Source organism: Brassica napus, chromosome A5, assembly GCF_020379485.1.
Source record: "Brassica napus cultivar Da-Ae chromosome A5, Da-Ae, whole genome shotgun sequence".
NCBI lineage: Eukaryota > Viridiplantae > Streptophyta > Magnoliopsida > Brassicales > Brassicaceae > Brassica > Brassica napus.
Genome location: NC_063438.1, coordinates 17,123,093 through 17,195,181, shown reverse-complemented (window position 1 = coordinate 17,195,181; position 72,089 = coordinate 17,123,093). Strand labels below are relative to the sequence as shown.

Here is a 72,089-nt window from a genome sequence, read left to right as displayed (position 1 = left end):
AACAGGGGAGTCACTCAGTGAGCTATGGGATGTTAAGCCGCAAACCACTGACTCAGTACATAGCACTACGACTATGTAGGCCTAGCTCTAACATGAAACAAACACGGTACCTATTATGCCACACATAACAACCAATACGCTTATAGTACATAGTTATTCTTTGTACCCCGTATTCTCCTCATACGGATATAGATATATAAATATTCATGTATACCAAAAGTATGCGTAGTACATTAGTGCTTACATGTACTCCCACATTCTCCTCATACACAATGCTATGTAGTATATAAGTACTTTCCTATAATCCCGCAGCTCATGCGTGGTACAGAAGTGCTTCCCTGTACGCCCTGCAATCTCTGCACAAACAATTGCCACATAGTACAGAAGTGCTTCCATGTACTCCCGCAGCTTATACGTGGTACATGAGTGCTTCCCTGTACTCCCCGTAATCTCCACACAAATAGGCCGATACAGAAGTACTTCCCTGTATCCGGCTAACCCATCCATACTATACGTATATATACTTATATATAACCGTTTTTTAATATCACACAAATCAATCAACAGTTGAATCATCTAATTCCCTATCTCCGGTTTATACAAAGAATAAAACAAAAACAAACAAGACTCCAGTTAGACTCGATTCACAGAGACGGAACATGTTTTGAAACTAAACTTTCCATAATCGTAGTACTAAACTAGCACGGGATTAAACGGAATAACCCTCACCTTAGCCACTGGATGAAATGGACAACGGAGGATACAGTCAACTGCGACACGAGAATTAATGTCTTAGGTCCATAAGAAACTTTCCTAAAACAATAGATTTAGGGTTTCCAAATTAGAAGACTAGGTTTATGATTTCCGGATTTGACCAGAGTTGATACCCGAAATTAAAATGGACATAACTTCCTAACTGTACCTCAGTTTGCCGATCTGAAGAATGATCTGGAAAGCGGACAACGAGACCTTTCCAACAGTATCTCGCTCGTTTTCTAAGACAGTCGGGATAAACAGGAAAACGCTTATGAAGTTGACTGTTCGTGGACTCGCTCTACAGAAATCAGTCCCAAATAAACAACCATAAGTCCATAACATTTAAACCGAAATTCCAAATGATGATCCGCTTTCTGCTATAGGTTGATCTGTGAGTTTAGAATTTACTGACCCGTGGACCCCATCCCGTCTGACGGTCGGTCCGTTAATTTTCCAAGGCTTGGAATCATTGTTTACTGACCCTGCAATCACCACCCAACCTTTTCGCATGCTTTGGCCTCACTCGCACGCTATCACGAATCACTTCCCGATAGGTCACCCATCCTTCTACTACTCCAGCTTAAGCATGCTTCACTCTGAATTTCTTTCAGGATGTGCTCCGGAAAAGGTAAGTCAACTTTGGTGACATAGGTAGCCAAATAAATTCTCTTAAGCCTTTTCACATATAACAACTCGGGATGTTATAATTCACCTCCTCTAAAAGAACGCAACGTCCTCGTTGCGGCCCATGACAAGTCTCAAGACGCCTCTCTCAGGTCAGAACCGAGATGGCTAACCAGCTCTGATACTACTTATAAGGCCCTGGCCCGCCCACGGCTAATGGGCCACCCACGCCCGCTCTCTCGGCTCGTAGGCCCCATCCGGTGACGGTCGGTCCGTTTATTTTCCAAGGCTTGGAATCATTGTTTACTGACCCTGCAATCACCACCCGACCTTTTCCCATGCTTTGGCCTCACTCGCACGCTATCACAAATCACTTCCCGATAGGTCACCCATCGTTCTACTACTCCAGCTCAAGCACGCTTAACTCTGGAGTTCTTTCAGGATGTGCTCCGGAAAAGGTAAGTCAACTTTGGTGATATGGATAGCCAAATCAATTCTTTTAAGCATTTCACATATCACAACTCGGGATGTTACACAAACACTTAATAAAAAATATAACCACCAAAATCGAATTTTAAATATTCTAAACATATATAAAATACAGTATATTTATATACATTATACAAACATCCGCACGTAAAACTGTCCACTTTCCTAAATCTGCAGAACCTGACCTCACCAATCAAAGTGGTCACCAGGCGAGTCAAAGTTCTTTTTATTTTGTTGGATTCTTTATATGAAATGTGTTTTGTTTTTGGTTTCTTGAACTGTGGCATGCCATAGCTTAAATGAAAGGAGATAAATACTATGGAGCGCTAAAGCGACTATAAATGTGTGGTAACAAAGATACAGCTGCAGGCGCCGGAGGAACCCCTTTCTAAAAGTCTATCGTCGCGAAGACACCCCATCGGCCCGGCTTTCCCGAATGTCGTCCACCACCGGCCCTTCTCCTTTCCGGGTCGATAAAGTGAATCCACAGAATCTATCCTCACCTATCCTTATGCTTTTCTCACAGATTCAACAACGATCTTTTTTGTCTAAAAACCCATCGGATGGGTCAGAACGAGTTCAGCTTCTTGCAAAAATGACTTCCCGGTGGCTCATCTGGACATGATCTTAACAGCATAGATGCTGGTTGGCAGCTCCACTCAGTTAGCTTCTAGGGAACGTGAATATGATTGTGTTTCTCATGTTCTGTGTAAGATTTGTGTTTGCTTTACTACAGGTTAGCCTGGACATATATATATATATATATAACCACAAGACTCTTCATTTAACTAAGTCTACCTGGGAAACAATCAAAATTGTAAAATATTTACATAACTAAAAATAAGTATTTCCTTATTAGTTAGATAAACATATGATTTCTTAGATTTTTAAGAAGAGTAACAAAAAATACTGCAGGTATATTAATTGTTATAAATCCATTGTATGGATATGTGGATTGCCATTAACCATCAAGGAGGTTTACATCCGTCTACACCCGTCTCCGGTCCGTCTACATTCGTCCAAGACTAGTCAAGATGAAGACTTATTCAACCGGAGCATTTATGAGCTTTGACCAAGTCTGTATCTTTGTAATGAATGTAGTCAATATGTATTAAATGTGTAGATTCTCTCCTTTGCTGTAAACCTTTGTATGAACCTCCACTATATATTGATAGTGAGAGCTAATGAGAAAGACACAACTTTCACAGCAACACTTCTCTCACATTTCTAACACGTTATCAGCACGATTGTGCTCTCCACCTGAGAAAGCTCTCTCCGTCGGCGTTCCCCTTTCCGGCCAGCTCCTCCGGCGCTCAGCCTTCTCTCCACCAGGCCACCTCTCTTTCTCCGCCGGAAAACTCCTCTCTCTCTCAAATTCCGGCCAACTCTCAGCCTCTCTCTCACGGTGGTCCTCTCAGATTCTTGTGGTGAAAAAGGTAAACAAATCAAAACCTTGAAATCTAAAGAACACCATTATATCTGAAAGAAATCTAGGATCTATATGAATCCATAACTTATAAACAATCTATGGATTTAAAATATTAATCTTGTTTCTATGATCCATAAGAAACTTGATTCTAAAATTATTTTGAATCCATAAAACTTAAAATTCTATAAAGGTTCTATGTTTCTCTAAAAAACTTATAAACTTATTAAAATACCTAAAGATCTAGATGAATCTTGTTTATAAAAACATGAATCATAAAATTATTAGAGAAAGCTTAAACCTTTTGATTCAATCCTTTTGTTTGGCCATTTTACCAGATGTGATAAACATAAGTGTATAATCTGGCCAAAACAAAACTCCATCAAATCCTTGCTTTGCCATTTTCGGCCAGATCCCCTAAAAAACAGTCAACCTATCAATAAAATCAAAATTAAATTCATTCATTGCATATCATTGACTGTTAATATTTGTTTTGTAACTGTCAAAGTTTTAAAAACCTTTTATGATTTTTATAAATGCATAATCGATTTTTAAATGCTTGTTTGATTTTATTAAATGCATATCTTTGACTGAAAATTATTTCTAAAGTTTTATAAGCCATAATCTTGTTTTAAAATTGATATGTCATAAGGTAGAATAAAATCTGTTTGAAATCATTTGATCATATTGTTGTTAAACCAACCATGAACCGATTTTATCTCATACTGAATTTTGATCACATAGTTTGCTAGTTAAAATAAAACTTGATCTAGTTTCATCCTTGAACCTGATTCTGTGATTAAATTATGTACTGATCATTTGCATACCTGATAGCATCATTTAGTAAATCATTAGATCGAACTTGAATCATCCATGAACCGACCTTTGCATGCATCCAACTATCATATTGTTAAAACTGGACATAGGTATCACATAATTGAAACCAAACACACATGTTCGCATAGCTTTAGCAATGATGATACTAGTGCGTCTGAAGTGGTTCATGTTGTTTGCATCTAAATGATTCACACTGTTTGCATATATTTAGACAAAATCGGTTTCCATTTAAAATTTAGTACATTTGCTTTATTCGAAATTATAAACCAAGTTTTAACCGATTTTGAAAATCTACTTTGGTTTACAAATATCTTGAACATTATAAAATTTATTTGTCTTGTCCATGATGCATTTTAATCCATCCATATTGATTGACAAAATTTTTATCTTAATGCATATAAAATATTCTCTGAAAATAAAATGCATAATAAACCATCATTATTATAAATCATCAATCTCCTTGGCATATAAATTAAAATCCTAAATTGTATTATGAATCCTTACTCCTTTATGGATATTTGATTCAGATGTCGAAAATCAACAACCTTGAATATGCTTCTCTCAATCTCTCCGGAGATAATTACCTCCAATGGGAGCTTGATACCAAGATCCTCTTAAGGTCCAGAAACCTTGGTGATACTATCACTGAAGGCACTGAGCCATCAGACAAGGATAATTACAAGGCAATTGTTGTCATTCGCCATCACCTTGCTGAGGTCTCAAGGACCAGTATCTCACAATTGAGATTCCTCTGGAACTTTGGACAGAGTTGAAAACCAGATTTAATCATCAGAAAACTGTGATATTGCGAAAATCCCTTTATGATTGGAGAAACCTGAGAATCCAAGACTATAAGTCTGTGGAAGAGTATAACTCGGCTTTGTTCAAAATAGTCTCAAAGTTGAAACTTTGTGGTGAGACTATTACTGATGCTGATATGTTGGAGAAGACATTCTCCACATTCCACACCAGCAATGTTGTGCTTCAGCAACAGTACCGAGAGAAGGGTTTCTCCACTTATACTGCCTTAATCTCTTGTTTGTTGCTAGCTGAGCAAAACAATGAGTTGCTCATGATGAACAGTGAGCTAAGGCCTCCTGGTGCTAAAGCATTGCCTGAGGCACATGCGGCCGTAGAGCCAAAGGATGAGACTCCAAGAGAGTCATACCGTGGTGGCATGAGAGGCCGTGGTAGATGGCAAGGTCGTAACCGTGGATTTCAACCATGTGGCCGTGGATTTCAACCACGAGACCATCTTGGTCGCAGCCGAGGCCGAGGCTACAGCCGAGGTCATCAAGCTAACCGTGGGTATAAGTCTGACTTCAAAACCCATGGCTCGAGCTCGACCAAATCTGCTTGCCATCGTTGTGGGATGACCAATCATTGGGCTAATAAATGCAAAACTCCCCAACACCTTGTTAAGCTCTACCAGGAGAGCATAAAGGGCAAGAACTCTGAGGCAAATTTGGTCCATTATGATGATGAGAATGATCTGGACCATGACAAAGATGATCAGGAGGACTTTGAGACTTCAGACCTCCTTACAAGTGGCTGAATATGAAGATTTCGATATCATATTGCTTTTGTCTTTGCACTTTGAATTCTTGATTTGGCTTTATGTCTTTTGTTTCCCATGTTCTACGACTTTGGCAATTCTATTTATGAAATAAAGTTTTATTTTATATATGCCTTATACAAAGTTGAAATTATTAAGAACATAAAACAAAGCCATTAAAACATACTTTAAACCTAAGTAATATCTAAGGTGTTGACTCTTGTCTATTTTCAGAAATGAAAGAAGACAAGAACCAGCTAGTAGTGGATAGTGGATCAAGTCACACTATATTAAAAGACAAAAGATATTTTGTTAACCTCATTTTAAAGAGTGCCAATATCAATACTATAGCAGGCACGGCCAGCCTTATTGGAGGCCATGGCCCGGCTCACTTAGTGATGCCTAAAGGCACGCATTTAGAAATTTCTAATGCATTATATTCTCCTAAATCAAAGAGAAATCTGTTAAGTTTCAAAGACATTCGCATGAATGATCTACATGTTGAAACTAGGGGCGTGGGAAAGAAAGAATTCCTCTTGATTTATGAAAATGCCCAAGGCCATAAGAAAGTCCTAGAGACTATCCCTGCTATATCAATGGGCCTCTATTGTGACAATATTAAATCTGATTTTCAACTCTGTCCAAAGTTCCAGAGGATTCTCAATTGTGAGATACTGGTCCTTGAGACCTTCAGCAAGGTGATGGCGAATGACAACAATTGCCTTGTAATTATCCTTGTCTGATGGCTCAGTGCCTTCAGTGATAGTATCACCAAGGTTTCTGGACCTTAAGAGGATCTTGGTATCAAGCTCCCATTGGAGGTAATTATCTCCGGAGAGATTGAGGGAAGCATAATCAAGGTTGTTGATTTTCGACATCTGAATCAAATATCCATAAAGGAGTAAGGATTCATAATACAATTCAGGATTTTAATTTATATGCCAAGGAGATTGATGATTTATAATAATGATGGTTTATTATGCATTTTATTTTCAGAGAATATTTTATATGCATTAAGATAAAAATTTTGTCAATCAATATGGATGGATTAAAATGCATCATGGACAAGACAAATAAATTTTATAATGTTCAAGATATTTGTAAACCAAAGTAGATTTTCAAAATCGGTTAAAACTTGGTTTATAATTTCGAATAAAGCAAATGTACTAAATTTTAAATGGAAACCGATTTTGTCTAACTATATGCAAACAGTGTGAATCATTTAGATGCAAACAACATGAACCACTTCAGACGCACTAATATCATCATTGCTAAAGCTATGCGAACATGTATGTTTGGTTTCAATTATGTGATACCTATGTCCAGTTTTAACAATATGATAGTTGGATGCATGCAAAGGTCGGTTCATGGATGATTCAAGTTCGATCTAATGATTTACTAAATGATGCTATCAGGTATGCAAATGATCAGTACATAATTTAATCACAGAATCAGGTTCAAGGATGAAACTAGATCAAGTTTTATTTTAACTAGCAAACTATGTGATCAAAATTCAGTATGTGATAAAATCGGTTCATGGTTGGTTTAACAACAATATGATCAAATGATTTCAAACAGATTTTATTCTACCTTATGACATATCAATTTTAAAACAAGACTATGGCTTATAAAACTTTAGAAATAATTTTCAGTCAAAGATATGCATTTAATAAAATCAAACAAGCATTTATAAAATCGATTATGCATTTATAAAAATCATAAAAGGTTTTTAAAACTTTGACAGTTACAAAACAAATATTAACAGTCAAGGATATGCAATGAATGAATTTAATTTCGATTTTATTGATGGGTTGACTGATTTTTAGGGGATCTGGCCGAAAATGGCACAACAAGGATTTGATGGAGTTTTGTTTTGGCCAGATTATACACTTATGTTTATCACATCTGGTAAAATGGCCAAACAAAAAGATTGAATCAAAAGGTTTAAGCTTTCTCTAATAATTTTATGATTCATAAGTTTTTATAAACAAGATTCGTATAGATCTTTAGGTATTTTAATAAGTTTATAAATTTTTAGAGAAACATAGAACCTTTAGAGAATTTTAAGTTTTATGGATTCAAAATAATTTTAGAATCAAGTTTCATATGGATCATATGGATCATAGAAACAATATTAATATTTTAAATCCATAGATTGTTTATAAGTTATGGATTCATATAGATCCTAGATTTCTTTCAGATGTAATGGTGTTCTTTAGATTTCAAGGTTTTGATTTGTTTACCTTTTTCACCACAAGAATCTGAGAGGACCACCGTGAGAGAGAGGCTGAGAGTTGGCCGGAATTTGAGAGAGAGAGGAGTTTTCCGGCGGAGAGAGAGAGGTGGCCTAGTGGAGAGAAGGCTGAGAGCCGGTGGAGCAAAGGCTGAGCACCGGCGGAGCTGGCCGGAAAGGGGAACGCCGGCGGAGAGAGCTTTCTCAGGACTGAATGGATCAGTGTCCACTCCAAGGGACCTCACGACCATTGGCTGGTCAATGGGTGAGCCTGGTCCATGTTAACTATCCCTATCATGAGCATTACATGTATTTCATGCTCACAAGGGAAATTAATAATAAGGCCATCACCTGGAAAGGTGGGTAAGGAAACATTAAACTTTCTGGAAAGAATACATGGTGACATATGTGGACCAATACACCCACCTTGTGGGACATTTCGATATTTTATGGTCCTGATTGACGCATCGACCAGATGGTCGCATGTTTGTCTATTATCATCTAGAAACTTAGCATTGGCAAGACTATTGGCACATATCATAAGACTGCGAGCCCATTTCCAGATTTTCCACTAAAGACTATACGTCTTGACAATGCAAGTGAATTCAGTTCCCAAGTGATATGTGGTGTTTTTAATACCAATACATGTGCACTTTGAGCTCATTTTCAGTCCTAATTCGTGTTTAATTTACATCATTCCAGGTTGGGAACAGGTGAAAGAGTAAAGGAGAGAGTTTCAGGAAGTCAGATGCTGTTTTGAAGGATTCAACGTGGAACAGTCATTTAGAACAACCCAAGGGTTGCTCCCGAAGAGATCAAGCATTAGACTGTTCCCGATCATTAAGGAAACTTCCTATTCTGGAGTTTGCCCTAGTTTCGACTTTCTCTTTCTCTTATTCTCCTATCACCAGCGCCCCCCTATAAAAGGGGAGGCTATCGTTTTCTTAACGACACACTAGTTTTTACAAGAAACCTAGATTGCTCTTTTGGATTTAACGCAACTTGTAAGGGAGAAGGATCCATCTCTCATTTTCACGAGAAGATTACCCTGAACCCTTTGTCTTTTTACTTATTTTATATGCAGTATTATTCAGAAATCTTGCCTGTGTCATCCTGCTTTATGATTGAGTAGTAGGCTAAGCTTGCTTAGGGTTGTAGGGTGTTAGCCGTATGAACTGAACACAAATAAGTGATCTCAACTATCTTCATTCATATTGATCTTACTGCCTGCATTGAACTGATCACTTAATGTTGGATCTATGATCTAATCCTCTAGCTAACCGTTAGGAGATAAGTCGACCTATATTGAATGAGCTTAGTATCCCTAATCAGCGAGAGTAGATATTAGGGTATTAAGTGAACTAATCAGATCTCGCATCTAAAGCTTGCTTTCGCGTCTTGTTCCAAGCGAGAGCTTAGGATTCAAGACCGACACGCATAGGGAATAAGATCACGATAGTGAGTTGTTCCAGCTGAGTGATCTGAGTTCTAGACCGCATTTCATCGCACTTGAATAGTTGTTCAGTTCTGCAATTAACATCCGATCATTGACCCTAAGCCAGCTTCATTTAAATCAAATTCAAATTACCTAGGCATTCTTGTTACTTTTGTCGCAATTAATTCTCAAAACCCATTTGTTTCTCAGCTTGACATTGAACTCATAAGAGTAAAGAGTAAACTAGTCCTCTGGATTGAATCTCAAATATTACAATTACCACTGTTAACTTGACAGTAGCAAGGATTCATTTTTAGTGTATCAAGTTTTGGCGCCGTTGCGACGGGGACTAAGCTTTTACCTTTATTTTTCAGTTTAATATTTAGTCTGAGATATCTAACTTGCTTTACTTCTTTGTTGGAACAGATGATCCAAGTGCATGACCAGTAGACATACTCGGAGCAACGCACAAGGACCACTACATCAGCTGACTAACGAAGAACTCGCAAGATTTGAAAGACAGAACCGTCAACAGCCAAGAACAACCGACACCAACATGGGTGATCATGGCAATATGGATGACCTCACTGCTGCATTGGCACTCATTCAACAACAAATGCAGAATCAGCAACAGCAGATGCAGCAGATGCAGCAAACCATCCAGAATCAGCAACAAGCTGCACAAGAGCAAGCAGTCGAGAACGCTGTGCGAGAGGAGGCGTGGTGCTCTTATTGGGGAGGGAAACCTTCCGAGGAATTTCGCTACTAACCGCTCTCCCATCAACCCTCCACCCTGTACTCGAAAGGATTATGAGATCAAACCTGCACTGATAGGTCTGGTACAGAAGAGCACATTCAGTGGCCTCACTTCAGACATACCAATGGACCACATAGAGGCCTTTGAGAGGATCTGCAATTTCTCTCGCTCAAATGGAGTGCCACCGGATTACGTCAAGTGCACGCTTTTCCCATTTTATCTTGAAGGGAAAGCTGCACGTTGGCTGCAATCTCTCCCAACCGGTTCTCTAACCTCATGGGACCAGGTTCGATCAGCATTCCTGAGCCACTTCTACACAAAGTCCAAAACCGCGGCTCTAAGGCATAGAATCTCCAACTTCAAGCAGAAATCTGATGAACCCTTTTATGAAGCTTGGGAGAGGTATAAAGAGTACCAGAGGGAATGTCCACACCACGGGTTTGGTGACGATTACATATTGGAGGTGTTCTACGATGGAGTGAGCTATGAGTACCGGAATACCCTTGATTCCTCTAGTAACGGAGACTTCATGACTCAGACCACCCCTGGTGCATTCGCGCTTATTGAGAACATGGCTTCTAGTTCACTCAACAAGAACAGGGAGCATGATCGCTCCAAAAGTGTGAACAGCATAGACGATTTAGCGGCGAAGGTGGACCAACTGCTGAAGGGAAACCAGAGCCAGGTCTTCATAATGGAAGAAGCAACTCCTGAGAAGAATGCGGGGGATAAGGCGTTTGAAGCTGAGCAGGCAGGAGACGATCAGCAGGAAGTGAGTTACGTAAATGGACAAGGGTGGCAGCTGAAGAATTATCACCCAAACCCTAACGTAAGGAACAATCCGCAACTTTTCTGGCCTAAGCAGGACAAACAAGTTGATCCGGCGCAGAACAACCAGGGCCAGTATTCGGGATATCAGAAGAACTATCAACCCCGAACATATGTTCTAAGCCAACCGCAGAGCAATCAGCCTCAAATACAGAACCACCAGAACACTCAAGTCGCTACCTCCACCCCTGTCGCTGTTCCGCAAGATGAAACTAAAACCATGCTGCAGCAACTCCTCCAAGGACAACAGCTCCAAGGAAAAGCGCTGAACCAGGTCACTACCGAGATCAATACTAGGATGAACCATATGTTCGGAGACCTGAGCACCAAATATGATAATGTCGCAAGCCATATGAGACAGATGGACATTCAGATAGCTCAGACTGCCGAGAGTGTCAAGAGACAGCAAGGTACTCTACCTGGTAAAACAGACAAAAACCCCAAGGAGTGCAATGCGGTTCAGCTAAGAAGCGGGAAGCAACTTTCCGAGCCAGAAAGGAGAAGGTTCACCGCGGCTGAGAAAGGCAAGCAGAAAGAGTCAGAGCAACCACCAGCCGACCAAGCAGATGAGGGGAATACAGAGCCAGTAGTTGAAACAGTCTCGCCAGGCTCAGAACAACCAGCTGAAGCAGTGCGCCCGATTCCAGAGGCTGTTCCTCCTCGCGAATACATTCCAAAAGTCCCTTACCCTGTTCCAGCGAAGGTCACTCGTAAGGACAAATAGGAAATAAAATGCAGGAAGATGCTGGAAGATCTAACCGTCCGACTTCCCTTGATGGATGCGATCCAGATGATGCCCTCCATGCGTAGCTTTATGAAGGGATTGATCTCAGGGAAAATATCAGAGGAGAGCGAGTTCATGACAGTTTCCAAGGAGTGCAGCGCAGTGCTTCAGAACAGGCAAATAAAAAAACGAGGAGATCCCGGCAAATTTGTCCTCTCTATCCAGATTGGGAAGACAGTTTTCACCTGCTCCTTGGTGGATCTTGGGTCCAGCGTGAATCTCATGTCGTACTCTGTAGCTCTACGACTCGGATACACGCATTTCAAACCAACTAAGATGTCCTTGGTTTTCGCAGACAGATCAGTCAAATCTCCTGTTGGTATTCTAGAGGATCTTCAAGTGAAAGTGAGGAACACCTCTGTTCCAGCGGACTTCGTTGTTCTGGAATTGGAAGAAGAGTCTAAGGACCCTCTCATCTTGGGAAGACCATTCTTATGTACTGTCGGAGCTATCATTGATGTGCGACAGGGGAAGATTGATCTGAATCTTGGGGACATAGTTATGCAATTTGAAATGGATGAGTTGTTAAAGAAGCCGATGTTGGATGGGCAAACCTTTGAGGTCAATGAAGGGGTTGATCCGCTCCAACCACAAGAAGGAATGATCGAGGAGATTCTTACCGAAGACCCACTGGAACTTGCACTAGTGCGTGCTGAAGCCGAGCAGAGTATGGTGAACATTGATGCTGATGGATATGCCAAGATGCTTGACTCCGCAAGGAGTATGGGGAGAATGGTAGCGAGTCTAAGTCTGGGGGAGGATATCAACAGGTGCGAGACCACTCCATCTGGAGCGACCCCTAAACCGGACCAACCAGAGGATCCCTGGAGCGAGCTCAAGGCTCCCAAAGTTGAGCTAAAACCCCTTCCCAAAGGGCTCAGGTACGCTTTCTTAGGTCCAAATTCCACATATCCTGTCATTGTGAATGCTGAGCTGAATAATGTGGAAACTGCATTGCTTTTATGCGAGCTTAGAAAATATCGTAAGGCATTAGGATATTCGCTAGCTGACATCCCTGGTATTTCGCCTGATTTATGCATGCATAGAATCCACTTGGAAGATGAATCAATGACTTCTGTCGAACATCAGAGGAGGTTAAACCCGAATCTAAAAGATGTCGTTAAAAAAGAGATAATGAAACTTCTTGAAGCAGGTGTGATCTATGCGATTTCTGATAGTAAATGGGTCAGTCCTGTTCATGTTGTACCTAAGAAAGGTGGGATCACTGTTATCACAAATGAAAAGAATGAATTGATCCCTACTAGGACAGTGACAGGACATCGCATGTGCATAGATTTCAGGAAATTAAATGCAGCAACTAGAAAGGATCACTTCCCACTCCCTTTTATTGATCAAATGCTTGAGAGATTGGCTAACCACCCATATTACTGCTTTTTAGATGGTTATTCAGGTTTCTTTCAGATTCCCATCCATCCAGACGATCAGAAGAAGACGACGTTCACATGCCCCTATGGAACGTACGCTTACAGGAGAATGCCATTCGGCTTGTGCAATGCGCCAGCAACATTCCAGCGCTGCATGATGTCGATCTTTACTGACCTGATTGAAGACATTATGGAAGTTTTCATGGACGATTTCAGCGTCTATGGAAGCTCCTTTAATGTCTGTTTGTCAAACTTGTGCAGGGTTCTTAAAAGATGTGAGGAGAAACACCTCGTACTCAACTGAGAGAAATGCCACTTCATGGTCACAGACGGGATTGTTCTAGGGCACAAGATCTCCGAGAAAGGAATTGAGGTGGATAAGGCAAAGATCGAGGTGATGATGAGTTTGCAACCACCAACAAACGTGAAGGCCATCAGGAGTTTCTTGGGTCACGCTGGGTTTTACCGACGGTTTATCCAGGACTTCTCAAGGATAGCAAGACCACTCACCAGACTGCTCTGTAAGGAGATCAAATTCGATTTCGACAGTGAGTGTCTAGCAGCTTTCCACACCATCAAGGGAGCTCTAGTCAGCGCACCTGTTGTGCAACCACCAGACTGGGACCTACCCTTTGAAATCATGACTGATGCAAGCGATTTTGCAGTTGGAGCAGTACTTGGGCAGCGTAAGGACAAGAAACTTCATGTGATCTATTACGCTAGCAAAACTATGGATGAAGCTCAGTGCAGATACGCTACAACTGAGAAAGAGCTTCTGGCTATTGTTTTTGCTTTCGAAAAATTTAGGTCCTACCTAGTGGGATCTAAAGTGATTGTGCACATAGACCATGCTGCTCTTAAGTACCTGCTCACAAAGAAAGATGCGAAACCGAGGTTGTTAAGGTGGATTCTTCTTCTCCAAGAATTTAATCTAGAGATAAAAGATAAGAGAGGTGTCGAGAATGGGGTTGCTGACCATCTATCCAGAATGAAGATTGAGGACGACACAACTCTTGATGAGGAACACCCAGTTGAACACGTCAACGCGATTGGTCTGTGTTACGCGGAACAATCTCTAAGGACCACATCAGACTGCTCCAACATCGCGGAACAACCTCCGAGGAAGGCACCCGATTGTTCTCACATCTCGAAACATCCTGTCGCCTTGATCCAAAAGCAATATCCTCACCTCCCGTGGTTTGCTGAGATTGCGAACTATATAGCTGCTGAAAAGCCACCACTTAAGTTCACAGGAAAAGACAAGAGGAAATTCCTGAGAGAGGCAAGGCGTTATGTTTGGGATGAACCGTTCTTGTACAGACAAGGCAAGGATGGTTTATTCAGAAGGTGTGTTCCAGAGGCAGATATCCCAGGAATTCTGCACCACTGCCATGGTTCATCTTACGCAGGTCATTTCGCTGCATTCAAAACGGTTTCTAAAGTCCTCCAAGCAGGGTTCTGGTGGCCGACTATGTTCAGGGATGCTCAAGCCTACGTAGCCAGGTGCGATGCATGCCAGCGACTTGGGAACATCAGCAAGAGGAATGAGATGCCTCAGAATTACATTCTAGAGGTTGAGGTATTCGACTGTTGGGGAGTCGATTTCATGGGACCATTCCCTGCGTCCTTCAAGAACGAGTACATCCTTGTCGCCGTTGACTACGTGTCTAAGTGGGTAGAAGCAGTAGCAAGCCCTACGAACGATGCAAAAGTGGCGACTAAGATGTTCAGCTCTATCATATTCCCAAGGTTCGGAGTGCCTAGGGTCGTAATCAGCGATGGTGGAACACACTTCATCAACAAGGCATTTCAGGGCCTTTTAAAGAAGAATGGAGTGAACCACAAGGTGGCAACCGCTTACCATCCACAGACGAGCGGACAGGTTGAGGTGTCCAACAGGGAGATCAAAAGCATCCTGCAGAAAACTGTCAATACTTCGCGAAAGGACTGGTCGCTTAAGCTGGACGATGCGCTATGGGCCTACAGAACAGCCTACAAGACACCGCTAGGGACGACTCCCTACCACCTTGTGTATGGTAAAGCATGTCACCTCCCCATCGAGCTTGAATACAAGGCTGCATGGGCAGTCAAGCTACTGAATTTTGACATCAAGCCAGCAACCGAGAGACGCATTGTAATAACCCTCACGAGCCAATAAATTTTTGGTAGAGAAAAATCCCGCTCAACCAGTTTTTAGTTGGTTCGACCATGATTAATAAAAATAAAAATCGACCCGGTAGATTAATTTCTCGACGGGACTGTCTTGTGGTCGAAAGACCTTCACTTGATAGTTTGGCCGAGTCTTAAATATTTTGGTCGGATTTTTATTAAGCTGGACGAGACTTTCTGGGAACAAGACGAGAGACAAAGACAAGGAATATTTGGTTGAAAAATTATTTAAATGATCGACCAGCTGCCTAATTAATTTTGGACCAGACTCATGTCTTCCACCAGCTTGTTTGCTCAGTATTTAATCACATGACTTGCACCTGTCTGCTTACCTAGCTTCTTCAGTATCTGGCACATGACAATCACAAGCTGCCTGTGTGCTTGTTTCCTTACTCTTTGATTAATTTTGATTGGCTGGAGACTGCTTCATGGGAAGGAAAGGACAGTGTGCTGCAGATGATGAAGCAGGTTGCCAACTGTCTTCTCTTAGCCATGCTTTGTTATGAGCTAAACCCTCAGGTGAAGCAACCACAGCTTGTATTTAACCCTCCTCCAGCTGCTTCCCACGTTCTGAAACCTACAGAAAAACCTAGAGAATTTCAGAGAGAAAGAGAGAAAGAAGAACAGAAAAATCAGTAAGAAAATTAGGAAAATAAATCAAGAAACAATTCTTGGTGATCTAATCTTCAACCCTAGACCAGTCTGTTCCTTTGAGAAAGATCAGAAGGTGAGATTTTTAAATAAAAACCTAGACCTAGTTCAGTTCAGATCATGATCAGGCCTTGATCTTTCTCTTTGATCAGTTCAGCTGCAAGCTTACCATGGAGAAGAGGATCAGCTGAGGCCATCTAGTCCTTTAGTTCGTCTTGGTAAGCTTTGGTCTCCTAGCCTCAGTCAGTATCTGATCAGAACAGTTCATGGCTACCTTAGATCTTGGTCGGATCAGTTGTATAAGTTATGATACAGTTCAGTTCTTGTTTAGTTTCGGTTTGAATCCATCTCCTAAAACAGTTTGCTAAGCTGTTATGGATTGATTGGAGAAACGAAACTAAACTCAGTCTGATCTTGTCTTGAACTGTTGTTAACTGAATAGAACTGAACTGATCTGATCTGGTATGAAAGGAACCGAGCTTGAACTGATTTGATTTAAGTTGTTTAGCTTGAACCGAACTGTCGGATTGTTGATGTTCTGAACCCAACCTTACCCTGTTTTGATCAGCTAAGGTGTGGAGCTTTGCTAGTCCCATCCTATCCATTCAGTCTCTTGGTAAGCCACAATCAAGTGAGTCAGATGAGTTGTTGAGTTAACCATAGTAACCGATCAGAACCTTGTCCATTCTCAGGTCCATTCAGCTTTGTTCAAGAGGAACTCAAGTATTGTCCAAGCCAGTTTCAAGACTGTTCTTTAGGTGAGTCTAGACAGATGTTGAGATAGATCATGAATGAGTCCTTGATTAAGTTAGTAAAGTGTCTGAATATTTAAGAATGGTGTTGTGTTTACTCATGGTAAACACTTACACTTAATGAATAATTTTAAAGTGAGGTTAATCCTAATCTTAGTACTTGTTCTCAAGTACTAATCTTAACTATGAAATAATCATGGTTTTGATTAAGGACTAATCTTAGTTTAACTAAGGATTAATCTTGGTTTAATTAAGGACTAATCTTGGTTTTGATTATGGATTAATCTTGGTTTAATTAAGAATTAATCTGAAATTAAATAAAGAGTAATCATGATTAATTAAGTACTAATCTTGGATTAATTAAAGATTAATATGAAATTAATTAAGGATTAATCTAGGATTAATTAAGAGTTAATTATGATTAATTAAGGATTAATTTTGGAATAATTATGGAAGTAAAAGCATGTGAAATCTTGTTATATTCACTATCCCTAAAGCCCCCGCATTACCGTGACTTGGTCCTGCGAACGGAACAAGGTCATGAAGACACGATGATGGGGTAGCTCCCTGGAGACCGTGTACTGCATGACGATGCAGTGTCGGATTGTTCATACCGGACATTCGACAATGATGGTGATGCTAACTCACTAGTCTCGGTTAGCCTTAGCGGTTTCTCGGGTCTAGTATATATATTGTATTATATGAGTATGGTAACGGGCGGGTGTTGTGGAAGTGATGTTTAAAATAAGAATTCACAATGATGATCGATATTAAAGTATAGTACTAGTACTTGCATGATCATGTATATCCATTTGATAATTATTTGGTTTATTATTGATTGTGTTTTGATTCTAGATTCACTGAGTAAACTAGTTGCTCATGACTCATTCGTGTGTGCAGGTAACCCTTAGGCGGGAGACACTTTACTCTTTTGGACGGAAGGAGCGGCCAACCAGCGGTAGTATTTTGTTGTCCTTGCAACGTACCTTTTGATGTATATTTACTTAAAACGTTGTTGGGCGATAGGCCGTAGGGTAAACTATAACACTTTGTAAGATGTTTAAAGTAAATAAATAATGTATAAAAGATGTTTATAAATCACGAGTTCTCATATGATATTAGTCCTTGTCCGGGACGAACTAACTATCGAATATTGCTTTATCGGGTTGAAAAGCCTAGAGTAATATCCGATAGGAGTGTCTCTGTTCTTTGGTTGTTGGTCTAAGGTGATCGGATTTATTTCGAGAACCTCGGGTCGACCATCAGGGAACATTGACCGTGTCATTTCCGGTTATCTACGATCGGGGGTGTCACACGCATGATCCAGATTCATGAACTGGAGGAGATAAGGCACCTCGCCTATGAAAGCTCCAAAATCTACAAAGAGAAAACCAAGGCCTACCATGACAAGAGGATCATTGCCAGACAATTCAAACCCAACGATAAGGTCTTGCTTTTCAATTCGAGGCTGAGATTGTTCCCAGAGAAGTTGAAGTCTAGATGGTCCGGGCCTTTCACTGTTAAGGAAGTTCGACCCTACGGAGCAGTTGTGTTATTAGACAGAAAAGGCGACGAGTTTGTAGTGAATGGACAACGCGTCAAACACTACCTTGCTGACTCCACTATCGCAGAGGGAGAAGAAATTCCCCTAAGCGAGCCCCCATCAGCCTGATCGATTGATCCAAGTCGAGCTAATGACTTTAAACAAGCGCTTGGTGGGAGGCAACCCACTGGTCAGTACATACATTGTCTACATAGTCTGTTCTTTTCCTTTTCTAATTTATTTTGCAGGTAAAAAAAAAAAAAAAAAAAAAAAGAGAAAAATCGGACTCTTCACTCAGAACAACCAACGGACTGTTCTTCTGTTAGAACAACCCATCGACTGTTCCAGGTAAGTGTTCCGAAAAAAAAAAAAATTAAAAAAAAAAAAGGGGATAATTTCGGGAACAGTTAGGGTTTTGCCTATTTAAGGCTTCACTCTTCACTTTCCCTTTCAGTCCGCCGTACACTGATCCCCCACTTGCGATTTTCTCTAAACAAACCACCAAATCTTTGATTCTCAACCGTTTTAAGTGGTTTTGCTTCTCATTCGTTTGGAATCTCGAGTTCTCTCTGTTTTTGCAGATCACTTCACCAGTTTCCACAGGTAAGAGGCCCGACAATCCCAACCAAATCGCAAAAACTCGGTTTGCAAGTTCATTTCTAACCGCTTTCATAGATCGATTCTCGTTTAACCACTTGATTTCGATCTCCCCTTGTGCTGTTAGGGTTGATTTAGAATATGAACACTCTCCTATTTCACGATTGCGATTTAAGAATGAAGCAATTAGGGTTTAGATTTCAGTTTGATTTGGTTGAAATTTGTTGAAGTGAACAGCGGTTTGCAGTTCGCACAAGGAGAGATGGGAGTACTTCGATTCCATTTCTTCTGTGTGACATAATAGAACTAATGCTTGATCTTGTTTGCCTTGTAGATGGCAAGAACTAAGCAATCCGCCAAGCGAACGAGAGCCACGTGTAGCACGCCACCCCCGCAAGTGCAGGAACAAACGTCCGCCTCCTACCCATGGCCCCGTGAACAAGAGGGTGAATTGATTGATCTCGACAGCCCATTGCTCTTGGACTACAATTGCGAGGGGTGGGATAAGGGGACAGCAGCGCGTTACAATGCCCTCCTCCGAGTTGACATGCTACCCACTCGTTTTTGCCACGCGGAAACTTTGGCTGATCTTGGGATCGACGAGGATGTATTCGAGACGCTGCACGCCATCGGGATTGCTCATCTGTGCTACACAACGCACGAGCTCTACCCAGACCTTGTTCGCCAGATGCTCGCCACAGCAACGATCACTTACGAGGATTCCGACGCACCCTCCTACGCCAACTGCTCGTTCTCTTTCATGGCAGATGGAGAGTACTGCTCCTTGTCCCTCGACAAGCTCAATGAAATCTATGAGATGGCCACTAAACCGAAGGGGGTAGCGGTGGCGAAAAAGTTCTTTCCCTCTAACGCCTTTTGGGACTGCATTGCAAATGGGAACTTCACAGCCGGAAAGGTCTACCAGTCGCAAATTCGGAACCCCGCGCTTCGTGTCATCGCGAAGATCATCTCAAACCTCCTGTTCGCTAAGGATCTGACCTCGAAGGTCACCAACGGGGAGCTGCAAACCCTGTACACTGGTATTGAGGATGAAATTCGCGCCTCTGGTTCCGGAATTCCAATTCAAAAGGTTAAGACGAATCCCGGTTTCAACTTCATGACCATGATATGCGAGCGGCGACAGTGCCTTATGCACGGCTCGAAGAAGAAAGACAGGAGCGGCAGCCTGCTCACACCGCTTTTCAAGCATTTCGGCATTGATCTCACCAAATACAGCGTCAACAAGGAGGTCCAGTACCTCGACATTAGGTACCTAATGGCGTGCCACATCATGCAAGATGAAGAGACCTACAGCTTTTTCGATAAAGCCGGAACTCAGCTATTCACCAAACTGCCTCACCCCGAGATCACCAGGTTCAGCGTGTTTGAGAACATACGGTTTCTTCCTCCCCCCGAGCTCCTTTGCACTGATCCACGTGCTGCGGTCCCTGACGAAGACATGGATGATGTTGAGGACATCACCCCTGAAGCCGACCCATCGTACGACCTCGGAGAGCTCGCTGATGTGACCGATGATCAAGCTTACAGACGCTGGATGGTGGACTCGCAGCGAAAGAACAACAGCCTCATGCGGAGGATACTCCACCTCGTCACTGGGGGATGCATTGGAGGGAGCGCCCAGCGCCAGTCTACGACAGATCGCCCACCAAGATCCCACCGACCAGGCAAGGAGCCCATGGGAACTGGCCCTTCTTCCGAAGAGGTTCATCGCTCGCGCAACAGGCGATCCTTTGACCCAGCCGAGAGCGGCGAGTCCGACTGAGTCCGCAAGGACTATCCTCTATCCATTGTTCTATCCATCTGCACTTTTTATTTTTATTTTTTATGTTTTATGCTGTGTTGCTTTTTGGCTGACCTCAGCTTCATTTCCACCAGGGATGGTGTCGATTAAGTCTGGGGGAAGCACTGTGTGCTGAAACTCTATTTCATTGTTTCTTGGTTTTTGAGTCAGTCCTTGCGTCATTTGGATGTTTTATCGAGTCAGTTTAGGATCGAGTCAGTTAAAAATCTTGTGGGAATTAGGACCTTGTGATATATTCTTTTAACCACCTCGTGCTCTAACATTCTTATCCAGTGACCTTAGCAGTGATGAAAGAGCCCATACTTGGACCTGGAACACCCTTTGACTCATCTCATTTGACTCTCCAGAAGCTCTCATCCGATCAGGTTACACTGGGTAGACTCAACTCCACCCAACTTGAACCTAATCTTGACTGAAATTCTTCTTGTTACGGGTACTAGATCAGGGAAACGAGACCAACGCTCAGGGCTTCTTATTATTTTTACCAATCTTGCTGATCCTGAGCGGCTAGCTCATTTTTAGCTAGTTCCAACCTTCTACCTAAGCCTTTATTTTCACCCTCATGCACTCTGTTTTTCAATGTCATATGTGCAGATATGTGCAAAAGGGCCGGAGAGGATAGGATTGACACAGCCCCTTACTCGTTGACGCCTGACACTCAGAGAGAAGAGCAAGCAGATTGAGAACAGTCGACAAGATCAATCCTTAAAGAAAGGAACAGTCGAAGGCGCATGGAACAATGGCACCCCGTGAGAAACAGAGGATAGACCCCCAGCGGCTGCAAAACATTCGTCCCGATACCTCTCTCCATCTCCACTCAAAAAAAAAAAAAAAAAATGAATGCTTTAATTTATTTATGATGGAGAGGGTAGATTCGAGATGCATGCTGCTGGAAAAGGGTGAGCAAGAAGTGGGTGCAGATTTTGGAGGAATAAAAAGAAGTCAAGAGCTGGAGAACAGTGGCACGATTGATCCACACTGTAGAACAACCTAATCCGTGAGGCAGAGATGAGTAAGGGTTGTGGGCTTCAACAGATCCGTCCTCTCTTGCTGTTTTGCGCGATATCCTGCATGCACTCAAACACGGTAACCCCTAAACACTCTCAGCTCCACCGTAAAACAGCCTATTCCTTATCAACCCGTCTACCCTGAATAGTGCTTGTAATGAGAAGCTCACGCTGTTCTTAAATGATTCTTAAAGGAGTTTTGTCTCGATAGTGCAACCTTTTCAGGTATGAGATATAGAGTACGGAGCTGATCTTCGAACAGCAATCGTGGGGGTGTTCTGGTAAGGGTGTGCGATCTGATTCTACAGTTTGTATGGTTCAGAGATGTGTGGTAAGAGCATGGTTATTCAGACAAAGCGAGTTCCCGCTCCTTCAAACCTTTCTCCCTGCTCTTGAGGCTTGGTCTTTTTCGAGGACAAACAAGAATCTAAGTCTGTGGGAATTGATATGTGGTGTTTTTAATACCAATACATGTGCACTTTGAGCTCATTTTCAGTCCTAATTCGTGTTTAATTTACATCATTCCAGGTTGGGAACAGGTGAAAGAGTAAAGGAGAGAGTTTCAGGAAGTCAGATGCTGTTTTGAAGGATTCAACGTGGAACAGTCATTTAGAACAACCCAAGGGTTGCTCCCGAAGAGATCAAGCATTAGACTGTTCCCGATCATTAAGGAAACTTCCTATTCTGGAGTTTACCCTAGTTTCGACTTTCTCTTTCTCATATTCTCCTATCACCAGCGCCCCCCTATAAAAGGGGAGGCTATCGTTTTCTTAAAGACACACTAGTTTTTACAAGAAACCTAGATTGCTCTTTTGGATTTAACGCAACTTGTAAGGGAGAAGGCTCCATCTCTCATTCTCACGAGAAGATTACCCTGAACCCTTTGTCTTTTTACTTATTTTATATGCAGTATTATTCAGAAATCTTGCCTGTGTCATCCTGCTTTATGATTGAGTAGTAGGCTAAGCTTGCTTAGGGTTGTAGGGTGTTAGCCGTATGAACTGAACACAAATAAGTGATCTCAACTATCTTCATTCATATTGATCTTACTGCCTGCATTGAACTGATCACTTAATGTTGGATCTATGATTTAATCCTCTAGCTAACCGTTAGGAGATAAGTCGACCTATATTGAATGAGCTTAGTATCCCTAATCAGCGAGAGTAGATATTAGGGTATTAAGTGAACTAATCAGATCTTGCATCTAAAGCTTGCTTTCGCGTCTTGTTCCAAGCGAGAGCTTAGGATTCAAGACCGACACGCATAGGGAATAAGATCACGATTGTGAGTTGTTCCAGCTGAGTGATCTGAGTTCTAGACTGCATTTCATCGCACTTGAATAGTTGTTCAGTTCTGCAATTAACATCCGATCATTGACCCTAAGCCAGCTTCATTTAAATCGAATTCAAATTACCTAGGCATTCTTGTTACTTTTGTCGCAATTAATTCTCAAAACCCATTTGTTTCTCAGCTTGACATTGAACTCATAAGAGTAAAGAGTAAACTGGTCCTCTGGATTGAATCTCAAATATTACAATTACCACTGTTAACTTGACAGTAGCAAGGATTCATTTTTAGTGTATCACCAAGCTTTTAATGATTACTGTTTGTCCATGGGGGTAAGTGTGGAACACTCCGTGGCACATGTACATACACAGAACGGATTGGCCGAATCCTTCATTAAAAGAATCCAGTTGATTGCTCGACCATTACTCATGAGGTCGAAGGTACCAGTATCAGCTTGGGGACATGCGGTATTACATGCTGCTGAATTAATACGCATAAGGCCATCCAGTGAACATAAAAATTCTCCATCCCAATTACTCTCGGGTCATGAGCCAGACGTATCCCATATCAAAACATTTGGATGTTCTGTGTACGTTCCTATTGCACCACCACAGAGAACAAAAATGGGACCTCAAAGGAGGATGGGAATATATGTTGGTTTTGATTCTCCAACCATTATTAAGTATCTTGAACCTACTACTGGAGATTTATTTAAGGCCAGATATGCTGATTGTCATTTTGATGAATCAGAGTACCCAACATTAGGGGGAGAAAATAACAAGCTGGGCAAAGAAATTGTATGGAATCAAACATCCTTATCATGGCAAGATCCTCGGACTCAATCATGTGATTTAGAAGTCCAGAAAATAATTCATATGCAAAAGCTAGCTAATCAATTGCATGATTCCTTTGCTGACCCGAAAAGAGTGACTAAGTCCTATATACCAGCTTGTAATGCACCAATAAGTATTGATGTCCATGATGGACACAATCAAGTGGCTACAGAGTCTAAAACACGACTTAAGCGTGGTAGACCAATTGGTTCCAAAGATAAAAGACCTCGGAAACTAAAGAAAGGTGCAAAAGAAACCGAGGTCATAGATTGTCCAGACAAGGCCGAAATGGCCATGCCTAAGGTACCAACCAATGGGACTCGGGACGCCGAGCCTCACGGTACTAAAGGTATTGATAATGATGAGATCTCAATTAATTATTTAATGTCTGGGACAAGATGGAACCGGAAAGATGTCGACATCAATGATATATTTGCATACCAAGTAACCCTTGATATGATGGACTTAGATGAGGATCATGAACCCACGTCTATACTAGAGTGCACTCAAAGATCATATTGGCTCAAATGGAAAGAAGCCATAAACGTGGAGTTAGAATCATTTAAGAAAAGGAATGTCTTTGGATCGATTATCTGGACACCTTATAATGTTAAACCAGTGGGATATAAGTGGGTATTTGTGAGGAAGAGAAATGAATATGGTGAAATTGTAAGATACAAAGCACGGCTTGTAGCACAAGGATTCTCACAAATACCAGGCATTGATTATGAGGAGACATACTCCCCTGTGGTGGATGCAACTACATTTCGATTTTTAATAAGTCTGGCAATCAAAGAAAATTTGGAGATGCGGTTAATGGATGTTGTAACCGCATACCTTTATGGTCCACTGGATAACGAGATATATATGAGATTACCAGAGGGTATTGAGCTTAAAGCTAATAAAGGTTCTCGAGAAGAACACTGCATAAGGCTGAACAAATCCTTATATGGACTTAAGCAAAGTGGTCGAATGTGGTATAACCGCTTAAGCGAATACCTTGCCAAAGTTGGCTATAAGAACGACCCTATCAGTCCATGTATGTTTATAAAGAAGTTTGCAAACAAAGGATTTGTTATCATAGCAGTGTATGTTGATGATTTGAACATCATTGGAACCCCTGGGGAAATCGCCCAAACAGTTGAATATCTCAAGAAAGAGTTTGAAATGAAAGACCTAGGTAAAACTAAAGTCTGTTTGGGGTTACAACTTGAGTACATTGATATTACGTGTATACGCACACCAATTAACCTAATGTGCACACTACCACAATCGAATAGTATGTCGATGTAGCACTTTAGGATCGAATCCACAGACCAATTATTACACTTTATCTTTATGGGATCAATATCAAGCTAAAACAATATGGGGGTTTTAAAGTTGATTTCGTAACAATAAAGTAAGAGATTGATTTAAGGTTTTCAGATGATTAAAAATACTAGCCTAGGGTGGTTTGATCGGGTGTTAAACAAGTGTGAGCCAAACAATTATTCAAGTTCAATTAAAGACCAGTCTAGAACTCGGATCACTCAAATAGAACAGTCCACTATCGTGGTACTGCTCCCTATGCTGATCGATCTTGATACCTAAACTCTCGTTTGGATCAAGATGCAAACAATAGAGATCAAGTCCGATGTGTTCACAAAACACCCTAATATCTACTTTCGCTGATTAGGGATGCAATGCTCAATAAAGTTATGTCTAGCAACCTATAACACTTTTGATGAATAGATTAAACCTGGAATCAGGCACTAAGTGGTTAACTTGATGCAAGCCTTAAGAACAACAGTGAATGAAGACAATTGATTATTAACTTATTTATGTCAAGCTCACAGATCTAACACCCTAACACCCTAGACTAAGCAAGTTGACTACTCAGCCATTAACAGAGAAAACACAGAGATAAAGACTGAATAAAACATGTGTAGATAAAATAGAATAAGGGTTCAGGGGATTCTTCTCTATGGTGAGAGAGATGGAGCCTTCTCCTTTTACAAAGTATCAAATCACAAATCTCCCACTCTAAGGTCTGGTTTCTTCTGTCTAGAATAGCGTAGAATCCTCAGGAAAAACAGAAAAAGAAGATATATCAAAGCCACAGGTGGCTGGGAGAGAAAATAGAGAGATTAGGGCAAATCCCGAAATAGGTTGTAGTTTCCTTAAAAATCTCTGCCGCTGGAACACTCACTCGGAACAGTCACTCGGGTTGCTCCGCTATCCGGAACAGTCATCAAGACTGTTCTGCGTGAAAATCACCAAGTTGCACTGTTTTCTGCCTCTTTTGTTCCAGCTGGTCCATCTCCCATCCAATGCAACTCCAGACCTGTAATGACTCGAAAAGGACTAGGAAGACTCGATAAAGACTTGAAAACCAATTGAAAAGCATATATACAAGATGTATAAAACACCATATAACAATTCCCCCAGACTAAGATCCTTGTTTGTCCTCAAACAATGTCAAGTATCAAGAACAGGGAGAAAGGTTTGAAAGTGTGGGAACTCTCCTATTCTCAGCAACCATACTTTAACCACGAATCTCTGAACCATACAAGCAGTAAAACTAGGACAACACACCCTTACCGGAACCCCACTGACTGTTGTTCGAAAATCAGCTTCATACTCTACATCTCAAACCTGAAAAAGCAACACTATCGAGACAGAACTCCCTACATTCATTTAAGAGTAGCGTGAGCTTCTCATCACAGACATCATTCAGGGTACACGGTCTAGGTGTGGAACAGGCTACTTAATGGTGGAGTTAAGAGTGTTTAAGGGCTACCATTTCATTGACGAGGATGTAGGATATCACACAAAATGACTAGACAGGATAGATCCATTGATGTCCACAGCCTCTACTCGTTTTTGCTTTATTTGGTGCGACTGTTCTGATGATGGAACAGGCAACTGATTGTTCTGCTTTCCACTTTCCTCTACACACTCTTCAATACTTGGTACCAACTTCTTGCTCGACCTTTCCAGTGGCTCCATGTTTCTTTTCTTTCTTCCCCTTCTCCATCACATTATTCTCGTTTTTTTTTTTTTTGAAGACTGATATGGTGATGTGACGAAGAAGGAGGTAACACATGATCGTTCTGAGTGCCACTTGTGGTTCTGATTTCGCGACCATTCCGGTTCTCTACCCCTGCTCTTGCACAGTTCATTGGTTATGGACCGGTTGATCCTTTCCTCTCCGACCTTTTTGCACATATCTGCACATATGACACTGAAAAACAAATGCATGAAGGTGGAATAAAGGCTAAGGTGCAGGGTGGGAACTAGCTAAAGATGAGCTAGCCACGCAGAATCAGCAAGATGGATAAAAAGGATAAGAAGTCCTGAGTATGTTCTCGTTTGCCTAATCTAATGCCCATAACAAGAAGAATTTCAGTTAAGATTAGGTTCAAGTAAGGTGGAGTTAAGTCTACCCAGTGTAACCTGATCGGCTGAGAACTTCTGGAGAATCAAGTGAGATATGTCAGGGTGTTCCAGGTCCACATGTGTGTCTTTTGCCACTGCTAAGATCACTGAATAAGATAACTAAAGCACGAGGTGGTTAGTGATCAACACGAAATAATGTCCTAATTCCCACAAATTTTTGACTGACTCAATAAAAACTGACTCAAATTGACCCAAAAGAAAAAAAAACAAAAGAAAGAAACGAGTTAGTAAACGACGAAAACCCTTCCCCAGACTTACTTCACAATGTCCCTGGTGTGAAAATAAATCAGAGAGATGGTGAAATCAAGAATAAACATTTTTTTTGTTCGAGATACTTACCTGGCATGAAGCGGCCTGACAGAGCAAGACGCGGTCGCTCCGGTAAAGGATGCTCTGGAATGAGAGCAGCCATCTGCTTGCTCCAGTCAAGGATCTCGGATTTTCTGATTTATGACCTGAGACTCAACAAACTAAAAACAAAAATAAGTAAAATGAAAATCCTAATGTTAATGACACTCACCAGTGGGTTGCCTCCCACCAAGCGCTTGGTTTAAGTCTCTAGCTTGACTTGGTGACTGGGATCAGTCGGGTTGAGCAGGAGGGCTTGTTCCAAAACAAGCTCCACAATCAGACATGTTCAGCTCCAGAACTCTGCTCAACAACCCTTTCACTGCAGCTTTCCCTTTTTCCTTCAGTTCATGTGTGAGAATAGCTCTGACTTTAGAGAAAGGTTTAGAGGTACCCTTGCACTTTACCTCATACTCAATGGAGTTCCCATCACACTTGAGAGGTATCAAAGTCATTGTAGGATCTCCCTTGACTCTTTTCTTCTGGACTTTCTGTTTCACCCTTGAATTCCCTCTGAATTTAGTAGGATCAGTGCTAGGATCTTCATCAAAGAACAGCCTGCCCTCACCCTTATCACCATGCTCCTTCTCTGGAACAACCTTCAGCTTTTCTACATGAAACACTGAGATGCAAGAGGCGTGTGATGAGGAAGATCTGGTGGGTACAGCCTTGTAGAAAATTTTCTTGTTGATGTTGGAGAAGCAGACTCTCTTGTTGGACATATCGATGGTTGCTCCAACAGTAGCCATGAATGTCCTTCCAAATATCAAAGGCATCTCATGATCCTTGTTCATATCAACAACTTGAAACTCAGCAGGAACAATGCATTCCCCTACTTGGACATGAAGGCTGCGGATGGTTCCATATGGAACTGCTCTGGAAGAGTTTGCAAAGGTCAGGGTCAGCTGAGAACGCTCAACATCAGCAATACCCAAATCGTCTAAAATAACCTTTGAGATGAGATTCACATAAGAACCAGAGTCACAAAGAGCGTCCTTGAAGGTTGTTCCTGCGATGGAACATGGGAAAACAAACTTTCCAGGATCATCAACCTTAAGCAATACCTTCAGTGCTGGTGTAGACAGCGCTTTGGTATAGAGGACCTTGATCTCCTCTTGAGTCTCTCTACAATTTTTAAAGAACTTGAGCAATAGACGAATCTGTAGAGCATCTTCAAATGCAAGTTCTTTAGGAAGCCTTCTCACCATCTTGTTAAAACCTATCAGCTGCTCTTCACTAATGGGATCCATCAGATGTTTAGGTGGAATTGGATAGGGAACCTTAGGAACATAGACTCGCACTGGTGGAGTTTCAGCAGGTTCGCTAGGAGCAATCACTTCAGAGCTAGCTGATTGCTTTGTGTTCTCTTCTGCGCCTAGAACAGTCTCAGCGAACGGCTGCTCTATTGCATTACAGTGCTCAGTCCTAGGATTTTTATCAGTTCTTCCAGGGAGCGTCTCTTGTTGCCTCTTGATATTCTCAACTGTTTGAGCAAGCTGAACATCGATCTTTCTTATATGGATCGCAAGATTGGCATACTTGCTATTCAGCTCAGTGAACATGTTGCCCATACTGGTGTCCAGTTCCGTGGTTACCTGATTCAACGCTTTGGCCTGAACCTGCTGACCCTGCAACAGCTGTTGCATCATCATACCCAGACCATTCAGCTCATCTGGTTGACTGTTCCCGTTAGCTGGAACAACTTGCTGATTTCTCTGCGGTTGTCGATGGTTCTGGTTCTGAATCTGCCCGGACGTAGCTTGCCCCATGTTGAAGACGTGCCCATGGTTGTTTTTCAGTAGCTGATCAACCTTGGCAGTCAGCTCATCTATCTTCTGGGTGTCAGAACTGTTCCCTTTTTTGGAGCAATCACGCTCCTCTTTCTTATTAGCTGAGCTAGCAAACATGTTCTCAATCAGCTTAAACGCTCCATCAGTGGTTTGAGTCATGAAGTCTCCATTGCTCGCAGAGTTGAGAGCATCTTGGTATTTCCAGTCCACTCCATCATAGAAAATGTCCAGGAGGTAATCATCATCAAATCCATGGTGAGGACATTCTCTGCGATAGTCATTGAAGCGCTCCCATGCGTCACAGAAAAGCTCATCAGTGAGCTGTCTGAAGGAGGTGATCTTGTTCCTCAATGCAGCTGTTCTCGCCTTAGAGTAGAAATGGCTGAGGAACGCTGATCGGACCTGTTCCCATGAAGTGAGAGAGCCGGTAGGGAGAGAGTTTAACCACCATGCAGCTTTTCCATCAAGAGAGAATGGGAATAACATGCACCTGATGTAGTCTGGTGGAACACCATTCATGCGAGTTAAACTGCAGACTTTTTCGAAGCTCTCTATATGCTCCATTGCAATTTCTGTAGAGAGACCAGAGAACACTTTTCTCTGTACTAGACCAATCAAAGCAGGCTTGATCTCGAAGTCCTGCCTGGTGCAGGGTGGAGGAACAATGGCAGAGTCCGTAGTAGGGATGTTGCAAGGAAGGTTTCTCTGCCCGATTGGAACAGTCTGCGCCCGTTGTTCCTGCCGCGCGAGAGCAGCCTGTTCAGCAGCATCCTGCTGAGCTTGGATGGTCTGCTGCATTTGTTGCATCTGCTGCTGCATGAGTGCCATTGCAGCAGTGAGGTCATCCTGATTGGCATGATCACCCATAGTGGTGTCGGTTTGCCTTGGCTGTTGAAGATTTGTTCTTCCTAACCTTGCTAGCTCCTGGTTGCTAAATGTAGCTAACTCTCCTTGTGCGTTTCTCCGAGTATGTCTACTGGTTATGCACCTGAAAAATTAGCTGAAACAAAAAGGATAGGGCAAGTTAGAGGTCTTAGACTAAATAAATAACCGAAAAATAAAGGTAAAAAGATGGGCCCCGGCAATGGCGCCAAATTGATATTACGTGTATACGCACACCAATTAACCTAATGTGCACACTACCACAATCGAATGGTATGTCGATGTAGCACTTTAGGATCGAATCCACAGAGACCAACTATTACAATTTATCTTTATGGGATCAATATCAAGCTAAAACAATATGGGGGTTTTAAAGTTGATTTCGTAACAATAAAGTAAGAGATTGATTTAAGGTTTTCAGATGATTAAAAATGCTAGCCTAGGGTGGTTTGATCGGGTGTTAAACAAGTGTGAGCCAAACAATTATTCAAGTTCAATTAAAGACCAGTCTAGCACTCGGATCACTCAAATAGAACAGTCCACTGTCGTGGTACTGCTCCCTATGCTGATCGATCTTGATACCTAAACTCTCGTTTGGATCAAGATGCGACAGCAAACAATAGAGATCAAGTCCGATGTGTTCACAAAACACCCTAATATCTACTTTCGCTGATTAGGGATGCAATGCTCATTCAAGTTATGTCTAGCAACCTATAACACTTTTGATGAATAGATTAAACCTGGAATCAGGCACTAAGTGGTTAACTTGATGCAAGCCTTAAGAACAACAGTGAATGAAGACAATCGATTATTAACTTATTTATGTCAAGCTCACAGATCTAACACCCTAACACCCTAGACTAAGCAAGTTGACTACTCAGCCATTAACAGAGAAAACACAGAGATAGAGACTGAATAAAACATGTGTAGATAAAATAGAATAAGGGTTCAGAGGATTCTTCTCTATGGTGAGAGAGATGGAGCCTTCTCCCTTTACAAAGTATCAAATCACAAATCTCCCACTCTACGGTCTGGTTTCTTCTGTCTAGAATAGCGTAGAATCCTCAGGAAAAACAGAAAAAGAAGATATATCAAAGCCACAGGCGGCTGGGAGAGAAAATAGAGAGATTAGGGCAAATCCCGAAATAGGTTGTAGTTTTCTAAAAATCTCTGCCGCTGGAACACTCACTCGGAACAGTCACTCGAGTTGCTCTGCTATCCGGAACAGTCATCAAGACTGTTCTGCGTGAAAATCACCAAGTTGCACTGTTTTCTGCCTCTTTTGTTCCAGCTGGTCCATCTCCCATCCAATGCAACTCCAGACCTGTAATGACTCGAAAAGGACTAGGAAGACTCGATAAAGACTTGAAAACCAATTGAAAAGCATATATACAAGATGTATAAAACACCATATAACATACATAAAAGGAGGAATCCTTGTGCATCAAAAGGCATATATAGAAAAGGTACTCAAGAGATTTAACATGGACCAGGCTCACCCATTGACCAGCCCAATGGTTGTGAGGTCCCTTGGAGTGGACACTGACCCATTCCGTCCTAAGGAGGATGATGAGAATGTCCTGGGTCCTGAAGTGCCTTACCTCAGTGCCATAGGAGCGTTACTGTATTTGGCTAGCCAAACTAGACCAGATATATGTTTTGCTGTGAACCTCCTAGCCCGTTTTAGTTCATGTCCGACCCAAAGGCACCGGAATGGAATTAAACATATCCTACGTTACCTTCAAGGAACTAAGGATTTGGGTCTATTTTATACCAATGAAACCAAAGATGGTTTAGTAGGCTTTGCTGATGCAGGCTACTTATCTGATCCACACCATGCTCGGTCCCAAACCGGATATGTGTTTACTTATGGTGGTACTGCAATATCATGGCGTTCCATGAAACAAACTATAGCAGCCACATCATCTAATCACTCAGAAATCTTAGCCATGCATGAGGCAAGTCGTGAGTGTGTATGGTTGAGGTCTATGACTCAACACATCCGATCAGATTGTGGAATGGTTGAGGACAATGGTCCGACCATCATATATGAGGGTAATGCAGCCTGCATTGCTCAACTCAAAGATGGGTATATCAAAGGTGACCGAACCAAACATGTACTACCCAAGTTCTTCTTCACACATGAGTTGCAGAAAGCCAAGGAGGTCAGCGTCACTCAAATCCGGTCAAGTGAGAACTCAGCCGACCTCTTCACCAAGCCACTTCCCACCAGCACATTCAGGAAGCTCACGCAGCAGATTGGCATGCGAAGACTCAAGGACCTTCAGTGATGTCCAAATCAGGGGGAGTAATGTGTGTTGTACTCTTTTTCCTTTCCTTGGTTTCCCTTTTTACCACATTGGGTTTTAGGTTTTCCGGGAGAAGTTTTAATGAGGCAACGTTAGCACATTACAAGCCCGATATGGTTATGGCATCCAAGGGGGAGTGTTATAAATCCATTGTATGGATATGTGGATTGCCATTAACCATCAAGGAGGTTTACATCCGTCTACACCCGTCTCCGGTCCGTCTACAATCGTCCAAGACTAGTCAAGATGAAGACTCATTCAACCGGAGCATTTATGAGCTTTGACAAAGTCTGTATCTTTGTAATGAATGTAGTCAATATGTATTAAATGTGTAGATTCTCTCCTTTGCTGTAAACCTTTGTATGAACCTCCACTATATATTGATAGTGAGAGCTAATGAGAAAGACACAATTTTCACAGCAACATTTCTCTCATATTTCTAACATTAATATCATTTTTAACTGAAACTAAACTAAATATTGTGAAACATTATATGTATTCTGTTACTTTTTAAAATTATATGTATTCTGTTACTTTTTAAATTACTAACCGTCCGTAGGACGGACTACCCCTAGTATATATATAGTTCTAAAACGCCGGTGCCTAGCCGCCTAGGTGCTCGTCTAAATGCTACTCGGACATCATCCGCCACAATTTATTCTGAATCAGATAATAAAATCGACACCCAATTAATCGGCGCAAAAACCAACTAATCGGACAAATAAACCGATTAATCATCCCAATAAACCGACTAATCTGCCCAACTTTAAATCATAAAGATTTCTTAGGTTTTACAGGAAAGCCCGATACCTTACCAACTATCTCGCATGTAGAGGCTATATAGAGTAACATTTCACTTTTTTTTTTCTTATGTCGATGTGGGTCTCTTTTCCCTCAAGATTATAATGTGAAAATAAATATAAAATATTATGCACTGAGGTGGTGGCGAAGTCAAGTTGCTGAGCGTAATGTCAACGGTCCGGACCATTAGGTAACAGCAAATTCTTTTTCTTATTACACATATATACGTATTTAAATTATACTCTCTTCGTTTCGAATTAATTGTCGTTTTAGGTTTACGCACATAGATTAATAAAACACTAGATCTTGACCCGCGCTTTTTTTCTTACAATAAAAATTTTAATAATGTTAATGATTTTTGTATGTTATTATGTTACAATATTGAATTATATCAAAATATAGAATTTTATAAAATTATATAATTTATGAATTAATTTATTTAAAATTTTGTATGTATATTATTATGTAACTCTTTCTTAGATCCAAACATTTTGTTTGGTTCGAATAAAAACCGATCCGAATCGGTTCAGATCCAAGTCTACGGCAAAGTATCTATTGGGTATATTTCAGACCCGCAGTATCGGTTTAGATTTGGATTCTACAGAGATCTGAACCGGTACCCTAAGTATCTAAAATGTATTGTATATATTAAATATATTTTTCTGTTTCTAAATAGATTTAGATTTCGGTGTCACGATTATTCTTTTGTGTTCAGATTCGGTTTTCGGTTAATGTTTCAAATTTCAAATAAAATGTTAGATTTTTAGAAACATATTTCGTGTATACACATAAAATTTTGAATATAATAAAAAAACTTTAAAGTATTGTCATGTTTTTACACATTATGTTTTACATAAAAGTTTTACATTCTGTATATAAAAAAATTTGGTACATTTAGTATGTTAATAAATGTTGTAAATCAGCCTTTATATGGAGCGGATAAATGATCATCATAGCTGACAGTATAAACTATATCTAAACATTATATTTCTTGTATTTGAAAATAAATACTATTATAATTATTTTCTGTTAATAAGCACAAAATCTGGTGGCAGAATCTTTTAGTTTGGCACAAATATTAAACATATTATGTGGAATTGATTAATTAAGGTGATATAAAATATAACATTCTAATGAAAGGGTCTAACAACCTTTTATAAGTAGATTTTTAAAAATTGCTTCCCTTTTAATAGTATAGATTTGATTTTACATATTTCCAAAACAAAAACATCATTACCAATACACCTAACCATATTTCAACCAATAGAAAAAAAAGAATATCAACAATAAATTTTGCATTGAAATTCTAAAACAAAACTGATTTTGAAACCAAAATTCTACTCTACAACGACAATTAATTCGAGACGGAAGGAGTATATTTTATTTTAAATATTAAATAAAAAAAGATTTGAAGTATTTTAATGTTTGAGTTACGAATATTATTTACAATATATTTAATGTGATACTGTTTATAGAACATCGGTAAAAAAAGATGCAGTTTTTCATGACCTTTCATTTGAAATGGAGCGCAAACCAAATTTAGTGGTATACTGTGGTTGGGTTGCCTAACTATAGTTAAACAGCGTTCTGTGTGAGCTATGAACGTAAGAAAATAAAATAATAATAGTAAGAAGAATTGGAATCGATTATATATCCTTATAAAAAAAATATTTCGGACCGTTCTGATTGAGAGATACATGTTCAAAGATTAGGTAAACCTAAGAACGGGTTATTCGAAGAATATACCTTATAATATACGTTATGCTTATTATATATTTTCTACGTTTACAATTACTCTATTGTTCCCTCCAATAACTTTGGGATGCGATTACTGCCGACTCGTTAAGCACCAATTCACGTGCTTGCCAATTCGCACGCACTATGTCATATACGTGTCCTGATACCTTAACCTATCGCTTGGAATATCCCCCAGAATTTTCGGTTGTTTATACATATTTTGTTGGAAAAAGGGGGGTTTCTGCTTAATATTAATAATAAATTAAGCAGTTTACCAAAAAAAAATATTAATAATAAATATATGGTATATTATGGTTTTTACCGGCTTTTGACCATAATATAAGTTTCTTATAGAGTTTTTATTATGCATTTCATGTTGTTTTAAGGTATTTTCAGGTCGGTGCGTTTTGAAAAATTATAGAGATTGTAACCATTTAGAGTTTAAAGTGAAAAAAAAAACCGTAACTATGCAGAAATTGGAGTCGAGATATGAAGATGGCATCAATCATGAAATTCATACGGATTTGTGCTATGTTTTGTGCGATCATGTATGAATAGTCTATTTGTTAAATTTAAGAATTTTCGAGGGTTTTGATGAATTTGTGATTTATAGAATTTCTAGGATAGTCATATTACATCATTCAACAAGGTTGATCTTATTGATTATTTCTTGAGTAATTAAATAAATACTTGATCTTAGGATAATTGTAAGACACGAGAGTGTAATCAGTACTTGAACTGTATCTTGCTTTGTTAGGTTGTTAGCACAACGAGAGTTGGTCTTGAACTTAGTGAACATATCGAAATGAAACTTAATGCTTGCCTAGAGTATTTGGAATCGCAACGAGAGTTGGACATCTCTGATCTAGACATCTGATAGTAATCAGAGTGAGATTTGGATGACTTACTTACGAATCTGAGCTCTAAAACATCTTAATAAAACCCTTAACATCTATTTATTTGAGTTTTGATTTCATGTTTGATATCCCCTAAGTCTAGATTTTTCTTATATATTTACAAACCAATTTTATTGTTTTGTTTTAATCTATAGCTTTCTATTATTGATCTAAATTTACCTATAACGGACAATCCACTAAGTGATTCACACTCCCTGTGGATTCGATCCTTAAGTATTGTAATCGATCTCTTATTTGAGAGAGTTGTTCTAGTGTAATTAAAGCCTATCAAATTTGGTGATGTTGCCGGAGAGTGATTGATTCACATTAGACCAGGTGAAAATGTTTAGTCTAGATTTTTTTTTCTTTGTTACTTATAAACTTTTCTGGCATCTTTCAAGTGCATGCCTAGCAATACCAGAAAAAACAAAGAAAGCCAGCTCTTTACCCATTTGAATCCTGCTCATTCAGAACGCACACCATTCTTTGTGAAATAGCGTCGATCAACAAACAAGCAGTGTCGCCCGATACCATTCTCCGATAGACAGAAACGGTCGCGCCAATTATCTTGATTCAAGATGTTGAGGGAGTCATATGTGTGTCTCTGAAGGCCATATGTGTAATGCATCAGGAAACAAGATTGATTCTCAAGGGATTGTAATCCATGAACCATAGGCAGCACCAATAATGACGATGCTATAGTTGCTCGACCCAGAACGTTAGATGATTATAACCGACCAAATTAACACTGCACCAATAGATCTGCCATTCGTCCTAGTTTCCAGAGGAACAATTTCCTGCTGAAGCTAACATACTTCACTCTTGTGGGACACCAGCCTTATCATGGGCTCCCACATAAACATCCTATGGACTACTTGGAGAGGATTGAGGATCTGGTTCTCTGCCATTAAGGAAAAGGGAGTCCATGCGTACTACCTTCTCTTCAAGCTCTTCCAGTACTCTCTAGTATGAGATGTTTCTTATTGGTTCAAACAGCTTCCAGCATGATCTCATACTTCTTGAGAAATTTATTTGATGATGATAGATCCTAAAACATGAGAAACTGAATCGCCACATTCAGCTAGGAGCGTACAACGTCTTTCAAGAGCTCATGGATCAGATTTAGGTCTTATCAGAGAGATTGTTCACATCATGGGTTTAACGTCGACTTTTAGCTGCTTGGAAATTTCTTCAGAGGATTAGCTTTGATGCATCATATGGCTCTAGACACTTTTATTGAAAGAAACTTCAACACCAGAAGAGGCGAAGAGACAGATAGAAAACTTGGCATCTAGCAATAATACCAAGAATTCTGACTATGAAAGGATGAAGTCGGCTGAGAACTTGGCGAAGAGTCAAATGGCAGAGTTGAAAGCTAAGCTGGATTCAGTCGACAACCTTCTGGTGAGGAAAAGAGGTGCATTTCGCTGAGGTAGAAGACATAGAACCTTCTGAGAATGCTGAGGAAGAAGATGCGAATTTTTGCTACTACAAGTTTTCAATGATTTAAAAACGAGCAGGGAAACGTGAACTTCAATGGCGTTGGCACTAAGAGACCAAGTTTTCATCTCGACACTCTAGAATCGACACTAAAGCTTGGTGTTGGTCGACACCCCCTAAGCATCAATTGACACCCTTCGGGAAATGATTCAAAGGCTTCACCAAGGGCCAGCGTCGATCAGCAGACATCTAGTTTCTATCGACACATATGATTGAACGCACTGACAATTTGCATGAATGTGCCAGAACTAATTGAGGAGATAATGTACAAGCCCAAGGTCACATACCATGATGTTCCCAAGCATCTGAAACCACCTATCTGTGCAAAAGAGTTGGTTGAATTTTACAAGAGAGTGAAGAGGATTCCTGACCATAAGAAGTTTATGGTTCCATTTACTATTTATGAAGTTGAATTTCCAGTCCCACCAGACAAAATTGAGCATTTAGCCTCATACATTGGGGATATTTGATGATCATCTGCCTACAGCTTGAATGATAAAAGTTGCCTGAAGAATGCCCAGTCGATACTGGTGTCGAGCGACACCCCCTAAAAAATTAGAGCGCAAGGAGCTAGTGAGAGTCAGAAACTCCTAGATGGGGACACTACATGAAACACCCCAATCTGGAAATCTTTGAAAAGACTTGAAAATTTCTAATTAAAAGATCAAGTCAAATTTTATCGGATGATAATGAGAAATACTATAACTTTTTTAATGAAACACGAGACGAAGTACTTGAACACCCTTCCCGATGATCTTTATAGCCTCGCGCTCCGGTCCACACAAGCAACGTTACCAGCATCGTAAAAGGAGGCATGAGTATACAAAATTACTCAGTGAGGACGCTCAAAACCGCTCACATGCAACTCAATAATCAAGCAATCAAATTCAACGTTCAATTCTAACAACCTACCAATCTAATTCTATCAACCTAGCGATCCGTTTCCATCATTCCTTACTTACCCATTTTCGTATTACTTATCCATTTTTATTCATTCAAACTAACCACCTAGCAGCCAGTTATATCATTCCTTTACTTTAGCATTTCATAACATTCCGACCAGAAGGTTCATCAACCTGCGGCCGAAGCCAAACCTGTGGAGTTAGCCAAACCTGCACCGTAGCTAAACCTACGGCTACGGCCGTACCTATCACCCGTTGATCCATTACAGCCGTAGCCAACCTGCGGCCGAAGCCAACCTACGACCCAAAGGCCCATAACGGCCCAAAGCCAACCTGCAGCCTATTCCAATCTGCAGCCGAAGCCAACATGCGGCTGAAGCCAACCTATGGTCCGAAAGTCCATAACGGCCGAAGCCAAAACATACTTTCCTTATTTAATTTCATTGCTTAATCATGTACTTTCATTATTTATTTTCAATTTTCTATTTACGTTCTTTCCTTCATTAATACCAATTCTATTGAAGATCAATTCTATGTTCATTCACATAAACATATTAATTTAAACATATCATCATCACAAAAATCTAACATGCAATTATCGTAAGAACACAAGAATGTTCTTCGATCCTTGAGAACCATTTCGAAGAACGAAGAACAAACCTTCCATAAATAAATACTCTAACACATAATCTTCATCCTAACAAACCAACTATGACCAAAAATACAAATTACTAAGTTACCACAAATCACGCCCTCACCTTAGCTGAATCTCAAGGATTCGAAGACTCTGAACTACCTAGCGCTTTCAAGCGATGAACTCCTTAGCTCCTCCTTGCTGAATTCCTCTTCTCGGACTTCTCTATTTACCAACTCGTTTCTGATCTCTAACTTCTCTCAATTCTTGCTTTCTGAATTGTGTGAAAAATGAGAGCTCAAGGGGTCCTTATATTGGAATTCCCAAGCTTTCTCACCAAGCCGGGCTCTTAATGGCTGTTTCCTTATTTGGCTTGGTCAAAGATCACCATCAATGGCTTGAGTTGATATCTTTGATTCTTTCCTTAGCTGACTCCCGCAGATCCGACCTTCCTTTTGTATTATCCCGCAATTATGGCTAGTCAAACTTTTCTTACTTGGAGCCCGCATTATCCAACAGCCGAACATTCGTGGTCTTGCGGACTTGATCTCTCCGTATGCATGCTCTCAACCCATTCTGAATATTTTCCATGAGCTCACTGAAGATCCGAAACTTGGTTAAAAATACATTTATTCTTCCAATCTTCACGAATACAAGTGTCTCCACACTTGAAAAAATACGCTCCTTATAGAATAAAACTTCTTGCGTTCTATTTTTTTCAAAATTAAAAATACTCCAGGAGCGTATCATTACAACTCTCCCCCACTTAAAATAAATTCATCCTCGAATATAGTCTTGACGAAGTGCTGAATAACTAGAGACTGAAGCAACTATGGACACGATGCATTATTTTGCTTCCATGTACCCAACCGCTTACTCTAACTAATTTTGGTTTCCTCCATTGTACTTCCCCCGATCACTCCTAACTTGAGATTTAATCTTCTCCACTTTGGTCCAACATAATGGTTTTGACATAAACATTTCGATACCCGAGTCATCTTCACTGATCCAACCGACTATGCCATTGACAATTTCTTCTTTTAGGTTGCATCCATAATCCCAAAATTCAAAACTGCCAAATAATATCATGATGGATAAGATCTTTTGTAAGTCAACTTGATCACATGATTTCTTATTCTGGGCACTATAATGATCCATAAAGAACCTCATTCACAGCATCTTCAACACTGCATTCAATCCTTTTTCTTCCACAATCATGAAGAAAAATTCGCGATAGCATATTCATAAAACAACTAAATCCAATCTTAGATGTATCCATGCAAAAGCACTCATATCTGGATTGGACTAACATTCACATACCCATTTGCACGCCTCCTGAACCACGAAATTTTCCTTGTAGTATGTCATTCACCATACTTCACATCCTTTACCGTCAAACCCTGGAATGGTTGAACCACTTCCAGATCTCTTTTAAATTGCGAATCTTACCCACTAATCCAACAAGGTTTCTGATCTTGTTGGATTTTTCATCCTAGACCAATTGCAGTAGTCGTAACATTTCCTTGAATTGACCAACGCTTTCATCGAACATTGCACTCATGAACTGATATCACTCAAATTACCCTAAAGAGTGAATTTACTCTCTCAAATAAGAGGTTCAGTTACAGTACTTAGGGATCGAATCCACAAAAAGCTAGGGAACCTAATAAATCTAATGGAATTTGTTAAGTAGGATGGTTTAATGATTAAAATGTAAAATTGCAGTTTTGTTGAGCAAGTAATTGCTCGATTGTTTGATTGATTGAGGTTTTGGTGCATAAAAGAAAATAGCTAGACTTAGGGTTTTTATTCAGGAAACTTGGAATTATAATCCTACATATGCCTAATGAGTTTCATGCATGATAATATAGAGCTCAACTACTAAACAACAAAGCTCTCGCGTTTCTGGACTTGTCTATTAACTAAGTCAAATGACCCAAACAAGAGTGTTCGATCAATAGCAAGTGTCGATCGATATCGATCGATACATGTTTCACTCCGTCGATCAATTATCCAATATGGATATCGATCGACGCGCTTCTAGTTAAGCTTTATGCGCGGTTTGAATGATGCTCACTAAGCTCACTAGATTAGCTCTCTCCTTACTCTAGCAAGAATCTTAGCTCAATTAGAATTGTTTCAGGATGAGAATGAAGCTATCGCTTTTATCTAACAATCCTAGGGCAAGTTCTAGGTAGCTAATCTAGAATCAGGCATTAATGACAATCCTAATAATTATTATCACAACTCATCAATCTATAGTTGGGGCTAATTCCTCATAACCTATTTAAACCCTAAAATCTAACAATGGAACTACTCAGACATGGCCTAGCAATTCATAACAGCAATTAGGTAAGAAAACTTCATTAGAATTGTAAATAGATATCAATGGAGTTCCAATCACAAATATAACGTTGGATCTTCTCTCTAATCTATCAAAATCCTAAAAACCTTTTGCTGATAATGGTAAAACAAGAAACACAAGAAAACACACTTTGCCTCTAACATGGTGGCAAAGCGTTTATAATTAGGTTAAAACTCGCCAGAGGTAATCTTGAAAAATGGTGAAGACTTGGGCTTCAAGTCGGCTGTGACCAAACGGGCTTTCTGCGCGCTTTGCTGTTGAACGATGTTCTGATGTGAACATCGATCGATATTCGTTCCTCAATATCGACCTATGGTCGAGCTCGATGGTCATCTCGGGTGCTCGCTCAAAATATCTTCAAAATGCTCCAAAATCATCACTTATCTCCAAATCACTCCTGATCTCATAAATATAATAAATAGACTCTATAGTATAATAATTAGTAATAAAAACACCTATAAAACCATGGGTGAAAGTGGGTCAAATCCATGGTCTATCATGAACCTAGACCATTTTTTTCCTGCTAAACTCCACTTGCTTTAACTTCTTTGAAAACATTGATTCCATAGACATTTTACCAATACCACTCTTTACTCAACTTTTGCATCGGAGATGGTCCTAAGAATAACTTGTACTTATTCTCGATCATTTGTTCCGTTCTTATTGCTGATACTATTGAAATCTCAAATTGCTAACAGTTTTCCTTCTTCTCGTTGTGCTACCTTAACATTTGTCCAATCCATGTTAACACGACATCCAACCAGTTCATTTCAAGAATTGCTTTGAATTATTTATCTGGTAACAGTTTTCATTTATCTAGGTAGCTAATCTAGAAGAAGGCATTAATGACTATCCTAAAGATGAATATCAAAACTTAGCAATCTATAGTTGGGGCTAATCCCTCATAACCTATTTAAATCCTAAATACAACAAAGAGAACTACTCAGACATGGCTAAGCAATTCATAACAGCGATAAGTTATAAAAACTGCATAGATAAATAGATATATATCAATGGAGTTCCAATCACAAATATCTTTGGATATCCTCTCCAATCTACTAAAAATCCTAGAAAACCTTTAGCTGTGAAAATAGTAAAACAAGAAAGCACACTTTGCCTCTAACATGTTGACAAAACTTATATAATTAGGTTAAAACTCGTGAGGGGTAATCTTGTAAATTGGGGAAGAGTTTGGCTCTAAGTCGGTTAAGACCAAACGGGCTTTCTGCGCGCTTCTATGTCGATCGATGTCAGGATGTGAACATCGATCGATTATTCCTCTTCAATGGCCGATGGTCGTGCTCGATGGTCGTGCTCGATGGTCGTGCTCGATGGTCATCTCGGGTGCTTACTCCAAATATCTCCAAAATTCTCCAAAATCATCACTTTCTTCCAAATCACTCATGGTCCTATAAATATACTAAATAGACTCTATAATATAATAAATAGTAATTAAAACACTTATAAACCATGGGTCAAAGTGGATCGAATCCATGGTCTATCAACTCCCCCATACTTACCTTTTTGTTGTCCTCAAGCATAATATACAGGCAGTCTCTCTGAAAGAGGTTTGAAAACAGCAGGGACTCATAGATTTTAAAACTTAGAATCACACCAAAGAAAGTCCTAATCTCAGAAGCATACTATACCATATCCTAATCTAGCAACCAAGTTCATCTAGTCAACAACTTAGCAAATCATGTCTGATAATACCTTCTACCAACTTTAATTCTTGCATAAAATAAAAGTGTAGGCTTTTCCTTGGGGGTCTCGATCACATGATGCAAGGATGCTCAAACAAGTATCCAGACCTGCAGGTAAACATTAGTTCATATTCTCTCTCTCTCTACTAATTTCTCTCTTAGTCAAAATCTGCTTATATTGCAAGATTATTGACCAAGATTGGACAGGCTTCCATGAATCAAGCTTTAATGGTTTTAGCCATCAAATCATGTTCACTTCTTTTTGACATATATCATAGGATTATTTGTGAATCAAACCTTAATGGTTGTAGCCACCAAATTATGTTCTAATCCTTTACTTATAAAATTCTTATGAAGCAAGCCTTAATGGTTGTAGCCACCAAGTCCTTTTAGAATTTTTTCATAATTTTTCTACGTCTAACTATATATATTTATTTTATTTTATTTTTTATATCTATATCTATAATTATATCTTTATATTTTGAAAATAGAGAGAGAAGGTGATAAATCTACACAAGGCTTTACCTTCCAGACTTGTTCGAAGAATCTGATCCCATGTATACCACGCCCCAAGACAAGCAGAGTTGAGCTCAATTAGGTTGGAGGTCAGCTTTGGTTCCTTCAAACACTCTCAGCAAGTGTAACATAGTTGACAGGTTTGATCCACTTTGGTACCTTTAGTGATATATGCAACTAGTAAATTTAGAATGGTGTGGTTAGATAATAAGCAAAAATCAAACAAGTTCATTATCCCCTTCTTGACTCAATAAAAACTCTTTTTGAAAACATTTTAATACGACTCATAAATAAACTAATATCAGCAAACATCCCATCAGACTTAAACTACACTGTCCCTAGTGTAAATTCAGTCGGAGTTATGTGAATAACTAAAGCAAAAAGACTCAATGTAACAAGTAAGAACGATATACCAGACCGAATTAGATGTCGATCGATGTAGTTGTGTTTTCATCGGTCGCGGCAGGTGATGTTCTGTCGATCGATGTCAGCAGTGTTTCGTCGGTCGATACTCACGACAATCGTCTACTCGGATTTTTTATTTTTATTCTTTTTATGATCTGCAATAATTAAAAACTAACATAAATACTAAATTAATAAAAACCAATTCCATATTACCTAATAGCGGATTGCCTTCCACTCAGCGCTTTGTTATAGTCATTTAGCTTGACTTTGGAGGTGATTTGGCTAGTAATGTGGAAAGCTGGAACTTGCTGGAAAACAAGTATCCATATTTTCTCTGCGCTTGTTGAAACATTTACCAGTGAAGTCTCGCTTTGCTTCATCTCCTCTGCGCTATTTGTCCTTCATTGTTGCAATTGTATTCTCTGTCTTTTGCAATCTGTCTCCAAGACTCTCAAGGTTGAACCGATGTCTCATAAGTGTGGTGTATGTGTCAGCTGATCTCTTCTCCATGGTTGTGTGTATCATACATATCTGATTTCACCTTTGGTACTAGCCTGCCTCAGCTGGTAGCTTCGCCGACCGATGTTCGTCTGTGACTGTCGGTCGATTTGTTGTTGCGTATGTCAATCGATGCTGATACTTCTGGACGACGAGCAATGTATTTCTGAATCTCTACTATCTCCCTCTGTATTGCTTTTATTTGAGAAGTCAAAGAACTCATTGTAAGATCCATTGGAAAATAGATGTCATCACATCTCCTATCAAGTCTCTCTTCTGCTGATTCAAGAGTTCTGTAGATATCTTCTGTCAACTGATTAATCTCTGCTCTGGTGTAGGAATCAGGTTGAGACTTCATCAGATTTTAATGTGTGAGGTCATCGTCGATCGATGTTGAGTGTTGTCAGTCGATCGACGTTGGTGTGGTTTCTTCAGCCGCACGCTGTGTCTGGATCTTGGCTAAGTCTTGCCTCATCTCCTCCATGCATATAGTTAACCAACTGATTCTATCATTCAGTGGGTAGTAGACACCATCAAACATCATCTGGAAGTCACCTTCATTCTTTTCTAGGGCTCCAGGGACTCCATAGAACATCTCATTGTTCTCATCTTTGGTGTAGATCTTTGGTACTAGCTTGGTCTGTGTGAATGACCTAGCATGCTCTGGAAGACATATATAGTTGTGCTCATCTCTCGAAGCTCTTTCCATAAGCCTTCTGATATGATCTTTGGACACATGGATGATGTGTCCATCTACATCTCTAGCATGTCCTTGATCATCTCTGTAGACTTCATACTTATCCTTCTCCTCCCAGTGGAATCTCCTAGTGCCGTCATGGTCATAAGCTCTTTTTCCAAACTCTGGACGTCTATTGATCGATGAAGGGACGTCAATGTCGATCGACGGTCGAGTATGTTGTCGATACTTCTGCTTGAAGCGATCGTCTATGCCACCAGCTGTATCATAAAACTCGTTTGTAACCCTTTGCTGATGCGCTGGACTGTTGTGTTGTTGCATGAAGAGATTTTCTGCTCCATTAGCCATCTGAAGAATTTCTGCAATGTCCTCTCTGGATATTTGTAATAAAAACACCTATAAACCATGGGTGAAAGTGGATCAAATCCATGGTCTATTATGAACCTAGACCCTTTGTTTTTCCTGCTAACTCCACTTGCGTAACTTCTTTGAAATAATTGATTCCATAGACATTTTTCCAATATTACTCTTTACTCAACTTTTGCATCGGAGATGGTCCTAAGAATAATTTGTACTTATTCTCGATCATTTGTTTTGTTCTTATTGCTGATACTATTGAAGTCTCAAATTTCTAACAGCTTTCCTTCTTTTCGTTGTGCTACCTTAACATTTGACAAAGTCATTAAATTTGTCCGCATGCTCCACCATCATTGAAATATTTTTATAAATTACATGCGATTTGAAAATTACATAGAATCCGACAGGAAGCTGCCAACTGATCCACCACGCCTAGGAATTCCCATTGAATGGAGAGATATATATATGCTTAACGACCAAATCTGATCTCTTCCTAGAATTGATCTCACTCAAATTACCCTAAGGAGTGAATTACTATCTCAAATAAAAGGTTCACTTGTAGTACTTAGGGATCGAATTCTCAGGGAGCTGGGGAACCTAATAAATCTAATTAAGTTGGTTAAGCTAGGTTGATTTATGTTTTAAATGTAAATAGCAGGTTTGTGAGCAAGGTAGTTGCTCGATTGATTGATTGGGGTTTTGGTACTTAGATGAAAATAGCTAGACTTAGGATTTTTATTCAAGTAGTAAGGATTATAATCCTACATATGCCTAATAATTTGTATGCATGATATTATAGAGCTCAAAACTTATAAAAAAAAAACCATTAGGCTATCGCTTTCTAGGTTTCTCTAATGACCAGTGTCGATCAATGATTCTATAGGAATATCGATCTATACACTTGTTGAAACGTTGACCGATTATTCGATTAGAATATCGATCGACGCTTTTGGTCAAGCGTTAATGCGCGGATTGAATGTGCTCACTAAGCTTCCTAGATCAGCTCTCGCCTTACTCTAGCAATCTTAGCTCAGTTATGATGGATTCAGGGTGAGATGCAAACTATCGCTTTTGTCTACAACGCCTAGGGCAAGTTCTAGGTAGCTAATTTAGAAGCGGACATTAATGACAATCCTAAAGATGAATATCACAACTTAGCAATCTATAGTTGGGGCTAATCCCTCAAAACCTATTTAAACCATAAATCTAACAAAGAGAACTACTCAGACATGGCTAAGCAATTCATAACAGCGATAAAGTATAAAAACTGCATATATAAATAGATAGATATCAAATGAGTTCCAATTACAAATCTCTTTGGATTTTCTCTCCAATCTACTAAAAATCCTAGAAAACGTTTAGCTGCGAAAATAGTAAAATAAGAAAGCACATTTTGCCTCTAACAACCTATTTAATTCACTTTTCATTCCATCAAACTATTATTAGATATGCATAATTTCCAAAATATATTATTCCATCAATATATAATTATATTTGCATATAAGCATTTATAATCTACTTAATAATAATAACATTTAATTATTCTAGAGTTAATAGCAGTATATGTTTAATTAATAATAATAATAACATTTATTATGCAAATATAATTGGTTTTTCTGAAAAATTGACCTAAAACTCAAAGTCAAACACAAAACTAATCTTCCTTTTTTTTTGAAAATTGGTTTTGCCCTATTCACCCCACAAGTTCATATAATTCACGAAAATGCCATCAATTTTTTTCTTTTCGAAAATGACATTTTTACTCTCTCACCCTCATCATCTTCAAGTAATTACAAGATTCTCATTGTCTTCAATACCCAACCACCATGAACAACCAATTTGAAGCTCTTAATGCTCCCAAAATCGATTTAAGCTTATTTTTTTCCATTCTTATGAATTAAACACTACATATCTCTCACTTTCTCTCCACATTCAGCTAAAAAAACCAAAGATTTTGATTCTACATTTTTTATGGTTCATAGAGTCATAGAAGCTAACGATTTTGGGTGGGTCACTTTCGTTTGAGATTATGTGTGCTTGGAGAAGCCTTATGTGTGTTAAGAAAGTTATCTCACTAATTTAAGGTATGAAATCGAGTTTTTTTCCAGATCTGTTCGTCCAGAATACTTCACAGGTAAGTCGTCTAGCTGTAGAAGACTTACCTGGAAGCCGTCTGGTCAACGCAGAGGTTATTTTTGCAATTAACTTTACTTTCAAATCGGTTTTCTGAGACGACTGAAAGTTACGTTGTATGCTTTTGTTTGGTTAGAAAAAAATCTCCAAAGAACCTAGACGACTTACATTTCAGTCGTCATAGGTTAATTTTTCATTTGACTTGATTATTTCATAAGTTTGAGTTTCCAGGACAACTTACATTTCAGTCATCTGGTGAAAATTGAAATATCAATATTTTATTGAAACTAGACGATTTACAATTAAGTCGTCATAGGTTAGTTTTGCAATTGAAAGAAAAACTTCAATATTTAATTATACCCAGACAACTTACAATTCAGTCGTCCGCCCCGATGATTTACATGTAAGTCGTAGGACGGATGACTGAATTGTAAGTCGTCTATATATAATTAAATATTGAAGTTTTTTTTTTCAATTGCAAAACTAACCTATAACAAATTAATTGTAAGTCGTCGAGTTTTAATAAAATATTGATATTTCAATTTTCACCAGACGACTGAACTGTCAGTCGTCCAAGAAAGGTCAAACTTCTGAAATAATCCAGCCAAATGCAAAACTAACCTATGACGACTGAAATGTAAGTCGTCTAGCTTTTCTGGAGTTTTTTTTTTAACCAAACAAAAGTAGAAGACTTATTTTTCAGTCGTCCCAGACAACAGATTTCTAAGTCAATTGCAAAAATAACCTCTGCGTTCACCAGACGACTTATATTTTAGTTGTCTTTATGACTTAGATTGAAGTCGTCCGAGTCGACCTAAATGGACGACTTCTCTGGAAGTCTACTAGACGACCTCCGTGAATGTCGTCTGCGTCAATGTTTAATAAACTTGCATTTTCTCTAAAACTATAAAGACTTTTTTAACATTTTCTTGTTAATTCATGTTTATTAATGAATATTTGGGCTACTGAATGAAATTTATAAACTAATTGGTGATATTTATGAGTTTACCAACATTCACTTTAATTAAAGTTTCTAACTGATCCGAGAAGACTTCCGTGAAAGTCTTCTATGCTAGTTTTCAAGTCTTCTACGCTAGTTTTTGAATAACTTATATTTTTAAGAGTGAAAAATAACTTCAAGATATGTAAAACTCATATTTTCAAAATATCTTTTCTCCTTTAGTTTTACTAAATTTGACTAAGTTTTTCAACACAAACTTATAAAAAAATATGATATGCTTTGACTAGTTACTATTGTTTGTTTCCATCTCTTAAGTATTATTGTTATAGACACTAATGATGATTATTGTTATGAGTTGGAAGAAGGGATAAAATGCTTCTTAAAATGTTGTATGATCAATATGAAGCTACCAACATTCTTGTTTATTAAGATGAGAAAAAGGCCATTGGATTTTATTATTGGATATGAGAGATCCAAAGATAAGAAAAAGGCTATAGAAGTCTATTATTTCATTGATTTGTAAATGTGTAAACACATTGTTGGCACATGTATTACATCTTGGGAAACATTATTACTGATTTTACAAAAAAATTCACAACTAAAAGAGTAGATATGCAAATCACAAAACAGACCATAAACAAAACTATTATAGATCATTCCTCTACAAAGACAAGCTTGGACTCCATTTGAAGTCTTCTGGACGACTTACAAGTAAGTCGTCCTGGAAGTCGTCTGGAAGATAAGACTTCCAGGAAGTCGTATGGAAGAATTCCTGGAAATCGTCTAGCGTATTATATTTTAGACGACTAAAAAGGAAGTCGTCCGAGAAGTCTTCCAGATCTGAAAAACATGCATATCAAATCCAGATCTGAAAAATCTGTATATAAAAAAATGTTCAAATGGGTTAAAAACAGAGAAAATGTGTGGAAGATTAGATATATCTACCTTTATAGAACACACAAAAATACATATCTAAAATTAATAAATCTACTTTTAAATAAGTGGAAGATGAGTACCATCTGATTAAAAACCTGCAAAAAAAGATAGATTAGTAAGAAAGACATGAGACAAAACTGAAAAATTCATATAAATTTTGGTGTTTTCAAGTCAAATATATTAGACTAGGTTTGGAGAGTTTTAGTTTGAAAAAAAAGTAAGAACTTTATACAACAAGAAGTTACCAAATGAAGAAAAATCAGACATAAAAACTTACCAAAACGCTCAGATCTATTATGAAAGGGAGACTTCGTCAGAAGACTTCCAGGAAGTCCAGACGACTTATTTGTAAGTCGTCTGGAAGACTTACTGGAAGTCATCTAGTGCATTATATTTTAGACGACTAACAAGTAAGTTATCCCAAAAGTCTTCCAGATCTGAAAGACCTGCATATCAAATTCAGATCTGAAAAACTTGCATATCAAAAAACGTTCAAATGGGTTAAAAACAGAGAAACTGAGTGGTAGATTAGATAAATCTACCTTTATAGAATACACAAAATAAATATATGAAATTAATAGATCTACCTTTAAATGAGTGGAAGATGAGTAACATCTCATTAAAAACCTGTAAAAAAAAGATAATAAGAAAGATATGAGACAAAATTGAAAAATCCATATAAAGTTTGGTGTTTTCAAGTCAAAGAGATTAGAGAGAGGTTGAAGAGTTTTAGAATGATGAACATTACATTTTTGTTACAGCCATTTGAGAGGAAGAGAGAGAATGTGTAAATTTTTCTTTATATAGGGAAACAAAAAATCCAATTAGGTTAAATATTTTTGATTCAGACGACTTCCTTGACGACTTACTTGCAATTCGTCCAGAAGACTTTAATATTTCTAATAGGAAATTAAAATATTTTTAGCGGAAAACTAAAACACTTCCCAGACGAATTACAAGTAAGTCGTCTAGTTTAAATTATTTAAGCGGGAATATTTGGACGACTTACATGGAAGTCGTCTAGACCCTAAACATAACCCAATTAACTAAGCACTTCATAAAATCAAATTAAACTTCAAAAGTGCTTACTATACACAAAAATAAACACGTATAGGTAAAAATTAAATTTTTCAAAAAAACATTCAAGCTTTCCAAAATCTAACCCTAAGAATACATACAATACTACAACATATGTTACCAAACCCTAGACCAAAGAATACCATCATTCATCTATGTTGAAAACAATTCAATTTTGTTACATTTTAATTTATATCACTTAAAATTGTTTATAATTACATGATTTTTATTTTTTCGCTTATCAAAATATTTTTTAAAATTTTATAAATTACTTTTAAGATCAGCTACACCAGAAGACTTACTTTGAAGTCGTCCATACGACTTCCAACATCTCAGACGACTTACTGGGGCTATGTTCGTAAAAATGGTTTATGTTTTTTTGTTTGGTCACAAGGGGCTAGGCTGTAATTTCACGAGGCTTTTATTTGATTCAAATTTGGGTATAGGTTTGGGGTTAAAATCAAGTTGTGGGTTAGTTTTGGCAAATTTCCCAATATAATAATGTTAGAATTTTACCATAATAAAATTGAATCAAATATCATAAATCATAAAATATTGTATTTTCATAATAAATGTTATTAATATTAATTATATTATACATTATGCATGTATAGGGGTGTCAAAATGGATCAAATGGGTCAACCCAACCCAAAACCCAAATGGTTTTACTGTTAATGGGTTATGGGTCAACCCAACCCATTTATTAAATAGGTTGGGTTGACCCATGACCCATTAAATTAAATAGGTTAGATGGATTAATGGTTGACCCATCGACCCAATATCTTTATAATAAATTATTTTTAAGTTAAGACCAAGTTGATCAAAATGATAAAATGTTTTTTGTGGTTTAGGCGGAAAATATCATTTTTGCGGGAAAGTGAGTTTTCCCAGTTTTGGCGGGAAAATGTGTTTTTGCGGTTTTGGCGGGAAAACACGTTTTTGCGGTTTTGGCGGGAAAATGTGTTTTTGCGGGAAAATTGGTTTTTCAGTTTTGGCGGGAAATTGCGTTTTTGCGGGAAAACAAGTTTTGCAGTTTTGGCGGAAAAACTTGTTTTGTAGTTTTGGCGGGAAAACACGTTTTGGCGGAAAAACGTATTTTGCGGTTTTGGCGGGAAATGTATTTTACCACCGAATAAATGATTGGACTTTAGAGAAACTCATGATTTTCCAATTTTATCAAACCTTAGAATTGAGTTTACTCATGGTTTTTTTTAATTGAAAACAAAATGGGTCAGAATCGACCCAACCCAATAAACTCATTAACTTGTTAACCCATTAACTTGTTAACCCATTAACCTGTTAACTCATTAACCTTTTAACCCATTAACCCATTGGATCAAAAATAAACAGTTCATTTGGGTTAATGGGTCAAATTGGGTTGGATCAACCCATGGGTCATGACCCATTTTGACACCCCTATGCATGTATCAATATTTATATAGATATTGTGTTAACAAACATGTATTGATAAATTTATAATATTTTAAAATAAGATAGTATAAATTCAACAATATGCTGGTTTTATAATAAATTGATTTTAATATATATATATATATATACACTGTTGTGATGAAATTTTCATGCGTGAATTTTCATTTGGAAGTCCATGAACCATCCACCATGCAAATATTACCCAAGCTTAAGGCTTGTGGTTCTTCAATAGTTTGTACATTTGGCGGAATCGGTACAGAGTCTCTTGCATTGTACCAAGCTTGGCACTCACTCTCTGCATACCTGACTAGCTCCAATGGATCTCTGTTTATTCCTCTAAACAACTTATCATTCCTACCTTTCTAGATATACCAAATTATCCAAGGATAAGGATCTCTGTCCTCTTCTGGCTCCAGAATACCATTCTTCCTCCAAAAAAGAAAGTTCATATTAGCGTAAATACTTGATACAAGAAAGATTTCAGAGCTCGATGGTGTTGATGATAACACCCATGCTTGTAAGGCCGGTGGACACTCAAAGATAGCATGAGTAACTGTCTCTTCTGGCGCTCCACATCTTGGGCAATAATTGTCACATTTTGCGGCGTACCAGATTCCTTGTTACGGCTACCTGTCCAGATATTAGTTGTCATATAAGATGGTAGATCTTTTGTGGCGCATTCACCTTCCAAACAAAGGCTTGAAGTTTTGTAATGCTGGGCTGTAGAACTTTTAACTCCTCCTCATCTCTCATTAAGTTTGTAGCAACCCAATAGCCCGATTTGACAGTATATTGTCCAGTCTTTGTGTAACTCCAACAAAATGTATCACGTCGATGGGTAGGACTAATGGCCAAACTCAGAATCATCGGGATATCCTCTTGAGCTACATATTGTTCCAGTAGTCGACTATCTCACTCCTTGGTAACAGGATTAATAAGGCTGCTTACAATCATCTTAGGATTCACTGCTGGAGCCCGGGCACGCACCGGTCTAGCTGGCATCGTACGGATCCAAGGATCTTCCCACACATTAATTTTGTACCCTGAATGCACCTTACTTCTAATGCCCAAAAGTAATAACTTCCTGGCGGTAGATATACTTGTCCATACATAAGATGGGGTATCTACAGTGCCCATTCGCAACGGCGAACTGAGACGGTAATATCTTCCTCGGAGAACTCTCGCTACTAGTGAATCCAGTAATTGCACAAGTCGCCAAAGCTGCTTAGCTAGAAGAGCTAGATTAAATTCATGGATCATACGAAAACCAATTCCTCCCTCTTCTCTAGGAGCACACATCTTTTCCCATTTTGCCCAGTGAACTCCTCTTTTCGGAGGATTCGAGCTCCACCAAAACTGTGCAATGGCTCTTGCTAGGTTCTCACATATCTCCAAAGGAAGCAGGAAGCTGGACATGACATAGGTCGGGAGAGCTAGCAATATCGATTTAATCAAAACCTCCTTTCCACCCTTTGATAACTATCTACCAGTCCAGCCATTCACTCTATGTAAGAGCTTCTCCTTTAGGAAGGCAAATAATTTGCACTTTGAACCACTAATGTCCTCTGGGATTCCTAAATATGAGCCCATCCCACCTTCATTTTGTATACCAAGAGTATCCTTGATCTGCTGTCTAACGTTCGCTGGAACCTTTTTACTAAAGAGTAATGAGGATTTGTCAAAATTAATGCGTTGACCTGATGCTTTCTCATATTTCCTTACTACTTTCATAACTTCTTCACATTCACGGGGTTCCGCCTTACAGAAGAAAATGCTATCATCAGCAAAGAGAAGGTGGGATACCGAGGGACAAGCCCGAGCGGCTTGCATCCCCGTTATTTTCCCTTGATTCTCTGCTTGATTAAGAAGGCTAACGAGCGCTTTCATGCATATAATAAATATGAAAGGAGACAAAGGATCTCCTTATCGTAAACCTCTCCCAGGGACTATGTTTCCCCTTGGTTCACTATTCATGAGGACTTTATACTTGACTGAAGTAATGCATCGCATAATCCAGTCAATCCACATTTCAGAAAAGCCCATCTTTCTCATGACTGCTTCAATCAATGACCATTCCATCCTATCACATGCTTTACTCATATCAGTCTTTATGGCCATCCGTTTAACCCTTCCTCCCGACTTAGTTCTCAAAACATGGAACATCTCCTGAGCTATCATGATATTATCCGTGATTTGTCTACCAGCAACGAAGGCTGACTGGGTCTCTGATATTCTCTGTGGGAGAACCTTCTTCAATCTTTGGCATAAGACCTTAGATATTATCTTGTAGCTGACATTACATAGACTGATAGGTCTAAATTTTGTCATCTAATTCGGCTTTGTCGTCTTAGGGATTAAACAAATATTCGTATCATTAAGGCCATGTGCCATTGTTCCTTCAAAAAGGAATTGATTAACCATACGAGTTAAGTCATCTTTGACAATATCCCAGAACTTTTGATAAAAGAGGGTTGTCATTCCATCTCGACCTGGGACTTTTTCCGGATGCATAGAGAATAATGCTAATTTTACCTCCCATTCAGTTATGGGGGCTGTAAGGTCTGCATTTATTGACCCTGTGATCGTTGTTGGAACCTCTGATAGTGCCTCAGCTATATCCTCTGGGTCAGAGGATTCAGATATTTGCCAAAAATAGCTAGTATCAATGGCTACTAGTCCCTCCTCATCCTCCACTATATTTACATTTTCATCCATGAGTTGTGTTATCCTATTCCTTGCTCTTCTTTGCTTCACCAACGCATGAAAATATTTCAAATTCCTATCGCCCTCCCTTAACCAAAGAACCCTACTTTTCTATCTCCAAAACATCTCTTCTGCCTTAAGAGCAGTAGATAGTTCCTTCAGAGCTTCAGATATTTCCTCTGTAGTAGCATCGTCATCCAAATACAGTCCCTCCACCTTCTCCTTTAGCTCCTCGACTTGCTTTGCCGAATTCACATTGTTTTGTCTCCTCCATTGACTCAACGCTTTCCTACAGCTAGCAATATGCTCCATTATATTCGCATCTGGAGGCAAATCCTCTGGCTTCCAACCTTCCAAAATGACATTCCTTAGTTCCTTATTATCCAGCCACCGCTTATCAAATTTAAATTTTTTCTTTTTCCTGACTGGCTTTTTGAGAATATCCGCAAGGATCGGACGATGATCTGATCCCCACAGCCTAAGGTACTTAGTCGCGGTGTGAGGGAATTTTTCATACCAATCCTCATTACCCACTGCTCTATCCAATCTGCATCTAACAGTTGTTCCTCTTGATCTTTTCCCCACCCATGAAAGCTTATTCCCAGTAAATGGAAATTCCAGCATTCCACAGTGGCTTAACATCTGCTTGAAAGGCAAGAAGGAGCTATCAGATCGCTTTCTCCCTCCCTCTTTCTCGCTGTGATCCGTTATTTCGTTAAAATCACCTATCATGAACCAGGGTCCATTTCATGTTGTCGAGAAACGCATAAGACGTTCCCATACTTGTTCCCTACGTTCTAATACAAGGTCTCCATAAACAAACGTCATGAAAACTTTTATTCCATCAATGATTGCCTCAATGTCAATCATTCTGTTATTTGAAAGTAAAACATTAACTTTGAATTCATCCATAAACAAAATAGCTAAACCTCCGCTAAGGCCAAGTGGCTCAACGGTAAATAAGTGATCAAAGCCTAAGTCGGTCTGAATGTTTTGCAACAGCAGCCTCCTATTCTTCGTCTCAGAAAGAAACACAAGTCATGGGCGATGCTTCTGACACATCTCCGTAAGGCGTCGAACTGTGAGGTCGTTTCCAATCCCTCGACAGTTCCAACTGAGTGTCCTCATTGATATCGGAGTGATGAGTTTTTGGAACTCATCGAACCATCACGTTTGGAACCTTCACCTTTAGAACCGTTTGATTCCTTCTTTGAACCTGACCGGTATCGTCTCGACTTCTCAGCTTTCTCTGGTACAAGTGACCCAGAACGAGCCGTGCGTTTGCTTGGAGAACCCCGACGGAGGATCTCGAACTTCCGGCTTGAGCTGCCCAACGGGACACCTCTCCTGACGCCAAGCTTCTTGTGCTTTACCGTCTTTTTCTCATCATTTGTTAAATATTATATTTACTACAAAATTATTGTGAAGTACAATGTATTATAGCTTCTCTTTAAAAAAAATGTTTTTTAACAGTTGCCCAAAAAACATTTTTTCTACTATATAGGCTCAATTTAATATACTTCCATATAAATTTTAAATTTTAAATAAAAAATATGTAAAGTAGTATTGTTACATAATAATTTTTTAAAAATAATATTTGTTAGAAAAATACAAAATTTATAGTAACAATATTTAAGCCACGTAAACGTAGCTATTATAGAATTATATAATATATATCACTAAATTACATTAGATTATTGGTAAATTTTGTAATATAAACCAAAATATTTTAGTACTGAAAAAAAATACCATACGGTTGTTAAAAGAAAGGTAAGTGGATAACCCATTTTCCTGAAAAGAGAATATGAAAGTCTCGATGACCATGCGGCGTGTTTATTTAGGTTAGCGGTTGAACTTGGATCTATTAGAGATCCACGGAACGCTTTGTGCCACCTAACCACTGATGCATGGTTCATGCACGGTCATGCGGGTCAAGATCCGGTAATTAATTAAGACACCATATGGTATCTCACAAGCATATATGCGAGTATAGTGTATATATATATATATATATATATATATATATATATATATATATATATATATATATATATATATATATATTATACGATATAACATCCATGTTTGGAGGAGAAAATATACAAACGTGCATAATGCATATATATATATGACTTTGGCTACTACTCTACTCCATATATCCATCTCACTTTGCTTCTCATTTCTCTAGAACCATTTCTTTCTTCTTTTCCTTTTTGTAACACTAATTTTTTTCTTTTGTAACACAACCATTTCTTTCTTCTTTCACCTAAATATCATCTATTTAACTAACAACAGTAAAGAAAAATGATGCTTTGAGCAAAAGGTTAGTCTGTGGACGTATTTATGAACATGGACCGTACAAAACATTGTAGAAATATACAATTGTATATATGTAAGTTCTAATACTCACGTCCGGTTGTATTGTAAGAATGTGTTTACTTGCGCGCTTTAGTAATGCTTTCTACTTAAATCATATCGTTATTATGTTTTCCTTGTGTTAAATCTGCCGAAGGACAATTCTCTATGCAGCTAGCTTTAGCGGAGATTCTATTAATTTTGAACTGAGTTTCTTGTGTATCATATTGTCCTGTCCTCCCGTGTATGTTCATTCATATACACCTTACTTTCTAACCTTAAGATTCAATCGAATTCCAACTACAGAGTACTCTGGCAACATTAATAGAATAAGATTTTCAGTTTCCCTTGAGCATATATATATATCAAGTTAATGCTTCCAGCTCAGTGTATATTATTTAATTGACTATAACAAATATTCTATCCATTTTGACAATTTTATGTTCAGGATTCTTTTAATTATTAAAAGAGCATAAAAAATCTTTAGGATTAAGGATAGTTGATTCCTCGTTGGATTAACGTTTTCGGTAGTGAATTCTTATAATTCATGGTTATAGAGATGAATGCTTCTTTGTTTTTGCAGAAAGCTTAGTCAGAGCCCCTTTAAGACAAGTAATATGGTTACCTTTGGGAAGAGGCTGAAAGAAAGCCAGATTCAAGAATGGAAAGGGTAATTAATTAATAATGGCAATTTTTTATTTTTCGTTTTCTGTCTTGTATAAATTGAAATTGAATTATTGTCCGCAAACGCGTCTCTGCTTTCAGATATTATATGGACTATAAGTTTATGAAAAAGAAGGTCAACCAGTTTAAGCAACAAATTGATACTGGCACACAAGATCATACTTATGTGCTCAAGGGTTTCTCTAGAATACTTGATGATCAGGTAACACCAGGAGATCTGAGATTTCTCATCATCTACACCTTTGATTTTTTTTTATATGCTCCTTCCTCTTTTGTGACCACAAACCTAAATGCTTTGTTCGACAAAATGTCGCAAAATATTGTTATTTGATATATGTGTCATTCACTTGAATATCCCATAAAGAAACTACGCTTGCTTTAAATTTTTAATTGACGTATGAGTGTCGCTTGTTTGTTTTTCTATTCTTACTAGATTGAAAAGGTTGTCTTGTTTCTTCTGCAACAACAAGGGCTGCTCGGACAGAGATTATCATCTCTTGGAGAACAGCGCAATGCAGTTTCTCAAGAGGAAGAAAGTTTTAAGATATGTGACCTTGAACAAGGATATAGACAAGTTGGACAAGATCTTTTGAGGCTCTTGTGTTTCCTTGAGATGAACGCCATTGGTATTCGTAAGATCCTGAAAAAAATCGATAAGCATTTTGGCTACAAATTCACAGACTACTATGTTAAAACTCGTTCAAATCACCCTTATTCTCAGCTGCAACAAGTCTTGAAGCAAGTGGTAACTTTCATTCTTGTTTCTTACTCTATATAGCATATGCGTGATTAATATACTGAAATGCTGGCTTCTTCTCTGGTATATTAATGGGCAGTTCTCTAAAATAATTTTTTTATAAAGTTTTTATTACAAAATAGCTCTCAAGAAAAAAAATGACCTAAGTATAGATTAGTTAACTTTTGAAAGCTATTTTTTGTGACAAAAATTTAAAAATAGTTATAATAGAGAATTTCTCTATATTAATTGCTTATTGCAAATTATATGTACGTAGGGTATTGGAGCTGTTGCTGGGTCTGTTTCTTACAATCTTGCGGAACTTCAAGACCACCAAGGGGTTTATATTTCAATATATGATCGATCTGTATCACCTAATCATGTATTCCATAACTCTCTTCTCCTTTTTCAATATGCATTCAGCTCTCTCTCTCTCTCTCTCTCTCTCTCTCTCTCTCTCTCTCTCTCTCTCTCTCTCTCTCTCTCTCTCTCTCTCTCTCTCTCTCTCTCTCTTCTCTCTCTCTCTCTCTCTCTCTCTCTCTCTCTCTCTCTCTCTCTCTCTCTCTCTCTCTCTCTCTCTCTCTCTCTCTCTCTCTCTCTCTCTCTCTCTCTCTCTCTCTCTCTCTCTCTCTGCAGGTAACAACACGTTATACTTGTTCTAACTAACTAGTGCATGTATTTCAGGATTCTATGGTTGACTCTATTAATGCAGCTGTTAAAAGGCTATCAAACTCTACAAGCTTTTTGGATTTTTTAGGGAAACATGCGTTTATCATATTAGAAGACTCACCTTCCCTCGAGGATCCGGTTTCTGAGGAGAAGTTTCATTTTGTGTCCCTTCTCCTGAACTTGGTGAACGCATTCCTGTATATGGTCAACACCTACATAGTCGTCCCTACGGCAGATAGTTACTCCATCAGCCTTGGAGCTGCTGCCACTGTTTGCGGTGTAGTGATTGGTTCCATGGCGGTTGCTCAATTGTTTTCATCAGTTTATTTCAGTGCATGGTCAAACAGATCTTATCTTAAGCCGCTATTGTTTAGCAGCATCGTTCTTCTCGCTGGGAACATACTTTACGCCTTAGCCTATGATATGAAATCTATTGTGGTTCTTCTGCTCGGCCGCCTATTATGTGGGTAAGTTTCAATCAATCATAAAGAAAATGAGGTATTTCACTGGTAATAACTCTGCCTATATATCTAAAAATTAGATATACATGGACGTTGCTTGTTTTGTCTTTTGGCATTGTTTACCAAGTAACTTATTTGTATGTGTGAGATGCTTTACCTCAGGCTAGGCTCTGCAAGGGTCATAAATATGCGTTATATAAGTGACTGTGTGCCACTTAAGCTTAGAATGAAGGCTTCTGCTGGCTTTGTTAGTGCAAGTGCACTAGGAATGGCATGTGGTCCAGCCCTTGCTTGCTTATTTCAAACTCACTTCAAGATATGCAATCTAACATTCAACGAGGCTACATTACCGGGCTGGTTCATGGCTTTGGCGTGGCTGGTCTTCTTGCTCTTGTTATTGATATACTTTAAGGAACCTGAGAGAGAAATCAAAGAGAATGTTTTGTCACCAGAAGGTAGTCAGAATTTTCCATAAATGTTATTCCGCCATCAATCCTATAAGAACTAAAGTACAAATGCAGGACCTTCAAGTTTCTGTACTTTGGAGGAAAATCTCATGGCGCCTTTCCTCGTGAAATGTAAAACAAAAACAGCTTATGAAGAAGAGAGTTGTGACGAAGACGGACCGAAGGAAGACCAAAAGCCAGTAACTTCAATCATCTCAGCATACCAGTTGCTTTCACCTTCCGTAAAGGTATATACAATAAGATTTTATTTTTTTTTGGAAAATAACCAGTAGTTAGTAGTGATGTTGAACAACAATTAATGGTGTAACTGCAGGTTCAACTATTTGTTTACTTCATGCTCAAATATGCGATGGAGATCCTGCTAGCTGAAAGCAGTGTCATTACTACATATTACTTTGTGTGGCAAACAAGTGCAGTTGCAATCTTTCTCGCCTGTCTCGGTCTGACGGTGCTTCCAGTTAACGTTATAGTTGGGCACTACTTGAGCAACAAGTTTGAAGAAAGGTAGAATTACTCTACAATCTAGAAACCTGATTTCAGGTCATACATAATGTTTCAAATTGCAAACACGAATTTATTTTATATCCATGTTTATTTTTGCAGAAAGATTCTTCTTGCATCAGAGATTATGTTGTGCATTGGCATACTTCTCAGCTTCCACATCATTGTGCCTTATTCTGTTCCTCAGTATGTTGCATCTGCTTTAATCACTTTTGTATCTGCGGAAGTGCTTGAGGGCGTGAATTTATCACTCCTGTCGAGGGTAATGTCTTCAAGGCTGTCTAGAGGAACATTTAATGGAGGTTTATTGTCGACAGAGGCTGGTACGCTTGCTCGAGTCATAGCAGATGGGACCATAACGGTTTCAGGATTTTTACCGGAGAGGTGGCTCTTGAATGTCACTTTACTTCCTTCATTACTTATTTGCCTCTCTTCCATTATTGCAACCACCTTTACTTACAACTACCTTTACTAAAAACTAGCTAATAATTAATAAATCTACTATTTTCAAAAAACAAATTATGCGCGCTATGTAAACCAAATCTCTCTCGATTATATTAGTAGGTTGATCTATAAACCTTACTTGGCAATTTAAATGACCGGTACACGGTCAGATATTGGGGCATGTACAGAATACTTATGATTTATTGACTAACCTATGAAGTACCCACAAAAAATGAAATTAACAATATAAAATATAATTATAAAGTCGAAAACACATTGTTGTAATAGCACCAGCATTGGCTACAGCTCCATAGTTTCTAACAAATATAATAATGATATATAGTTACATTATAATTAAATTTAATCTATAAAAATTAGATTAAATAATACAATGACACTTGTCATAAAAAGACTCTTAACGTTGTTGCCGAGTCTCTTTGCAGAAATACGTACATGACCAATTCTCCAACTTTTCTCCTATTTGTATTTACTTTATTACTTTATTCTATAGAGACTCATTGAGTTACTATCCACTATGGATGAACTAATATAATATTAGGGGTGATTGGTTGGACTGTGACTCTAAAAATTTAAATGTAAAAGTTTAGTTGTAGGTAAATTGGTTGTAGTTGTAAAGTTGTTACTGTAGATTTTTTTCATAGATTTTTGATGTAGTTAAATTTGTTGTAGCTGTAAATTATATGCTGTACATATTTTAAAATAAAATATGTGATGTATATATAAAATAATTATTTTTTATCAATTAAATAATGTATATTAATATTTTTTATATATTCTCAAAGTTTATTGTTATTTAAAATGTGATATATATATTTTATTTAAAATATTTCAATAATTTTTACAACACTCAAAATTGAATTAAATATTTATAGATGTTTTTAATTATGATTATCTAATTTATTTGATTTTATAGATAGTTTTTTTATTTCACAGATCTACAGTCTATAAAAGAGAGCTTTAGGTTTTACCTAAAATACATTAAAAAAGTTTTTGCTTTAGTTTTTTTGTTGTAGCTTTAAAAATAAAGCTAAAGCATGATTGGTAAAAGTTTATAGAAACTTGATTTAGGTTTTAACTATTAAAAATAAAGCTACAACATGTTTGATAAAATTTAGTGATTTAAAAGTAAATAAAGCTAAAGTAAAGAGATAAATCCCAACCAATCACTCCCAATGTTGGCTTTGGTGTTTTTCAATTGTATAATGAATCTAGTGATAGATACAAGAAAGACTATGTACGAAGATGAAGAAAGATAGGAGAGTTTTTGTTAAGCAAAGGAAGGTAGCTGGCGTGGTAGAGAGTTAAAGTCAGCTAAAGGAAAAATAGAAGCTTTGGTGTGGGATGGAGACTTTGCAGTGAAGTCGGACTTCAGTGAAGAAACTCACGAGTGAAGATAAATAAGGAGTAGAGATCGTTTGTTAGGTTTATGCTTTGATGTTCTTAGTATCAGACGTTACGAGTCTGTACTTGACGATCACTATGAGATCGATGGTTTAGAGTTGCAATCGTCATGAGATTGTAATTCGAGATCATACTTCAAAGTGTAAACGTTTACATTGATAATCAAAGGTGTACATGTTGTTCTTAAGAATTACAGATAACCAAAATATATCATGGGTGCGACAAAAATCGATCGGAAATAATCGCGAAACTGAAGAAATGGTAATCGGAAGTGATTTAGAAATAATATCGAGCTCGGAGAGGCAGAGAGATCCGGCGTTATAGAGGATGCAAGACGATCTGGAGTTTATGCGAATCGGTTGCGATAAAATTTCAAAATCGTAGAAAGCAACGACTGATCGTATCGCTTCATTGGAGAAACAATTTGGAGTTATCGGAGAGGAATCAAACACTCGATTAGGCGTTCTGGAGAGTCAGATGTCAACGATCAGTGAGACTTTAGCAAGAATCAAAGCAAATTCATCGATCGTCCAACGGCATGGGAAATAGATTGCGGTGTCATCACTGAATCAACAGAATCAGGTACCGAATTCTTTACCGAAACCGGATGAATCTCAATTACGGTTAGGTTATCGGGGAATCCATAATACATTAGCTAATCAAGATTCGATGTTAAAGAAAGTCGATATGCATGTGTTTGCTGGTCCGTTGCCGTTTGAGTGGATTTCGAGAGTTGAAAGATTCTTCAGAATTGGCAACTACAGTGAAGAGGAGAAACCACATCTAGTATTATTGAGTTTAGAAGGGCTGGTATTGAACTGGTTCAATGGAGAGTTGTTGAGTGATCCATTTCAGAGCTGGCAACAGCTTATAGCGAGGATGCTTCACAGATTTTCTGGTCCCATTGATAATGATCCAGCAGCGAGAGTATTATGTTTGCAACAAGTGGGAGAGATTACAGATTACGTGAATGAGTTTGAAGCTTTACAGAATCAAGTGACAGGAATTGATGAAGCAAATTTGATCAAGGTGTTCTACAATGGTTTAAAATCTGAAATGAAAGAAGTCATTCGTATGAAGGAACCGGTTAGACTGACTAATCACAAGCTTGCGGTATTGAAGATGTAGAGAAGAGGTTCAAATGGAGAGGTTCAAAGAGGAATACAGCATTATGGTTCAACATTTAAGACGACTAAGTTGCTAACAGACAAACCAGTGAGTGGATCGTTGGGTAACAAAGAGAATGTGGGAGAGCAAGGACAAACTATAAGACCAAGACAACAGTTTTCAGATGCGGAGTTGGACAAGATGAAAAGAGATAAGGTGTGCTTTCGCTTTAAAGCGACGTGGTCAGTTACACAGAAGTTTGAATGTCCAAATAAAACATTACGAGTGTTAACTCTTATTAAGTTGTTGACTCAGCGGAAGAAAAGAATCACAAGACTATCAACCGGAGAACCAAACCTTACACACTCTATCCCGCAATTCATATATGGGAAATGAGACCAAAAACAACGAAGATACGAGGGATTAGCCAAAACAAGGAGGTGACTGTCATGCTTGATAGCAGAGCATCTCACAGTTTCATATCACCTGAAATTGTGAACAAGCTACATTTGAAAGTTTGTAGAGCAAGTAGCTTGGAGGTGTTGTTTGGAAATGGAGTAACTATGAAAGCTTATGGAGTTTGCTGAGCTGTTACTTTCCAATTAAGTCAAACAGACTTCACCTCAGACTTCATCTTCTTAGAGCTGAGAAACATGGATGTTATACTTGGAATTCAGTGGATTGAGACTTTAGGTAAATGCGAAGTGGACTGGAAGGAACAGATCATGTCATTTATCTATATTGGAAATAAGGTTCCATTGTATGGGGACATAACCCTACATTGTACCAAGTTCTCCTTCAAGTCACTGTCTCCAGTCTATACAAGGAGTAAACCAACAAGGGAAGGACTGCTTACAAAACTCTTGACTATATTGGAAGAATTTTCAGATGGTTTTGCTATACCCACTACCTTATCACCAATGCAAGGAAAGAACATGATATTTCCTTACTCCCAAGAATATCAGTGGTGTCAGTACAGGCATACAGATATCCACATGCTAGTAAGACTATTATAGAACAAATGTTTAATGAGATGTTGGCATCGGGCATTATTCGACCGAGTAAAAGTTCATTTTCCAGTCCAGTCTTATTAGTAAAGAAGAAGGAAGATTCTTTTCGATTCTGTGTAGCCTATAGAGCCCGCTATAATACCTGACAAATGTCTGATTCCGGTTATTGATCAGTTATTAGATGAACTACATGTTCGGGTATGTTTTCGAAGTTAGACTTGAGATCTGGATATCATCAGATAAGAATGGTCGAAGCGGACATACCCAAGACTGCTTTTAGAACGGTGGAAGATCACTATGAATTTTTAGTAATGCCTTTCGGGCTTACTAATGCACCTGCAACGTTTCAGTGTTTGATGAACAAGATTTTGAAGCCATTCTTGCAATGTTTTGTGTTAGTATTTTTTGACGATATCTTGGTCTATAGCAGAAATGAAGAGGATCACTTTGAACATTTGGGTGCAGTGTTAAGAATATTGAGAAAACATAAGTTGTTTGCTAATAAAAAAGTGTACGTTTGGAGTGGAAAGAGTGGAGTATTTGGGACATATGATTTCATATCAGTGAGTAGCTATAGATTCATCTAAGATTGAAGCAATGCGAATGTGGCCATTACCTAAGAAATGTAAACAACTAAGAGGGTTTTTGGGTTTAACAGGATATTCTAGGAGGTTCATTTGTAACTATGGGATTATTGCACGGCCACTAACGACACTGTTAAAGAAACATCAATTTGTATGGGGTGTGGAGTCTCAAAGAACTTTTGAAGAATCGAAGAATGCTATGATGCATGCACCAGTGTTGGCATTGCCAGACTTTCAGCAAGTGTTTGTAGTTAAGTCAGATGCATCAGGATTTGGTCTCGGGGTAGTCTTAATGCAGAATAAGAAACTGATTGCATACTTGAGTCGCACCTTGACCACAAGATAACAGATGAAACCGGCGTATGAGAAAGAGCTGATGGCAATTGTGTTGGCCATTCGAAAATGGAAACATTACTCAATGGGTCGCTGTTTTGATGTGCATACTGATCAAAGAAGCTTAAAATACTTGTTGGAGCTAAAAGAAGTTAACTTAGAGTATCATAAGTGGTTGACAAAGTTGCTTGGCTTCGATTTTGAATTTTTTTACAAACCAGGTTGTGAGAATAAGGCTGCAGACGGTTTGTCAAGAAGTATGTCAATATCATCTCTATTATTGGCATTGACAGTTCCAGCGGTGTTGTAGTGGGATGACTTATATAAAGAGATTATGGAGGATAGACACATTCAGTCTATTATGCGGCAGTTGCGTGAAGGTACATTGGTCTCACAAAATACCGGACGGTAGATGAGAAGTTATGGTCCAAGCAACCGTTGGTGATTCTTAAGAATTTGAAGTTTATATCATCGATATTGAGTGAAGCGCATGACAGCAAGGCGGGAGGTCATTCAAGAGTTTTAAAGACACTTAAAAGGCGGGAGGTCATTCAGGAGTTTTGGAGGGGATGTACAAGATGATTCATGATTTTGTGGCTAGTTGTGTGATATGTCAAACACACAAACATTCGACTTTGTCATCGGTGGGGCTACTTCAGCCTTTACCAATTCCAAATCAAGGGTGGGATGATATTAATATGGACTTCATAGAGAGATTGCCAACATTGAATGCAATCAATGTCATATTAGTGGTCATCGATAGATTGAGTAAATTTGGTCATGTTATTGGCCTTAAACATCCTTTCACATCTGTTAATGTTGCTAAGAGCTTCGTGCAGGAGATAGTTAAGCTACATTGGTATCCTCAGAGTTTCGTTTATGATCGAGACCGTATTTTCATAAGTACATTTTGGACTGAGGTGCTTCATCTGGCTGGGACTCAGTTGAAATATAGCACATCATTTCACCCTTAGATGGATGGTCAATCGGAGATTCTGAATCGTTGTCTAGAAACGTATTTGAGGTGTTTTTCATCTTCACATCCACGCACTTGGAGCAAGTATTTGGTGTGGGCTGAACTGTGGTATAATACGACCTACCATAAATCATTACAGATGACTCCTTTTTTGGTTGTTTATTGCAGGGATCCTCCTCCATTACATCGTTTTGAGGCAGGTTATACTACTAACTTCGAGCTGCAAAATTCGTTACAAGAAAGAAATATGATGCTTGTTCAGCTGAAACATAATCTCAGCCGTGCTCAAGATATCATGAAGAATCAGGCTGATAAGTCTCGAGGTGATGTTGAATTGGAGGTGGGCTCAATGGTTTATCTGAAACTAAGACTTTATCGTCAGAAGTCTGTGGAGAAGCATTTATTTCAGAAGTTGGCAGCCAAGGTTTTTGGACCATATAAAGTGTTGGAGAATATTGAAAAATCGGCTTATAGGTTAGAGCTTCCTCCTGAGCCGCATATCCATCATGTGTTTCACATTTCGCAAATTAAGCAAGCTTTGGGTCATCATGATCAATGTATTGAGTTACCTCCGGTGTGTTTAGGAGATGCATTATTGGATTTTGAACCAGAAGAAGTGTTGGATAATTGCTACTCAGCGATTGTGGATTTAGAATTGTTGGTGAAGTGGACTCAGAACGATGAGTTGGAGACTTCTTGGTTGTTATATCGCGAGTTTGTGGAATGATTTCCTTATTACAAGCTTGAGGACAAGCTGGATTTCCTTGGGGGAGTATTGATAGATACAAAAAAGGCTATGTATGGAAGATGAAGAAAGATAAGGGAGTTCTTATCAAGCAAGAAGAGGTAGCTGACGTGGCATAGAGTTAAAGTCAGCTAAAAGAATAATAGAAGCTTCGGTGTGCGATGGAGGCTTTGCAGTTAAGTGGGAATTCAGCTGAAGAAGCTCACGAGTGAAGATAAATAAAGAGTATAGATTCATTTGTTAGTTTTATGCGTTGATGTTCTTAGTATTTGACGCTATGAGTCCGTACTTGACGATTGTTATGAGATCAATGGTTTAGAGTTGCAATTGTCATGAGATTGTAATTCGAGATCATAATTCAATGTCTAAACGTTTACATTGATAATCAAAGGAGTACTTGTTGTTCTTAAGAGTTACAGATAACCAAAATCTATCATCTTGCCACATAATTAAAATTTTAATTTCTTGTCTTTTAGGTTTCTATCTGGATTCAAACGATACATTTAGCCTTTTGGGTCTTTGGGATTGATTGAAATCACGTTTTCCTAGTTTCTATGTAACTGTTATCACTTTAATATCAGCTGATTTGATACTAATGTTGTATACTTAAGTTTTGGGTACCATCCCATCACATTAGAAAATTAACGAAACTAGGATTTAATATTATAGTGTTTATGGATCAGCCCATTAAAACCACTAACCCTGATATGCACACCAGCTTTACAGGTATGGTTTCTATCGACAACTATGTCTAGTCCTGACAATTTTCAGCTACTAAGCATTTATGCCTATTTGGATTATCTAATTTGGAGAAAGAACAAATTGAAGACTCAGACTTAGACAGAGATCATTACCCTTTGATAATCTTGTATATCTGTAAGGCTCGAAATGATAAAGTATTTAAGGGATAAATAGAGACCCTTTGAAACTTGTCATGTATGCAGAAGGTCAATGTCAAGCTTGGTTCAATGCAAATGAGACAGTACCCTCATCTCCATAGGAACATTTCATCGAGGAACCACAAGTCTTAACCTTGGGTAGTTTTTGTATGGTGGATGGTTCATGGACCTCTTAATCTCAGTATCGTAGATGCGGATGAGCTTGGATGGATAGGATGGATAAAATTCAACTCATGGGGACGCGAAACTTAAAAAGACGAGAGGCTGCTTTGCATACATAATTAGAGGCACTAAGATGTCTATGGAAAGCATACTCCAACATTCAATGTGTCAAAACTTTGGAATTACAAAGACCTGATTGTAATGATAAAGGAACCCTAAGCTTGGCCAAGTTTTGTAACAGAATTAGAGGCGATACAGACTCTCCAAATCTGTTTTCTAAACTTCAATATTTCTCACATTCCAAGAGTAAAATATGGAACTGCTGATTCTTTAGTTAGGTCTGCACAATCAAAAGTCATCTCTCGGTATAACAGATTTTGTACATTTGCACAGGATCACACATTTTTTTTTTACATTTCTTTTATACATAGGCATCCTAAAATTTTGATTTTTTTGCAAGAAAATGTCCTAAATTTTTTATTCGTGCAAGAAAAGGCACTAAATTTTTTGATTATGCCGTGGGTTTAAATATGTTTCGAGCCGGGGCCTGATGATACAATTTTACTTTCCTCATCTGTAATATTCTGTAGACCATCGATTAATGCCCTTGCAATCATCGGATATGATTGGTTTACATACCTAAACGTTGCCGTAAATGCCGCAGGGTTCTTTCCCTTTGATTCTGGGAAACTAGTACACACTTTGTTTTGGTGAGGGATGAAAAAAATAAAGCAAAAAAGAATTAGTAATGAATTATGGGAATGCCTAATATATTAGTGGACCGACAAAATTTTACTATTTTAATCTGCCACCAAAAAACAATAGGACATGCAGTAAGATACAAATTGGACCCGAAGAGGGGCAAACGAGCAGGTAGAAAGATCATTATTACCGAATGCCCTTTACGACCGTGAATTGCGTAAAATATTGTCGTGGCGGCTGCATCTATAAAAACTAAAGGTGGAAGAATAAAAACGGACGACGCCATTTAGTCTTCTGAATAGAGACAGATAGAGATGGAGAATCACACGAAAGAGGAGCTGCAAGACCCAACCATGCAAGTTTCATCTCTTAATTGCATCGATCTCGCCAACGATGATCTTCATCATTCTGTTGTTTCCCTCAAACAGGTCCCCTCTCCTTTCTATTTAATTAATCTGAAAATTAGATGATTTAGATTTTCTTTAAAAAAATATATATATATATTCAAATGAAGCGTGAGAATTGTTGTTTCAGGCATGTTTGGATTGTGGATTTTTCTATGTGATCAATCACGGTATAAACGAGGAGTTCATGGATGATGTTTTCGAGCAGAGCAAGAAGCTTTTCGCTCTTCCTTTAGAGGAGAAGATGAAAGTTCTGAGAAACGAAAAGCACCGAGGCTATACACCAGTTCTTGATGAAATCTTAGATCCTGAGAATCAAGTTAATGGTTCGTGCATGTGTTATCAGTTTAAAATCAAAAGGTGTTTTGTTGATTGATTGATCAATCTCTTTGAGTTTTCTTTTAGGAGATCATAAAGAGGGTTATTACATTGGAATTGAAGTTCCTAAAGATGATCCTGATTATGATAAACCATTCTATGGCCCCAACCCTTGGCCTGATTCTGGTTAGTGTTTTTCTCCTTTGTTTTGTCTTTGTTAATTTCAGTTTCTTTGAATAAACTTTCGTTTATTCTTGGCTTAGATGTATTGCCTCAGTGGCGAGAAACCATGGAGAAATATCACCAAGAAGCATTGTAAGTCCTCGTCTGAGGTTTAGAATTTCTGATTCGACAGGATTAGTTGTGTTATGCTTCATCTCTGTTCTTGACAATCACCCAAAGTTTCGTTTTGTATATCAGGAGGGTTTCTAAGGATATTGGAAGATTACTGGCGTTAGCACTTGATTTGGATGCGAATTACTTTGATACCCCGGAGATGCTTGGAAAGCCTATTGCAACTATGCGATTACTGCATTATGAAGGTCATTTATTTTATTATGAACATTACAGCGGAATGTGATTTCTTAAGCTTTGTATGTCACTAACATTTTTTCACCTTTTTTTTATCTTTAGGGGTTTCTGATCCGTCGAAAGGAATATATGCTTGTGGAGCACATACTGATTACGGAATGATGACTCTATTAGCCACTGATGGTGTAATGGGCCTCCAGGTACTAAAAGCATCACAGTTTTTTTTTTTATCCTATCCTTATAACTTTTGACACTACTGGGTTTAGTTACGAGAAACTGCGAAAACTTGGTGACAGATATGCAAAGATAAGAACGCCAAGCCTCAGAAGTGGGAATATGTACCGGCGATTAAAGGGTAACTAACAACTCTGTTTATAGTCTTCACTGGGTCCATCATCCATTAACCATGTCATGAGTGAATGATATATTATTGGCTTAAGACTGTTTGCCTAATTACATGTTTTCTTGTCTGAGCATGTGATCAGTATTAGTATTTGTCAATTTGGTGGATTTCTTTATTTTCTTTGTCTACAGAGCATATATAGTGAATCTTGGAGATATGCTGGAACGTTGGAGCAATGGCTTTTTCAAGTAATACTTCTAATCAACTATTGATTGTGATTTGTGAGTCGTATTTTCTAGTTGGTGCTTTTCTCACATTCATTTCGACTTTACAGATCCACGTTACATCGGGTTCTTGGGAACGGTCAGGAACGATATTCTGTAAGGCTCTTACTAATCCACCTGTGTTTGATCAGTACAATCTTTGTGGACGTGATGGCTATAGGGCCTTATGCTTCAATGCTTTGCTTATGACATGTTCAGCACCAGGTCTAGCGTATAACATCGACGTTGCATCCTATGTTTTGTGAATGCAGATTCCGTTTTTCGTGGAACCAAATCATGAATGTCTGGTGGAGTGTCTCCCAACTTGCAAGTCCGAAAGCAACGTTCCCAAGTAAGACTTTATCTTTGTGTTACTGAGACGTCTGAGTGGTAAACAAATTTTTATAAATGATTTTGATGCTTGTATAGATATCCAGCGATCAAATGTTCGACATACCTCACCCAACGTTACAAGGAAACACATGCAGAGTTAAGCATTTACAATCAAGAAATATGAATACTCTTTTCGATCAACATTACAAGGGAGAGTACTGGAGTAAATTGGTAGTATGTAATATAAGGTCAAAGCGAAGCCGTAATAAATGTTGTAAGATAAGTAAATTTTTTTTACAGGCACACCATCTCACATTACATCTGCTTATATGTCTTGTTTCAACCTATTCATCGGTATAAAAAGGGAATAATAATCTACAGTCCATGATTTTGACCAAAAAAAAAAAATAATAATAATAATCTACAGTCCATGACTTGTTTCAACCGATTATTTATAGAGAAAATCGGTTAATTTTTACATTAATAGTCTTGTCACATATGCACTGTGCAAATACATACACCACTACTAAATTAATTCAAATTCAATACACGAACTAATACCAAGCTTCCACAGACAATGACTAATTTTCCGTGAGAGTGGAAAAAGTGGATTTGAACCTTGGTTAGATGCTAGAGCTATAAATCATAGAATCCTCAACTACTGTGCTAATACCATAAACATTTTTAGATATTATATTTAAAATAATAAATAATTTTAAAAACATTACATTTTATGAGAGTGGATAGGTTAATTCTTACCCGTTTTTTTTTTTTGGACAAAAACCCGGGTTAGAATCAATCATGCGAGACCTTCAACTATTGTGCTAAGTCCAACAAATTAATTATATCCG

General features: G+C 38.6%; 5 protein-coding genes, 2 non-coding genes and 1 pseudogene across 7 annotated transcripts; 6 read left to right on the top strand and 2 right to left on the bottom strand.

Annotated features, from left to right (window-relative positions):
* Positions 1-10,446: 10,446 nt before the first annotated feature.
* On the bottom strand, positions 10,447-10,553 carry LOC125609654. Its single transcript, XR_007339806.1, has one exon. It is a non-coding gene; the product is annotated as a small nucleolar RNA R71 (small nucleolar RNA).
* Positions 10,554-17,999: 7,446 nt separating this feature from the next.
* Positions 18,000-18,353, top strand: LOC111215902. The gene has a single exon (XM_022720119.1). The coding sequence runs from the start codon at positions 18,000-18,002 to the stop codon at positions 18,351-18,353; it is 354 nt and encodes a 117-aa protein (XP_022575840.1).
* An 11,240-nt stretch (positions 18,354-29,593) lies between these two features.
* On the top strand, positions 29,594-29,700 carry LOC125609653. The gene has a single exon (XR_007339805.1). It is a non-coding gene; the product is annotated as a small nucleolar RNA R71 (small nucleolar RNA).
* A 23,298-nt stretch (positions 29,701-52,998) lies between these two features.
* LOC106453864 (uncharacterized mitochondrial protein AtMg00310-like) lies at positions 52,999-53,502 on the bottom strand. The gene has a single exon (XM_013896066.1). The coding sequence runs from the start codon at positions 53,500-53,502 to the stop codon at positions 52,999-53,001; it is 504 nt and encodes a 167-aa protein (XP_013751520.1).
* A 3,211-nt stretch (positions 53,503-56,713) lies between these two features.
* On the top strand, positions 56,714-59,704 carry LOC125575460 (SPX domain-containing membrane protein OsI_21475-like). Its single transcript, XM_048779056.1, has 6 exons — positions 56,714-56,730; positions 57,728-57,814; positions 57,910-58,030; positions 58,262-58,573; positions 58,842-58,904; positions 59,249-59,704. The coding sequence occupies exons 1-6, from the start codon at positions 56,714-56,716 to the stop codon at positions 59,702-59,704; spliced, it is 1,056 nt and encodes a 351-aa protein (XP_048635013.1).
* LOC106345184 lies at positions 59,201-61,361 on the top strand (annotated as a pseudogene).
* A 4,899-nt stretch (positions 61,362-66,260) lies between these two features.
* On the top strand, positions 66,261-67,265 carry LOC106453866. The gene is made up of 2 exons (XM_013896067.1): positions 66,261-66,421; positions 66,707-67,265. Exons 1-2 carry the CDS (start codon positions 66,261-66,263, stop codon positions 67,263-67,265), a joined length of 720 nt encoding a protein of 239 aa, XP_013751521.1.
* Positions 67,266-69,177: 1,912 nt separating this feature from the next.
* Positions 69,178-71,621, top strand: LOC106451827 (2-oxoglutarate-Fe(II) type oxidoreductase hxnY). Its single transcript, XM_013893803.3, has 11 exons — positions 69,178-69,474; positions 69,581-69,776; positions 69,856-69,954; positions 70,032-70,083; positions 70,189-70,310; positions 70,402-70,499; positions 70,596-70,654; positions 70,834-70,890; positions 70,977-71,022; positions 71,178-71,257; positions 71,335-71,621. The coding sequence occupies exons 1-11, from the start codon at positions 69,361-69,363 to the stop codon at positions 71,420-71,422; spliced, it is 1,011 nt and encodes a 336-aa protein (XP_013749257.1). The 5' UTR covers positions 69,178-69,360; the 3' UTR covers positions 71,423-71,621.
* Positions 71,622-72,089: the final 468 nt, after the last annotated feature.

What these genes read in the sequence shown, in the direction of transcription:
- LOC106453864 (XM_013896066.1), bottom strand. Translation starts at nt 53,502, where the DNA reads ATGTCCAGCTTCCTGCTTCCTTTGGAGATATGTGAGAACCTAGCAAGA.
- LOC106453866 (XM_013896067.1), top strand. Translation starts at nt 66,261, where the DNA reads ATGGACTTCATAGAGAGATTGCCAACATTGAATGCAATCAATGTCATA. An exon ending in GAGATAGTTAAGCTACATTG is followed by an intron (nt 66,422 to 66,706) that starts GTATCCTCAGAG and finishes TGTTTATTGCAG; the next exon opens with GGATCCTCCTCCATTACATC.
- LOC111215902 (XM_022720119.1), top strand. Translation starts at nt 18,000, where the DNA reads ATGATCCAGATTCATGAACTGGAGGAGATAAGGCACCTCGCCTATGAA.
- LOC106451827 (XM_013893803.3), top strand. Translation starts at nt 69,361, where the DNA reads ATGGAGAATCACACGAAAGAGGAGCTGCAAGACCCAACCATGCAAGTT. An exon ending in TATGTACCGGCGATTAAAGG is followed by an intron (nt 70,655 to 70,833) that starts GTAACTAACAAC and finishes CTTTGTCTACAG; the next exon opens with AGCATATATAGTGAATCTTG. An exon ending in TGGAGCAATGGCTTTTTCAA is followed by an intron (nt 70,891 to 70,976) that starts GTAATACTTCTA and finishes TCGACTTTACAG; the next exon opens with ATCCACGTTACATCGGGTTC.
- LOC125575460 (XM_048779056.1), top strand. An exon ending in CAGATTCAAGAATGGAAAGG is followed by an intron (nt 57,815 to 57,909) that starts GTAATTAATTAA and finishes CTCTGCTTTCAG; the next exon opens with ATATTATATGGACTATAAGT. An exon ending in CTAGAATACTTGATGATCAG is followed by an intron (nt 58,031 to 58,261) that starts GTAACACCAGGA and finishes TATTCTTACTAG; the next exon opens with ATTGAAAAGGTTGTCTTGTT.